Genomic DNA, 72,089 nt, shown 5'->3' on the forward strand with positions numbered 1-72,089 from the left:
ACTATTATAATAATTTCAATAAATTTGTGTAGAGATGAGTACTTCTCATTCTAGTCCTTCTAATCTTGACAAAGAAAAAGCTGATGAAACAAGACCTTTATGGAAGTATGTTACAAAAATAAAGAGTTTTAGTGGTAATGGAGGAGGCAATTTTGAAATAAAATGTAATCTTTGTGACATTGTTTTTAATGGATCATATACTACATTAAGATCACGTTTGTTGAAGATTTCGGAAAAGGGAGTTAGATCTTGTGTGAAGATAACAACCGCAAAACTTATAGAATTGAAGAAGATGGACAATGAAGCTAAATCTAAGGAGGAGAAGTCTAAATGAAAATTTGTCTCTTTGCCTCCTAATTCTAGTGAAGGTCAAAATATTGTTGGTGCTAATCCAAAAAAAGAAGAAATGCATCAACAATAGAAGGTTCTTTTAATACGCAAGCTAGAGAAACACTCGATTCTGAAATTACTAGGATGTTTTACTCTGCCGGACTACCATTTCATTTAGCAGGAAATCCTCATTTTAGGAGGGAATTATCCATTGTTGCTAACAGTAGTATTCCTGGTTACCAACCTCCTGGTTATAATAAATTAAGAACAACATTACTTATAAAAGAGAGGCAACACGTGGAGAATTTATTGCAACCAATTAAAAATTCATGGAACCAAAAGGGTGTGACAATTGTTAGTGATGGATGGAGTGACCCACAAAGAAGACCTCTTATTAATTTCATGGTTGTCACAGAGAGTGGTCCTATGTTTTTAAAGGCAATAGATTGTTCAAATGGGATAAAAGATAAGGAATTCATTGCAAAAAAAATGAGAGAGGTCATCATGGAGGTCGGACCTTCAAATGTCGTGCAAATAGTGACAGACAATGCAACAGTTTGTAAGGCAGCTGGTTTAATAATTGAGGCTGAGTTTCCTTCTATTTTTTGGACTCCGTGTGTTGTCCACACATTAAATCTTGCTTTCAAAAATATTTGTGCAACTAAGGATATTGAAAGAAACAGTGATGTTTACAAAGAGTGTTCATGGATCACAAAAATTGCAGAAGATGCAACTTTTATAAAAAAGTTTGTAATGTGTCATTCCATGAGATTATCGATTTTTATTTCATTCAATTCCTTAAAATTTCTCTCTATCGCTCCAACAAGATTTGCCTATACTACTGTAATGCTCAGAAGGTTTAAATTATTGAAGAGAGGTCTTCATAATATGGTGATTATAAAAAAATATGATGTTGAAAAGGCTAAATTTGTGAAGGAAACTTTGTTAGATGATAATTGGTGGGATCGGGTTAATTATATTATTTCTTTCACTAGTCCTATCTATGATGTTCTTAGAAGAACTGATACAGAAGCTTCATGTCTCCACCTAATATATGAAATGTAGGATTCAATGATTGAAGAAGTGAGGAAGGCTATATATAGATATGAAAGAAAGGCGGAAAATGAACAATCAACCTTTCATGAGATTGTGCACTCGATATTGATTTCTCGTTGGACAAAGAGTAGCAGACCTCTTCATTGTTTAGCTCATTCCTTAAATCCAAGGTTATTTATTGATTATTATTATTATTATTATTATTATTAAATATTAATTTAAAAAATGTTTGTTTATATTTATTTTAAGATTGAGTATATTCATATTCATTGTGTGCGTATATATTATATATTAAATTGTAGGTATTATAGTCATCAATGACTTAGTGAAGATCCTAATCGAGTTTGTCCACATCAAGATAAGGAGCTCACTGATGAAAGAGGAAAATGCTTTAAAAGGCTTTTTCCTGATGCCGATGAAAGGAGGAAAGTGAATGTAGAGTTTGTCAACTTCTCAGATGGAAGAGAAGGTTTTGCTGACATTGATTCGTTAAATGATATGGGTTTAATGGATCCAAAAACTTGGTGGCTAGTTCATGGCGTTCATGCTCCAATACTTCAAAAGGTTGCCCTTAAGCTACTTACGCAACCGTGTTCATCTTCTTGTAGTGAAAGGAATTGGAGTACATATTCATTTATACATTCACTAAAGAGAAACAAGATGGCACCACAAAGGGCCGAAGATTTAGTATTTGTTCATAGCAACCTTCGATTGCTTTCAAGGAATAGTCCACAATACAAGCAAGAGGAAACTAAAATGTGGGATATTGTCGGAGACAATTTTGGATCACTTGATGATTGCGGAATTCTTGAAGTTGCTAATCTTTCTTTAGATGAACTTGAGTTAGAGAATGAATTTTTCAATGATGATGATCAATTAGAGGGTTAAATTCCTTAATATATTTTAATTGTTAGTGTTTTTTTTCTAGTAAAAGTATTACTTTGGATGAAAGACAATAAATTTTATATTAAGTATTTTTTATATTTGAATTATATTATATATTTTGGAATAAATATTTTAATTATAATAATATATATCGGTGTCGGTGTCCTATGTTTTTGAAATTATCGGTGTCGGCGTGTCCGTGTCCCGGTGTCAGTGTCAGAGTCTGTGCTTCATAGGTGATTGTACATTCACCTATTGGAAGTGAAAAATGTGTGTTTTGGGTCTCCATCTTTCTAACGAAGCGAGTATAAATTTTGGATGAATAGTGCAGTTAGATATTATGTGACTATTGCCAAAAATAGTTACATTATTATTAAAAGGATAGGAAAGTTGAAGTAAAAATGTTTTACTTCTCCTCATTGAAGATCCTCTATGTTACATTATTATTAAAATGAGTTGTTTACAATTATTATGTTGGATTTTGTTGGAAGACTTTAATGCTTTCTAGTTCGTTTCTAAGGTCTTCCCCCAGGGTAAACGATAATGCGGTTTCTGTCATTTAACTCTCATCTCATATTGCTAGCTGCTTCCTTGCAATTATGCTGTTGGGATCATGCGTATAGAATTCCAGTATTGTGTTTTTCCTCTCTTTTTCCTCAATTTCGTGGAAGCAACACAGTATGTCTAGATTAAGACCTAAGATCTGGGACCATGTCCTTGGAGACTATTCTTCTTTTTTATAATAACTAATGGATGCAAGCTAGTATGCAAGAATAAGACAATGAACTGACCACGCCATTCTGCTAGTACTTTTGGTTTTTTGAAAAATACAAATGCTATCTTACTATTTAATTGCTGTAAAACAAAAAAAATACTTAAATAGTATGTTGGTTCCTAGCATGTTTTTCTTTTAGTCCCTAATCTGGATTGTTTTTAAAATAGTCCCTAAATATTAATTTGTTTTTTTGTTTTAGCCCTTCAATTTAAAATCCACAGAAAATATCGTAGGAAAATTCACAAGAAATCAACAGATTTCAAATCCGCAAAAAAAACTGCAGGGAAATTGCAGATTTTCCTGCGGATTTTGGATTTAAGAACTAAACCAAAAAAATTTAACATATAGTGACTATTTTCAAAAAAAATCCACATTAGAGACTAAAAACAAAAACACCCTAAATTACAGGGACCGCCAACAAAAAAATTACTATCTGATCTGATTTTTGGTACTTGAATGACCTGACATTTATCTTATTAAATGGCATTTATCTTGTTCTCGGTCCTTTTCTGCTACTGATACTATGCATATATCTAGAGGTGTCAATCTAAGGGGCCAATTAATTTGGGCCCCAGCCCCATTATTAAGAGGGCCTAAAAAAATTTAACAATAGTAAGCCCTCAAATACATAGGGCCTAAAGTTAGAAGGCCCTAAAATTCAAAAGGGGCCTTAAGGCCCAAATAAAATTAAAAAAACATAGTTATGAAAAATAAAATTAAAAAAATCGAAAAATAAAAAATAATTTTGTTTTTTAGTTTTAAAAACTAAAAAATAGAAAACTTGTAAAACTTGTTTCCAGTTTCAGTTTTTTGTTTGAAAAAAATCTTAAAAATGGAAACATGCTGAAAACACTCTATTTTCATTAACGTCATTTTGGTAATTTTTTATTTTTAATTTTAATTGATTAATAATTTAGATGCAGTATTTTTTCTATAATACAGTTATAATTTCTACATGTAATGTTTTACACTAAATTATAACTAATAAGTTATTTTCATACACTCAAGTTTTCATTTTCTTTCGAGCCAAATATATATATATATGAAACTATCAAACAGATTTTATTTTATTTTTTTAAAACAGTTTTTGAAAATTAATTTATGAAACTATTTTAAAAAATAGAAAATTGATTGTTCATAGCTAATTTTGTTTTGGAGAAAATTTAATTAACAGGCTTTGACAATATAATTTGCAGGATGCAATATGGTATCAAATTTTACACACACACACACACAAACAATTGAATTTATGTATTATTTGGATTCAATTTGTATATGTAAACAACAATTCTTTCTAAAGATAGAATCTTAGTGCAAGTTTTTGGAATAAAATAGGGCCCTCTCAATGAGGCAAAAAAAAAAGCATTAAGTAAAGGGCCTAACATTTTAGGGCCTAAAATTAATTTCCAATAATAGGGGCTTAATATAATAGGGCTTTGATGGGGCTAAAAAAGTAGGGCTTTCAAATATAGGGCTTATTTGACAGCTCTACATATATCCCGCATCAATATAAGAAAATCAAATCCTCACATATTTACATTCTAATCCAAAAAAAATCAAAGGATTAATCAATATTTAGGGATAACTTCGTCATTACATATATTTTAATACTACTAATTTATTTTAATCATATTAATCATTATGGTTACTTGCAATTAATAACTTTTCACGCTGACCAAACAAATACCTACTACTATTCCCCTATTCAAAATAAAAATGTCGTTTCCAAGGGTGCTCCTCCATCACGCTTGCGCCCATGCAAATTCCTGTAGCCGGCAAAAATTGATTTCGTGTATTGGGAGTACTGCAATGCATCATCTACATATAAACCCTCACACAATCAGAATCTCTCATCTAGCATATTGCTCAACCATTCCAAATCATGTTGCAAAACTCCCATTCACCTTAATCGTGAAAAAAAAAATTCAATTTCCCGGTAGAATGTCTCGCAAAACAGATTTCGTATGCGATATAGATGATTCCAAAGAAATCTGGCGTCTTGCTGTTCGTATCAATGACCTGTGGAGCGTCGTCAATAGCAAAGGTGTCGCACACCTTGAAGTGGTGGTGATTGATTCCAAGGTTAATAGTTATATTAGGATTATTTGTGATTTTTGTGTATTTTAGGGTTTCCAATGTTAATAGTTATTTTAGGACTATTTGTGATTTATGTGTATTTACGTGTTCTTCTTGCGATTTTCTGTTTTCCAACTTCTATAACATTGTTCATCTGTTCTTATTTTGTTTAGGGTGACCGGATACAAGTGTTGATTCGCAGTGACCATACAACTAAATGGAAGTAGTTGTTGAAGGTGGATATGACTTGCATCATAAATAATGGAAATGGAAAGAAATTGTTTTATGTCTCTGTAATTTCACAGTGCTTATGTTTTTTGAACATTGTGTTTTGCGGTATTTGTTTTTTACCACGAGAGCATCGTCGCACATCTTTTCCGCCGCTCAGATCTGGAGGTCCACCGTTGCTGCCATTGAAGGTTTTTGTTTGTTCCTCTTTCCATTTTTTATTTCTGAATCATGATTTAAATTAGTGGTTTCGATTTCATTGAAAAAATAGAGAAAAGAATTGTGATGATTGGTTTGCGATTTGCAGAAGTGAGTTTTTGTTTCGTTTCAATTATTCACAATATATTTTGCTTTTACCTAAGTATATTAGATTCTTTGTGAAAATCTTAGTTTATTATTTAGTGGTGATGTTGTCAAACATGCATGTGGAGATGGTAGTGGAAAATAGACATAGGAGATATGGATCCAGTGTAACTGGTGCAAGACCTTTGATAATTGAGTTTGTAAAAGTCCCTTTGTAAAAAGAAATTGAATTGTAAAAAGAAATTGTACTATGTTTGTGAAAATATGTAATTATTTGTTTTTTTTTTTACTATTTTTTTATTTGTTTTGGAGTGTGTATTGTGTCAATGAAAATATGTAATATTGCTTATTCTTATACTTTTTGTGTATATTTTTATAATATAAATGTAATTTTATGGCATTAATATATCAACTACTATAATAAGAATTTTAATGCCTCATCTAACTACATTCATATCCCAAACTAATCCATGGATTACTTTAAATTTAAGGTTAAAAAAGTCATTACGGGATTATTTAATTTTAATTATTTTATTAAGTAATCATTAATGATATTTAGTAATCATACAATTCATTTATTGAGGCCAATTATAACTTCCAATCACGTGAAAATATTTTTTCAAAAAAACGTCCTATTCCAATGCATTAGGGCGATGTAATCATTCAGTTCAAATTATAATTATAATTTTTCTGTTTAAAACACCAACCCTTCCAATTCCTTTTTCACTATACATTCATCTATAAATTCATTCTCCTACTCTACAATTTATTGCATAAACTCTGCTCTTCTAATATTTACAAGTCTCTTCATATTTTATACTCTACAATTTAATTTATCAGTACCAATTTATGTTTGGTTTCATGTCATGATGAGATGAAAACAGCAAGTGTTGTAATTATCAAGATATTTCATGATTATAATTATCATTTTGATATTATAATTTCCTCATTACTTCATATACATTTAATATTACATTAACCATGCTGTCACAATTACAGTTAGGGGACAACTTCTCTACCCATCACAAAAAGTTGGGTAGTGTACCTTCCACCAATCACATTGCGTCATTTAATTTTATCTTATTTAATTAATGATTAAATAGTATATTTTTTGGTTGTTTCCAAGACATTTTACATTGAAGGTAACTTTACCCAACTTTTTGAGTTGGGTAGATAAGAATTCACCTTACAGTTAATGTTATCTTTTAAGATGGAAAATAGAGATATGATGATTGGAATCATTTAACCATCTTTACATATTTCCAACTGATTTCTCTGCATTTCGAGAAATTAAAATAAATAAGCAACAAGACCTATAAATAAAAAAATAAATAAGCAACAACACCAATAAATCATTTGAATATTACATTGTTCTTAAAAATTAAATAAATGAGTAATTTTAATTAAAGTATTAGTATTTAAATAAAATAATAATATTATTAGTATCACCTAAATCATAAACCCTTTAATTTTGCTTATTTAGTATAATAAAATTATTAATTAAGTCTATTAGAAAATATTATGTAATCAAATAATACCTAGAATTTATGCATTTTCATTAGTAAAAGTTTAGAATATAAAAGGTTAAAGTTAGAAAATTTGAATATTTAATAACTTTAATAGATAAGAGCCGTAAAAAAGTAAAGTGCATGAAAATAAAAGATTTGAATGTGACATAATTTTTTTTAATAAGACATAAAGAACATTTTTAAATTATAAGTATTTATTAGTTATAAATTATTAGAAAATTAAAATTACAATTAGGAACATAAAAGTTTAAAATTGATATTAGATTTTTCTCAAGTACAAATAAAAGGATAAGATTTCAGTTTAAAATAGAGATTAAAATTTCTCAATTAAAAGTCAATTAATTTTCTCAATTAAGGATTAGATTTAATATTAATATTTTACTACTTTTTGTTGTTGTTAATTTAGCACTGATGTACCATCTGTGAAATTATTAGATTTCATGGCAGAATATGTCCACCAATAGTTACAAATAAATCATCAAATATTTTTTCTTTTAAATAATAATTAAATATCTATATCAATTTTATTTGAAAAAGTTATAAATTCATTTTTATGCAACTAAATTGGTATGAGAATCGAAAGGGATTTATCAATTCTAATAAATTTATTCCAATTATCATGACAACTGCCATTTTTAATTTTTAAAGGGATTAAAAATGTGCATTCCAATAACTTTATTCTAATTATTATGGCATATAACATTTTTAATTTCTCAACGGAATAAAAATGTGCAACAATTATTGTAGCTTTTAAAACAACACCAATTTCAATTGGGGATTGCTTTTAAGAACATCAATTTACAAGATAATAATTGTCATTAATATAAATAATCAATTTACAATTACAAGATTTTCTTCCTTTATTCCAAACGGGTGCATTAATGTTTCCAATCAAATATAATTATTATTAGATTTTCTAAATAGTTTTTTCTTTTATATAATTATCCTATTTTGCAATTTTTTATTATTGTTATTTCAAATAAAAATATGACTGGTGTCCAAGATTATAAACGAATAATATGTTCAAACTGATCCAATTAAACAATTATTTTCAATTTTGTGAGATAAATATGTGTTATTAATAACTATGTTTAAATTTATTTTCTCTTAGATGATAAAATCATATAATATTAATAGAATCCATAAATTTACAATAGAGAAGACTTTAAAAATTAAAGGCATTTCCGACGGCCGAACCTATTTTTCTGATGGGCCGACAAAATATTTATTTAAATTGAACAGATATTAGAGATCATATGTTTAATGACTTCTGAATTACTATAGCTTATAACTTTTAAGCTACTACACAAATTTAACAAATATAATATTATTCGATTCATTAAATATAATCAAATTATTAAATCAATATGAGTAATTCTTTAAATTTTCAATGCATAGATAAAACCTATATTTTGATTTTATTCAAATTATTTTTTAATATTTAATTTTATATTTTGATTTGGTCTTAACAATATGCAAATCATATTTACACTTATTAATATATAAACTAGCCATGATTTAAAATATCTTGACTTTTAGTAATTATAATATATTTATTTTGGGAAAAATACTATATTTATTTTTAAAAAGTCAAATTGTATTTCTATTTTAAATATATAGGAAAGTATATATTTTAATACTCGAAATATTTAAAATCATATCTTAATTAAATTTCTAATTAGGCTATATATGATGGACCTAATTGTAGGGAATTATGATTGGTGAATATATAATTTTTTATAAAAACAAAATTTTGTTATTTTTTATTGCATTTTATATACATTTTTAACCATCACTATATTGTATGAACCGTGCGAACGCACGGGTAAACGATTTCTTAATTATTTTTTTATTTTTCTACTAAAATATACATTTTTCGACAGGGAAAAGCTACTTAATCTGTATATATTTTATTCACATATATTATATTTATTTATTATTTATAACATTGTGCAATCCGTGCGAACGCACGGGTAAATGACTACTCATGATAGATTTATAATGATATTGTATGATTCGTGCGAACGCACAGGTAGATGACTGCTTAATTATTTTATTTGTTTTTTCTACTAAAGTACACATTTCTAACTAGATTAAATTAATATTTATATGACAATTATAATTTCAAATGTTTTTTCTTTTTAATTTATGTATCACACATATATATATATATATATATATATATATATATATATATATATATATATATATATATATATATATATATATATATATATATATATTAACCATCGTTATATATTTATTTATTATTTATATCGACTTTGCGTGAAACACTCTGTCAACCAATTTCAGAAAAATTTAAAAATTATAGGCATGTCCGACGGGACGAACCTATTTTTCTAACGGGCCGACAAAATATTAACTTAAATTGAACAGATATTATATATCATATGTTGTAACGGGCCGACAAAATATAGGTTTTTTAATCCATATATTAATTTTTTTGAATTTTTTGAAACATTTAACTAAATTTGCTTATAGTTAAAAATCAAAAATTTTTAAACAACTAACTTATAAAATAAAATTCAAGAATATGAAATCAAAGTGAAAATTTTGTAAACACTTTAAAATTAATGTTATGTTTATATGACATTCATTATTTCAAATATTATATTTTTTTAACCATCAAAGTACTATATTTATTTAATATTTCTGATGATATTGTGCGACCCGTACGAACACACGGGTAGATGACTAATTAATTATTTTATTTTTTTTAACTGAACTATACATTTTTGACGGGTTGAGATTACTTAATTTATATATCTTTTATATACTTTCTTAACCATCACTATACTATATTTATTTATTATTTATAATGATATTGTGCGATCTGCATAATGCACGGGTAGATGACTACTTAATTATATATCTTTTATATACTTTTATTAATCATTATTATATTATATTATTATATTATATTTATTTATTATTTATAATTACATTTGCGCGACCCGTGCGAACGCACGGGTCTCTTGCTAGTACTTAGTAAAATTCTGACTTAAGTGTAACTAACCACGTGACATTTGATTACATATTGATATTGTTTTATTCTTATGCCCCCCATTCAGTATTCATTATATTATTTGGCTGACTCCGAAGCTTATTCAGGACCAGTACTCTTTTTTCCTTCACATTGTGGTTCAGAACCCAGCCATAGAGAGAACATGGAAAATGGAGGGTTGCACTACATATTCAAGTCACTCGATGAATTGAATCCATATTTTCCTTGACAGCATCCTTTGTATTGCCGTTAAACGTAAAGGTTTTGTTGTTTTGTGGAATCCTTCTATTAGAAAATTCAAGGAATCTCCTCCTTTTGAACGCTGTGAAATATTCCTTAACAAGGCTTATGACACCTATGGCTTCGGCTATGATCGAGTTTCTCATAATTTCAAGGTGGTTGTTCTTTACTACTCCGAAACTAACTTGCTTAACACAACTAAGGTAAAAGCTTATACTTGGAAAACCATTCAGACATTTCCTTTTGGTGCTGTCTTTGATGAGCCATCCAGAGCACATGTAAGAGGTACACTTAATTGGATTGCCTATACTGAAGGGCGTCGCAAAGGTCCCCTCTTCATTCTTTCTTTTGATTTGAGAAACGACTCTTATCAGAAGCTTTTGCCTCCTCATCATGCAGAGATCTGTCAGCTTTACTTGACATTGTCTGTCTTGAGAGATCTGTCAGCTTTACTTGACATTGTCTGTCTTGGACTAAATTGTTCTCCGTTTCATACATGCAACATCCTACTAAGTGTTATATCTTGTCCAGGGTATTGTATATTTTTGAGGATGATCGACTGCTGCTCGAAACTCTAGAGGATTGGAAAAGGAAGTTGGTTGTTTATGATCCAAACAATGATTCATTGCAATAGGTAGCTTGGGCAGCAACACATCCTTTCAATTTTAGTGACCTAGTCAGGAAGCTAATTGAAACTGAAGCATCTATGATTCGCAAACAAATGATAGACATTTGAAGTTGGATTCAGGTGAAGATGACAATGTGGTGATAGGATTTTTTGTGAATATTTTGCTTCTGAGTCTAATGTGTTTCAAGTGTGTCTAAGGAGGATTCTCGAGGTTGAGTCACAAAAAATTGTTGTGGGTTCTACGGTTTCTCGAGAGTCAGGCGTGTTTTCTAATCTCGGTAATTATGTTTATGGAGATTTTGAAGTTATATCTTTTACATCTTTCCATGATTCCATGAATTGACAACTTAATATTCTGAATCTCAGATGCTATCTGATGACGGGGAATCACAGTTTTGATTAGATTCGCAATCTTGCAGACTAAAGATCCGCATCGAGGAGTATTATCCTTATGGATCAGCCAAAGATACTCATCAATGACATCTTCAATTCAAAATGACGCTTCTCTCAAATGCTTTACTCATGTTCTTATTCCATCATTGACGCCTGCTTCATCCGCAGACCTTCTGTCTGCATCTTTGAGGAAGACTTGAATGCTTTCGAGTTCATCTTTGATGTCTGAAAAATCTGTGTGTACACCTCTCAGAAGATTTGTTTCTTCTTAAAGGAATTGGAAAACTTCCCCCTAGGCAAACAGTACCGCAGTTTCTGCCATTTAACTCATCTCATATTGCTAGCATGAGAGTCTGGTGTCAGCATGAGAGTCTTGGACATCCCCCGTTTAGCTGGTGAGATATGGTAAAATGTTTATGCAAAAATTTGAACTTGTTGAAACTGATTTTTATTATATTATAATGAGGAGAAAAATACACATATATATAGGTCTCAGCCTCCTAATCAGTCCCACTAATTACGGGAAGATTTGATACAGTAATATCCTGAATAATATCCTAATTGATACTATTAATAAAAGTAATAGATATAGAATAATAATAAAATAATATCTCAACACTCCCCCTCAAGGTGGTGCGTATACATCATAAGCATCCATCTTGTCACATATGTATGTAATTCGAGGTCTTCGAAGAGATTTTATAAAGAGGTCAGCAAGTTGATCCTTGGAATTAACAAAGGAGGTTCTGATGGTCCCAGTGGTAATCTTCTCTCTAAGAAAGTGACAGTCGACTTCTATATGCTTTGTCCTTTCATGAAAAACTGGATTGGAGGAAAGGTGCAAAGCTGATTGGTTGTCACATACAAGTTCCATCGTGCCGACTTCACAAAAATGAAGTTCTTGTAGTAAATGCTTTAACCATAAGAGCTCACATGTGGCATGTGCCATGGCTCGATACTCAGCTTCTGTACTTGATCGAGCAACAACTGTTTGCTTTTTGCTTTTCCATGAGATCAAATTTCCACCAATAAAAACACAATAACCCGATGTAGAGCGTCTATCGCTTGCATCTCCTGCCCAATCAGCATCTGAATATCCAATGATATCAGTGTTGCCTCTATCACAAAAAACAAGCCCTTTTCCAGGTGATCCTTTGATATACCTAAGGATTCAAATACTGCATCCCAATGGATGTCACAAGGAGAATTCAAGAACTGACTTACTACACTGACTGGAAAAGATATATCAGGTCTAGTCAAGGTGAGATAATTCAACTTTCCTACAAGTCTACGATATCTTCCTGGATCAGTGTATGGCTCCCCCTGATTAGGAAGAAGCTTAACATTAGGATCCATAGGAGTGTCAACTGGTTTGCAATTTGTAAGACCTGTATCTTCCAAAATATCAAGAGCATACTTCCTTTGAGAGATAACAATACCTGACTTTGATTGAGCTACCTCAATTCCTAGAAAGTAACGAAGAGGACCTAAATCCTTAGTCTGAAAATTCTGAAATAAGTGTTGTTTTAAAGACTTGATACCCTCAAAATCATCACCTGTAATTACAATGTCATCCACATACACCACTAGATAAATATATTTATTGGAGGAGCATTTGGTGAAAACAGAGTGATCTGATTCACACCGGTTCATCCCAAACTGTTGCAACACTTTACTAAATCTTCCAAACCATGCCCGAGGTGATTGTTTCAAGCCATACAAAGACTTGTGTAATTTACATACCTGATTATACTCCCCCTGAGCAACAAACCCAGGAGGTTGCTCCATGTAAATCTCCTCTTCCAAGTCACCATGCAAGAATGCATTCTTGATATCCAATTGACATAAAGGCCATTGTTTCATGGCAGCCATGGCTAGAAAGAGACGAACAGATGCCATCTTTGCAACAGGAGAGAAAGTATCACTATAATCTTGACCGGGTACTTGAGTGTATCCTTTTGCCACTAAACGAGCTTTCAATCGATCTATTTGCCCATCAGGACCTACCTTTACATTAAATATCCACCTACAACCAACAACAGATTTTCCAGGTGGGAGAGGAATAAGCTCCCAAGTATGATTAGATTCTAAAGCTGACATTTCATCAAGTATTGCCTGTTTCCACCCTGGATGGCATAAAGCTTCTTGAATAGTTTTAGGAATAGAAACAGATGCAAGTGCAGTAACAAAAGCATAATAGGTAGGGGATAACCTATGATAAGACACACAATTATAAATAGGGTAAGGGTTACGGGATGAACGGTTACCTTTACGGATGGCAATGGGCAAGTCAGGAGACGGAGCCGGAGCAGGGGTAGAGGCGCTTGGAATAGGAACTGAATCATGTGGTCTCAACCTTCTTTCATAGGTAATGCCATATCGGTTCAACGGTGGTGGAGACTCATCTGTCACAACGGGTGGACTAGACACTGAAGGATTGAACTCACGCGACTCAAAATGGGGAATAGGAAAAACTTGATCTAAATTGGTTTCAGGGACACCTGAATTGGGAAAATATGGTACATCCTCAAAGAATGTGACATCTGCAGACGTGTAGAAACGATGTGTAGAAGGGGAGTAACATCGATATCCCTTTTGAACGCGGGAGTAGCCCAGGAAAACACATTTGATAGCACGAGCAGACATTTTATCATTACCTGGAGACAAATCATGAACAAAGCAAGTACATCCAAAGACACGAGGGGGAACAACATATAAAGGATCTGCAGGATGCACTAGAGAATGAGGAACCTGATCATTTAACACAGAGGATGGCATCCGGTTAATTAAATACCCGGCGGTAAGAACAACATCACCCCAAAACTTTAGGGGTACATTGGCATTTAGCAAAAGGGTACAAGCAGTGTCCACAATGTGTCTATGTTTTCTTTCAGCAACACCATTTTGTTGAGGCATATGGGGACAACTCGATTGATGAATGATGCCTTTGGAGTGCATGAAAGAGTTGAAACGATCAGAAAAATATTCTTTTGCATTGTCACTGCGTAAAATGCGAATTGTTTTGCCAAACTGTGTCGAGATTTCAGAACAAAAATTCTTAAAAATATTGAACAACTCTGAACGATCTTTCATTAAAAACATCCAAGTACATCTTGAGAAATCATCAATAAAAGTAACATAATACCTATAACCTAGGACAGAAGGCATCCGACTCGGACCCCACACATCGGAATGAACAACGTCAAAAAGAGACAAAGCTCTATTATTAATGCGACTGGAAAAAGACACTCTAACATGTTTTCCTAATTGACACGACTCACATTGTAAGGACTCTAAATGAGGAAGACCAGGCACCATTTTCTTCAGTTTTGATAAGCTCGGGTGACCTAAGCGACGATGTAGAATAGCTGGAGATTCAATAGTAGCACATATAGCGGAAGTGGACGGTTGAAGATAGTAAAGGCCACTAGATTCAATTCCGGCTCCAATCGTTTGTCCCGTACTCCGGTCCTGTATGAAAAAAGAATCAGAATTAAATGTTATGACACAATTTAAAGAACTGGTTAATTTGCTTATAGAAATCAAATTGAAAGGACAATTAGGTATCAATAAGACAGAACTCAAAGAGAGTGAGGGGATAGGTGATACTCGTCCAACACCAGTTGCCTTAACTTTTGATCCATCCGCAACAGTAATATAATGTGGATAGTTAGGTGGTGATATTTCAGAGAAAAGTGAGGCATTACCGGTCACATGGTCTGAAGCACCAGAATCCAGAACCCATCCACTAGGAGTAGCATGAGAAAGACAAACCATAGAATTACCAGTATGAGCAATAGTAGCTGAGGAGGTGGCTTGTTGTGCTGCCTTCAATCGCAGATAATCCTTATACTCGTCGGCAGAGAAAGTAGTTTCGAGTTCACTCTTTGAATCACGGTTTGCAGTGGTTTGAACAACATTAGCAGTTTTGTTCGGGTAGCCATGTAAGTCAAAGCACCGATCTTGAGTGTGCCCATCTTTCTTACAATGGGTGCAATGGAAGTTACCTCTACCTCCTCTGCCACGTCCTCGACCACGGCCGCGTCCACCACGTCCTCCATAATTAAAGCTGGAAACAAAAGCAGTTGACTCGGGAGTAGAATTAGTGTCATCACTTGGTACAGATACTCGGATGAGACGATCTATTAGTTCTTCTACTGTAGGGATGGTAGTATTTGTCAACGCCTGGTCTTTTACCGAACTATATTCTTTAGAGAGGCCATGAAGAACAAACACCATGAACATATTGTCAAGCTTGCCCAGGATCTTCGTAATATCATCACTAACCAACATAAGTTTAAGGCCATCAATAGTAGACTGAGCACGAGTGAGATATTCTGATAAGTCTTGATCATTCATCTGAAGAGTAGCCAAGTTGCGGACCGACGCATACATTCTTTGAATATCGTTGGCATAAAGGTTTTTAGCCTTCTGCCAAACCTCATAACACGACCTATACACACGAAAGTGTGCCATCAGATTTGGTTCAATAGAATTCCACAACAATGATACAAGTTGATAATCAGCAGCTTCCCAATCATCTTTGATCTCTTTATCAATCTCTGAAACTTTTTTAGTAAGATGATCTGATAGACGTTGTCCTAAAAACCACAACTCCACCGAAGCATACCAATTCAAATAATTCTTATTACCATTTAATTTGGCTGTGGTAATAATGGGCGTTCCTTGAAACGCAAACGAAATAAGACCCTTTTTAGGAGAATTCTCCTTAACACCGTCAGGCATGATTTCAACACTAACAAATGATTAACTCTAGATTGCAGAAACAACACACGATCGACGAAATAACAACGCACCAATACTTCGGAAGCAAAGAACCAGCCAAAAACGTACTTTAAACGTGAGACCCACAAACTGAAAGTGGCCCCACTGGATTCAGGGGACAAAACCGAGTCAGACGCACAAAACGTCACCGGAAACGGGTGGCTGGAGGGTGGCGCGTGGATCACACGCTCTGGTGAGTGGGCGGAACGTCTACCGGCGCGTGGCGGGTGGGATGGTGGCGCGATTTTACCAGGTCGTAGATCGGGGAATTCCGACCACCACTGACGGTGGTAGAACACTGTTTGGAGACAGCGACAGATTTGAGAAACAGGGTTCGGCTGTTATGCAGCCAAGGAAACAAAAAACAGAAGAAAAAAAATTAGGCTTTGTTTGGATTGATGGAATCGGATGGAGCGGAGCGGAATGGAATGAAATAAAATAATATTCCGTTGTTTGGATAATTTAAAAACGGATGGAGCGGAGCGGAAAGGAGTGGTATGGATTCCATTCCATTCCATCACTTACCACCATATTCCTTCCCCTCCGATTTGGGCGGAATGAATAATTTTTCTTATTCCCTTCTAAAATTTCCAAACAATGGAATGGTACATTCGTTCCGCTCCGTTCCACTCCGCTCCATCCCACTCCGCTCCATTCCATTCCGCTCCGTTCATTTCGTGATATCCAAACATACCCTTAGGGTTTAGCAGCTCTAGATACCATGTTGAAACTGATTTTTATTATATTATAATGAGGAGAAAAATACACATATATATAGGTCTCAGCCTCCTAATCAGTCCCACTAATTACGGGAAGATTTGATACAGTAATATCCTGAATAATATCCTAATTGATACTATTAATAAAAGTAATAGATATAGAATAATAATAAAATAATATCTCAACAGAACTATTTATGCATATATTAAAATTTGTGTTTCTATTATAATTCACATATCTTTGCACACAACCACGTCGAGGACTAATCCCTCGAGTCAAGGCCGACAAAACTGTCATTTCAATCTGTCTTACTTTTACAACTAGATAATGATAAAGCAAAACTGTCATTTCAATCTGTCTTACTTTTACAACTAGATAATGATAAAGCAAAACTGTCTTCTCAACGTGTCTTACTTTTACAACTAGATAATGATATAGCCTCGATCTTGATTAGCCAAATAGTTGCATTCATTAAAACGAAGTAGTTTGATTATTACAATGATTGAAGAAATGCTCCCACCAATCTTAAACACCACGTATCAATCTTGATTACAAGCTTTTGAATCAAAGCTTCCACAACCAAATCATACAACACAACAAATAACAAAATTTAAAAAGAAAGCTCTCACCAACTTTAGAAACTACATATTTAAGTCACTCGATGAACTGAATCCACATTTTCCTTGACAGTTGCAGGATGAGAAGGAAATATTTATTTTTAGTTTAAGCACCACAGATGGAATGCTAAACAAAGTACGCCATCTTTGAGCTTTATCATGGAGAATCCGAATTTCTGTTCACATTGCCATAGGAAACAATCGGGTTAGGTACCTCATATAGTTGCCAAATTAATTAAACAAATTCAGTGAAGCATCACTGTAAAATTGAATGCTAGAGAGAATGCTTTTGAATGACATCAAAGGAAAAAATTCAAAATTATAATCAACTGAATTTTTGAAAAAATTTCATGTGTTAATATGGTAAAAGTGTGTAAAAAAATGTATACGAGAAATAATAGCGAAGAAGTCAGGAATTGTAAAGATAAATAAAAGAAGCATTATATGATCTGAGGAAAGGTACCTTCTTCTTGTGAAGCTAGATAGACAACATAGCATTCTCAATTACTCAGGCCTCCTTGGAAGATGAGTTTATAGTGTGAATCTCATAATCATAGTATTTTGGGACAAACCATTGACGAATGAATACAAGAGGAACATGACTGATAATCCAGTGGTCGTGTCCTTCGTCTGGATCAATGCTCTTAAATCCTTCATTTTTCTAATGATCACTTCCCGCAGTAAATCATGGACACGACATGTTTTGACTTTTCCTTCAAAGCCTACATTTGAGACCTGAACCAGACTTCTGTGAATCAATTCAGACAAGTACTCCTCTGCAACTAGCTCTGGAGTCCTTCTCTCTTCCGATTTAACAAACCCTTCAGCTATCCATTGTCGAGTTAATCTCGTATGATAAATAGCACAGTCCTCCGGATATAAACCAAAATACAAAATGCATGGTTTCAAGTAGTATGGCAGACCATCATAACTCAGCGACAAAATCTTTGTTAGACTTGTTAAATGGGCATTACGTCCCAATTCAAGGCTCAGATTTTGAACAAACCTCTCTGAAGATTTGTTTCTTCCTTAACAAGTTGGAACACCTGCTCCAAGGCAAATGATACTGCAGTTTCTGCCATTTCACTTGCATTTGCTGCTAGCCGCTGCCTTGCAATTATGCTGTTGGGATCATTTGTAAATATCATCCTATAGCTAGTAAGATGTTTTTCTCTTTCTGTTTTTTGTTTCAATTTTATTTTTCCTCTAACTGAGAATGGTGTCATGGAAAATCAATCTCCAAAAGTCAAAGGATTGAAACATCATTAAAATTTGTTCACACCTTGAATGATGTAATGAAACTTGATTACTTTATCAAGTTGATGATGCAGGCAGACCATGATTTTCATTAGAAAATATTTACTATTCCCTAATTCCAAAGCTAGTCAACTTGTTCGGTGTTCTTTTTTTTTTTTATCTTTCATTTTTGTTTATAAATAATGCATGACTCAATAGCAGAAACCTAATATTAGACTCTGATATTAAGTTAGAGTTGGAGTTATTTTTTAATTCAATTCTACAAAATCGACTTATAGAATGAAGATTACTCTCACTTCACTTATAAGCAGATCTTCACGCTTTATATTTACTCCATTATGTTTACTCCATAAAGAATAAATAATTAATCAATTTAACTCTTGAAATATTGCCCTCTCTATTCAAATAAGTACTCTCTAAAATATATCACTTAGTTTGAAAAATGAGGATTTATTCATTGATAGAAAATATGGGTTTGACCATCAGAGCATGTGTCCTATAATTACTTGTTTTTTTGTGTCCAACTTGCATGTAAGTAAGTTGTCATCTATAGTGTGTGTCCTATAATTACTTGTTTTTTTCTTGTCTAAATTGCATTAAAGTTGTCATCTATAGTGAAATTAATTAATGTAAAAAAAGAAGTAGAATCCCATTAATTAGAATCTTCACTTCTATAATATGATGTCTTTCTATAATTATCAACTCAAATGTCTTACTAGGATGTTGTTATAATTTGTGTTACTAATTAAATTTAATGATATGTGGATATTTTAATTATTACATAATTTAATTAAATTTTATTTTGCCATTAAGATATTGCTGACAAAAATAAAATGTATGTTCATCATGAATCATAGTCAAAATAGTCCAATCACCATTTTGTTCTTAATTTATATTACTAATTTTAATATATAAATGACTTTATAATGTAGTTTATGAGTTGTCAATTAATTTTTGCAGAAGTTATTTTTTTTAGTCCATTTTTTTAGGGCAAATTCTTTGATACCCTTGAATTTTGATTGGGTACTGGTACCTTTAGTGTTAATTAATTTTAAATTTTAATTCTTTTAAAATAAAATAATATTAAAAGATAATTTGGTATTGAATATCTTCATTTGATTGGAGGAAGGTACCAGCACCCAATTAAATTCAAGGGTACCGGAGTGTTCACCTTTTTTTTTAGATGCTTTTTTTAGTCCATTAAAATTTACATGATTATGATGTATAAATACTTAATCTAAGCATAATTATGAGGTTTGTAAGCATTTACATTCTCTTATTATATATTAACCATCAATATAACCTTATTTAGTTTTTTTTTTTTTTACTGCGTTCCATTTGGTAGAATCACGTTAGATATCCACATTGCCGTAAAAGCTACATATATTAGCTTCTTTGTTTTTATGTTTACAATGCATTGGGACGCGAGAATGCCAACACAAACGTAGTTACAAACATACACTTAATCAATAGTAGTTCTTAGTCTAAAATCAAATAAAGTGTAGTATTCCATAACCTTTAAGAAATATATTTCATGTCATCCAAGTTCTTGAGTTGAAAAGTGTGATGAAGGACCAGCGTGATGTTATCAAGTTCAATTAGTGAGTTGCATGTAATAATGTAGTCATCAACATAAATTAATAAATTAGAAGTAAAGTGAATGATTATGAGGTTTTCTTGAGAACAATGAGCGATTAGAATTGACTTATGAAGTAAAGATGTGACCCTTTCATACCACTTTTTGATGACTTGTTTGAGGTCATACAAATATTTAATGAATTTGCCTACTTGGTTGGGTTTAGAAGGAGTAATGTTTAATGGAACAGTCACATACACACATCTTCTTGCACTTCAACATGTAGTAAAATATTCGTTTGCGATGACTAATTATTGGTTAATGGTTTTCCCTTTGCCTAAAGTGGTTATCAGGAAAACTAGCTCTATTTGTAGATCCTTTATTTGGACTGGTAAGGATTCAGTTAGCAGGAAAAGTCTCGTTGCATGGACAATTGTGTGCAAGCCTGTAAAACAAAGAGGTTTAGGCCTCATTGATTTAGAGACTTGGAACAAGTGCTCTCTGCTTAAATTTCTATGGAATCTCTGTAATAAACGTGATAGTTTCTAGGTTAACTGGGTTAAATCTTACTACTTAAAGGATAGAGACATTAGAGAGGCTAAGGTTAAAGCTAACAGTATCTAGATCATGAGGAAAATCCTGGAGCATCGGGATTATATAGATATGGTATCGATCAGTTATACTCAACCTACAATACTCATCAATATCATCAAGCATCGCTCACACCCTAAGTCATTTCTAACCCAAAGTAGAGAGAACTACTATATCATCTCGGCGATGATCTCTCAGCCCCCTCAACAACACAACAGACAACCGTATTGCTCGCGTCGATGATCTCTCAATAAACACAAACAACACAGAGGCATTAAGCTTTAATACCCATGGCGAATATTAGCTCCAAAACTATCTCTAGAGTCTAGAACTAATAGATATCCATCCCTAATCAAGATTTGTGAGGTATATGTCTATAACAACCCAAATCCAAACATAAAGCAAAAAGATTAAGAAAGACATCAATAATGATTTGTAAAGCAAACTTTATACAACACCATGATCAACAAATATACATGAGTTCAAAGTAAAATCATATACAAAACACAACCAAAGAGAAATACACAAAGAAGAAGAGAAATGAACCGAAAATCTCCCAGTTTGTCAGCTCCGATTGATGATCAATCCACCTCCAATCATCCAAATGCAAGCTCCATAGTTGTTTTCTAAGCTAATCTACCTAAAAAATGTTTGGTGATGGAGTGAGAGCAAAAAATACCCAAACCATAACCTAAAAAAATGTGTTTTTGTCCCTTAAAACGTATTTCTGTCAGGACCGCTTCGCCCAGCGACTAAATGGTTCGCCCGGCGACTCAATACAGCAACTTTTTCACATTTTTGGGTCATTCTCGCCCGGCGAATTACACCAGAAACAGCAGAAAATTCTGCACTGTTTCGGTCATAACTTGAGAACCGTAACTCTTATTTGAGCCCAGTTCGAAGCGTTGGAAAGCTTATTCAATGCTCTATCTAACTACGAATAAATATCAATGCTTGAATACCTACAAATGTTAGATGAAAACAATTAAACTCAATGATATTTACACGATAATGCAATATATACACTATAGCGTAAACTATACCGAATACACACTAAAGTTGAGGTTTATTGACGAAAAGCAAATGAATTAAGCCGATGAGTGCTAATTATTCACACCCAAATTTACAATAATTTAGCACTCATCAGCCAGACATATTATAAATTTCAATCATGCTGAGTAAATAATATAGAGACAGTAAAATTAGCATGGCATACAATAATATCAAAAGCATATAAATAGAAACCTGGTATTGAATTGAAAAATCTGGAAACTTCAATTAATAACTCTTCAATGCAAATACAGGGTCTTCTTCAATTACAACTCGAATCCTAAATAGTAATTCCTAATTCTATAGTGTAATAGCTCCTCAATGTGAGAAACTATTATTTTGGATGACGAATAAAAAGGGCTACGAAAATAAGTGCATAAGGGAAAAATAACAATGCTTGAACAGAAGAAAAAATCAGAACAAAAATATCAAAAATTGGAAATCAAATTGAAGAAGGTGAGAGAGCTGTCAAGTTGCAACTGCCACTTCTTATATATGCCTTTGTTAGTGACCTAGGTCATCCTGGAATTTAGGAAGCACTAGAGTCGTGTGCTGACTTCTTCCAAACAAACTCTCTCCGTTTCTGCTAATGAGCGTGGGCTTCTAGAATTAACCTTATTTCATTATGTGTCGTTCGCAACACAGTTGTGCCGAGGGGCAGAACTTAACCTTGTGTGTCGGTCGGGGCACCACTGCTACGGTCGTAACAGACCTCTTTTCTGCATAATTTCACAGACACTTCTGCATTTTAGCAGAAGTGTATGTTTTTGGGTTAATTCTTCTTCAGTCCACTACATAGCTTCATTTTGGCTTGAAAAGTCATATGTTCCTGAAAACACAACAAAATACCAACGTGAAGCAACATAATTGGTAAAAACGGGGAAATAATCCATGTAAATTAAGCCTAAAATGTGATACATTTTTGCGTTATCAATGAGATCAACCTATTTTAAGATGGATGTGTTGTTTGCGAAAAGAGGTGAAAATGGAGTTTAGTGTTGAGATCAGGACAGATGTTCAGGGAAGGCTGTATGAAATTTATGAAGGCAGAAACTAGCAAAGCTAACGCTCATCTGGTTACAATATTTGACCGTCACAACAACACTTTCAGTGTCAAAGAGAAAATTGACCACGATGAGGGGGTGCCAAGACAAGAATATCGAGTTCTACTACCAAATAGTGCGACTACAGAAAGTTTCAAGTCTTTCGTATGCCTTGCTCCCATGTCATTGCGGCATGTTCACGTGTTCATAAAGATGCGTTATCACTCCTATCACCTGTTTACAGGGTCGAAAACTTGCTCGGTGTATACAACGATGGCTTTCAAGTGGTAGCAAATGAGGAATATTGACCTCTATATGAAGGAGATGTAGTTTGGCACAACGACATATGAGAAGGAAGAAAAAAGGTCGTCCCAAAAGCACACATATTACAACTGAAATAGACACGACTGACAAAATGGAAAGAAAGTATAGTATATGTCGTCAGGTTGGACACACTAAAACACATTGTCCCAATCGTGGAACAAGATTCACGACATAATCATTGTTTGCACTATATGTAATATATTTGTATCAGTCAATAAAATTCTATTTTAAATTCTACTTTAATTTTATATTCAATTCAACATTCTATACATTAAAACAAATACATTCACGCATAAAACGACAAAAACAAAAACATGGTTATCAAATAAAACGACTACACAAATCAACAGATCTACGAGCTTACAACTATCAAGATAATATCCACTGAACCATGCATCATCAAAATGACATCATTGTCGGTTTTAACATATTTCCAGGAACAAGTTTCTCCCTTTTGGTTGGACACCTTCACCAGCCTATCAATTCTTCTAATATGTCCACCTTCAATAACGTCTCCATCTAACCAACAGATTAAATTCCTTTGAAAATGCTCAAATGTTTTTGTGTTCCAAAGTCGGATCTTTATCGGAGACTTTGTCGCTGAAAAAATAACTTGAGCATCCCTTTTAGAAATCGGAAACACTGAAAGAATGCTTGAAGACATATTTAAGAATGAATTGAGAAGATGAGTGGTAAAATGGTGCAGATAAATTATGTATTTATAAAAAATCCAAAGCAACACATGAGCCACCTCTCATGGCGCATGCACTATACCAGATGAGTGCATGCGCCACCTCCCATGACGCCACTACACTATATGTGCCACCTGACATGATGCATGCATGCAAATTTAAGTGTATGCTAGCGCATACACTTCGAGAATTTTTTTTTTTGAAATCTGATTAATTGCGTAATTAATTTAGAAATTCGGTAATTTTGCCTAAAAATCTGAGTTATTGATGAATTTTTTGTCTTAAAAATGATACATTCAGCATTTTAAAATTGATAATTTTTTTATATAAAACTATTTATTTATTGTTTTTATTTCTTAATTAAAGTCTCCTTGTTTGTTAACGTGACTCGGTGTTTATGTTTTTTTTCAGAAATAGGGAATGGGAATGGCTTTGTAAATTGTATCGGTCACCGTAAGTGACCCGTAGAGAATTTCCCCATAACAATAAATTACATAACGTGGTTAATTTTTTCTGTTCGGTCCAATTTTTCGAGAGAGAAAAGAAAGGGAGAGAATTCAAAAAAATGGCGGGAACAGTAGCTGTGAGAACAACAAACTCTTCAACACTGAACGCCGAGTGGGAGATTTTCTTCGCACGCTTCATCCCTTTCCCTCATTTCACCACTCCTTCATCTTCCTCCTCCGATCTTCACCCTCTCCCTCACCGCCTCCGTAACCGTCCTCCTCGCGGCACCTGGATCGCCTCCTCCACTTCCGCTTTCCTCAGATTCTCCCCCGATCTGTCTTTATCCGATGTCATCCTCACCGTCTCCTTCAACGGCAAACTCTTCGTAACTCCTTACTTCTCCATTTCCTTTTTCTCTCTTCAGATTTATTCAATACGGAACTGTTATTGTAATTTGTAACTTGAACGAAACTGTTATCGCTGTTACTTAATCGATGCATGTGTTTTTGATCTTCGAAAGTGGAGAAGCTTGTTTCGGTCATTTTCGGAGATTTTTTTTGTTTTTGTGATTTGGATCGCTGGTGATTTGTTGGAGAGAATGATTTGTGGAATTTGAATTGTGAAATTTTTTGTGTGATGTTTTGCAGGAAGAGCACTACGTTTCGAAGCTGAATTTTTCATGGCCTCAAGTATCGTGTGATCCTGGATTTCCTGCAAGGGGAATTAAAACCGTGCTGGTTAATTACAGAGATTCCCGAGGCGAGGTAAGATTTGCGTAAGGTGTTGTTAATTCATATACCTCTTTAGCACCAACACGTCTGTGTCTGAGTCAGTAATGGTGTCTGAAATCGACATTGACACTTCTGATTACTTCTGATTACGTTTAATTTATTTATTTTTTAAAATTATTATTATCGATGTCGGCGTGTCAGTGTCGGTGTCATGTTTCCGGTGTCCGTGCTTCATAGTTACACACACACACATTGATTTTCACCAATTGAATAATTAGATAAGTTCCTAATTATTTCCCCGATAATACGTATTTATTAGTTAAATTAGTTATGAATGTGCATTTGATGGTCATGCTGTGATGTTAGGCTGAGATCTTGAACTGCGGTTTGTGTTACGCTCTCGGGCTTGATATGGCAGTAACATATGAGTAAATGTAGGCGATGCAGCTGTAATTATGGTTGTCATTGCAAAGATTTCTGAAACCTGTTATGGCTGCAATTGAGGATCACAGTTTAAAACTAAGATGAGAGGACTAATTTAAACAAAGGAGTTCTATTGCTTTGTAGCAACTTTAGATTTTTGCAGGTTCAGTTTAACTATATTTATTAGATTTTCATGTGACTTATGAACTTAATTGATTGAATTTGTTTGATAGAGCACTTCTTTCATGGTTGATTGTATAGCAATATGTTAGTTAATTTCCTTTTTAAAGTCATTTGGTCATGTGTTGATTTTGGAGACAATTTGTTGATAACTAACTTAATGCCTTTCCGATGTAACTTGTAACATCAATAACAAACTAAAAATACAGTGTTGATTCTCGCCTTTGTTAATGTAACTCTGCGTGATCGTAATAATAGGACTAATTTATTGAGTTAACAACAAATCTAGTCCCACACATACACTACCTTATTCCGACAGAATACTATAATTGTGTTGCTACCTTTCCTATTTGGCAGATTCAAAAGTTTGCTATACGGTTTCCATCAATCTATGAAGTACAATCATTCATCACTGCTTTGAAGGTAACAGTTACTTATCATAATATAATCAATTGCCACAAAAATATTTAGAACCAGTGGTTGCGCTTATAAAACTATTTTATTCCATTGTTGATTCTTGATATTTTTTGCTCCTTCCCAGGTGATCCTAAAAGATGACAAGGGCCCTCAACCTTTAAATATTGACTTTGGTTCGGAAATTTCGTCTCAGTCAGAATTTATGTCAACAAACAAACACTCTTACAGGTATAAAAGAGCTTTGTGCCATAGGTAAGATTTTGGAGCGATAGGAGGATGTGACTTCGAGATACTGAGCTTTGATGAATCGTTAGTTGTCTTTCTGTTTCTCTGTTTAATGCATAACCATTCACCGATCAGTTTTCAACTTTCGTATACATCCTTTGTTCTTTTCTTTTCTGTTTTCTCCTTATTTTTATTTGGAGTAGACATAGGTTCTCATCATCAGATCTGACTCCTCTAAAGTGAGTAATATTAATCATTTATAGACAAATCAATCCTCCATACTATTTGCATATCAATAATAAATCAGAGTGTGTTGAAATATCAATTTGTTCACTTCAACAGCAACTCACTTCAGTGGGGGAGCCACATCTCTCATTACTTATATTGAAGTATCAGTTGACTTAATTATAACGGAGATTGGACGCATATACTGAGCCTTACCGTGTTTGTACTTGTAGAGCTTCTGAGGAACTGAGTTTTGTGACTCCGGCTGACACTTTCATTCCACAACTGCCAATATGTATGAATAATGAAAGAGAGCAACCTTCAGTAATCCAAACAAAGGAAACAGCTTCCGGTCACAACTTTGAAAGCATCCTTCCAGCCTTGCCACCCAGTTTTGCCACATTCTTGATGGATTGCTCTGGGGTCAACCATAGTAAGGGAGTTTTTTTGTTTTAACATAATATCTGTTCCGATTTCTACCAAATCTTATTTCATCTAAATTAAACAATACTATCTTGCAGCTCAATCAACTACTACCAAGGAGAATGATCTCAAGTCCCAAATTGCGGTACATATTTTGGATTTCTCATTTTGGTTAGATGTTACTACCTGATGCTTAAATCACTTTAATCACATTGATCTGGTGCTCATTATGGTATAAGATTTCTCTAAGTTGTGAATATTTTGGAAGTACATCTTCTTTAGTGATTATTTGTTACTCCTAATATTGTTTTCCTTTGATGCAGAGATATATGGAAGATTCTTCCTTCCAAGGTAGCAATCCCTCTCACTTATTGCTTCTTTCGTTGGTTAAATATGATTTGCCCTTTTATTGTCAGTTATTGTCTTTTTTTTTTCACTTCGGTCCTAGAGTAAAACTCGAATTGAAAGTTCTAAATTCTGAAAACTTCTTAATCTTCTTAAGCTTGAACTTTTTTTTTCTGAAAACTCTGTAGCTTGAACTTGAATATTAAGGTTTTTATGCTTCCCATGTTTTCAATGTATCTTATACGAGTGAAAGTTTTTAGTCATGCTCCTCACGCATACTGATTATTAGATAGATGCATTGCTTGCTTGTGCCACATCCATTTTTTTGTTAATATTTGTATCGCAATGGTCTACTAAATTTTGTACCCAAAATACTTATGTACCATTTTCATGTTGTTAGATATGTTGATAAAGGTGGAGAAAGTCATCGGCGAAATTGGGGGTGATATGTCACTCTAGGAGTCCAGGGCATTGAAAATGACACACCAATCAGCTAGGCATCTCTTCGTGCTTACTGAACCATGGTGACCATAAATTTTGAGTGGCTTTATATTGATTCTTCCATTCTCTCTTAATAACACACTGTTCAATCCATGGCAAAACTTCGTTTTTGCTTCTTTTATTGTTCCAGCACATTACAATGCCAAGTGAAAAAAGGGTTACCTGAATATGGTATATCAGTGTCTAGCTAATAATGACAGATCAAATGTTTCTGCTTACAAAATCTTTTTGTTAATACAAAGATATCAGAATTTTTTCAATTCAATCCGGTAGAAATTTTCTAGCATTTATTCCTCACCCAATTACTAACAAAAAAATCAAGAAGCCACTATAATGATCTAGATCGAAGATGTAGTCAAAGAATCAATGCAAGAGAAGAAGAAAGAGAAGTCATCTAACATTGACATTGTTGAATTCACCCCACTTCGACGAATTCAACCATGCAACAAGAGGATGAAGATGGAGTCCTATGAATATATTTCAAGGTCCATTTCAAATGGGAAGAAGACCCAAGAAAGAATCTGAGTCTCGCCTAAAAGAAATTAGTAGTGTACCTTTTGAGAAAAGATGAATCTTTCTAAATGGTCAATTGTTGATATGCCAAACATCAATCTTGATGTCACCCGCAAATTATCTAATAAAAGGCATATATCATAAAAAAAAAAAAGTCTTCATAACCTTGTTAAATAAGGATTTGTTTTCAAAGTAAACTACAATTCTAATTTTTTTTAAATGTTCCCCGTTCCCAATATACATAAACTAATTGATAGCTCTTACAATTTTACTCCTTTCATTAAGTATTTTGTCGGATAGGGATTACGTGACTTTAGTGAAATAAAGTCACGGTGAATTTATAATATTTTAGTGTTTTATAAATAAAAAATATATAATAGTAATCGTTAAGATGAAAGAAAATAATATAGGACAGAGATAGAAAAAAAGTCATGTTCGATAATGTTTATCACATTATAACAATTTCACCCCGCTGCGGGTTCACCCCGCTGCGGGTTCACCCCGCTGCGGGTTCACCCCGCTGCGGGTTCACCCCGCTGCGGGTTCACCCCGCTGCGGGTTCACCCCGCTGCGGGTTCACCCCGCTGCGGGTTCACCCCGCTGCGGGTTCACCCCGCTGCGGGTTCACCCCGCTGCGGGTTCACCCCGCTGCGGGTTCACCCCGCTGCGGGTTCACCCCGCTGCGGGTTCACCCCGCTGCGGGTTCACCCCGCTGCGGGTTCACCCCGCTGCGGGTTCACCCCGCTGCGGGTTCACCCCGCTGCGGGTTCACCCCGCTGCGGGTTCACCCCGCTGCGGGTTCACCCCGCTGCGGGTTCACCCCGCTGCGGGTTCACCCCGCTGCGGGTTCACCCCGCTGCGGGTTCACCCCGCTGCGGGTTCACCCCGCTGCGGGTTCACCCCGCTGCGGGTTCACCCCGCTGCGGGTTCACCCCGCTGCGGGTTCACCCCGCTGCGGGTTCACCCCGCTGCGGGTTCACCCCGCTGCGGGTTCACCCCGCTGCGGGTTCACAATTGATAATAATACGTATTTAGTAATTTTAAATTAATGATATTATTATTATTATTATTATTATTATTATTATTATTAATATTAATTTTATAAGAAAAGAAGGTTATATTGTGACCAAAAATTAAAAAAACAATGCCACATTACAATAATTTAAATTAGTTTTCCTAGGAAATTAAAATTTTAATTAAAGAAGAAAGGAAGATACAAATCCATTACAATGCATATATAACAACAAATAAGCCTCACATACTAAACCAAACTAGAAAAGACAAAAAGAGAATAGTAACCTAAAAGCATAGAGAGGGCATTTTGGGTATAAGCTAAACTTCCTTCGGCAAAGAAAGTACTCCCTCCGTTCTACAATGAGTAATCCATTTAAAATAAAATGATGGTCCAAAATAAATGATCAATTTCAATTTCCAATGTATTTTTTCTAATTTTACCCCTTAATTAATAAAGATTTCACCATTTTCAATATATGATAAGGGTACTATAGTAAAAACAATATTATTTCTCTTACTTTTATGAACTTTTCTTAAACCGTGTGAAATGGTATGCTGGGTCACTCATTACGGAACGGAGGGAGTAGTAAAATATCGATGCTATGGTTGTTAGAAATCAAAATAAAAGCAAGCTAGATGAGGCACCAAATCCACCGGAAGATTCATAAAATAAACCGGCAAAACAATCCATGTACCTAAGCAGTGATAACATCACTTTACTTGAAAAAGAAAATCAGACAACACATAATCTAAAAGTTCAAACCGTTTAGTTACTGTTTCGAATCTAGCCATATTAATAAGTACAATACAACAGCAAACAGAGACAACAGAAATAACTTATTAGATTATAACAGAAACATCAGAAGAACAACCTCAAATAAATAACTGAGACAATAAACAAGGAATGAATTGGGAGATTATTATGATCAATGGATTTTGTAAAATGAGACAAAAAAGAGAACTCCTCTCCTGTGTGTCTCCTTTTACATAACCCATTGATCAGACCCAATCACTTGTTCCATTCACTCACCTTCAATTACATTCTCACGCATCGAATTAACATGAAAAATTGAATCTGAAGCACTGTTCTTCTGGTATAGATCGAGAGATCTGGTGTTGTTGTTGGTGGTGTAACTCAGATTCAGAGACCTGATTCAGTTGTGTTGATAGGTTTTTAGTTTAGGTTTTCATGCGGCCATAACTCAAGAGAGAACGTGGGTGCAATTTATAGCTATGATGTAATTTTAATCATAATTTTCAACCGCTCGATTAATCCAACGGTTTAGATTTCGGATGCCAACACGACACTACTATTGGTTAAAATTTCTTATACTAAAAAATATATTTTATAATTATTTTAATTTACAAATAAAGTTAAATTAACATTTGCTATTAGTTACACACAATTTTTTTATCATTAATAAATTATATTTTATTTATTAAAGTGTCTTTATTACTTAAAAATTTAATTTATTTAACTATTTTTTTTTAATTTTTAAATTAGGACGCTAATTTTAAAAGAACATAATATTTTAATTTTTTGGTAAGTTACCACAAAAGAACATTTAGTCTTTAAATAATATCAATTAAGAAATTAAAAGAATTTTTTTTAAAGTTGTTCGATATGAAATAAATAAATAACTAAGATCTTATTTTAAAGACGACCTTCATTTCTGATATAAAATCAATTTTAATTTAGAAAATGTTTATATTAATAGATTTTTGATAATAAAATGATAAAGATTAGAATCCAATCAAAAGAAATTATAGAAATTAAAAGTTTAAATATTTATAATAAATTATGATTTAAAGAGATTTAGTTTCTAGAAACAACTTAGTTTTATTTTTTCATGTTTGGAATAATTTTTAAGATTTAAGATGTCAAATAAAAATGTTTTAAGTAATTTAAAATTAGTTTGTCAAAATAAAATTTATTTAATTTTTTTTAAAACCCTAGATTAGTCGAGGTTATTATCTATTACAGAAGTTGATTGATTTAATTTAAATGATTTTAAGTTTTTCTATCATCAATTTTTATGTTAGAATTTAATATAAAAAATTATGATTTTTTGTAGTAAAGATAAAAGCATTAATTTTTTTAAAGTAAAAGTTAATGTTTTTTATTTGGCGCTCATACTATTATGATTATTCAATATGTAATTAAATTATTAATTTCCTATATATTTGTTAATCTATTTTTAATTATTATTCTCTAGATATGATATTTGATAGCGAATATTTTAATAATATTTAATTATGAGTAAAAAAATAAATAAGAGATCAATTTAATATTTTATTTAGTTAAATAAAATTCTATGATATATTATATTCTAATCAATGAATGATTTTATTATATATTAATCATTAGGTGATTTATAATTTATTTCTTTTTTATAAACGGAATCAATTATATTCAAGTAGTCCACGTCTCTCTAATTCTCCACTTATTTTAATTTCTTATTTATTTTTAATTTAAACTATCACCAGATTATTTTAATATAGAATGATATACTATATATTTGTATAATATTTACTATATTTATATTTATATGATTATATATACATATAAAATATTATTTATACTTGATACTTGAGGGTAAAATTGACAATAATATTAATAGTGAAAATATATTATTAGAAGATAAAGATATACTATATTTTACAATTAATATGAATACCAATTATGGTTGTCCAATTGACAATAATATTAGTAGTGAAAAATATATTATTAAAAGATAAAGATATACTATACTATATTACTATGTTAATATGATTGTAATCAAAAGACTAATTATGATTCACCAATAGAAATTAAGTAGTAACCGGTAGCCTGGGGAAATCTAAATTTTTTCCACAATTATATGAAGAAATTTTTTTTCCCACAATTCTATGAGTTATTAACAAACAAATTTAATAATTTAGTTATTACAGTGGCTGAAGTGAACACTTTATTTGGATTTTTCTTTTATCTTTATTTTAGTTTTAGATTAGAATGAAAAATGAATTAAGAACGTGATATAAAATAAAGATTTATAAATTTTTTTAAATATTATAAAGAAAATAAATATCACATGTAATTAATTTATAAAATAATATGCAATATTTCATATTTTCTTTATAGTTATAATCACATTATTTACAACTATATTTCTTTTTGGAAAAAATTTGAATATTCAATATTTATTATTCAAACTTACTAAATTATAAATTGTAAAATTGTTTATAAATCAATATATTATATTACAATATTCAAAATTAATCATTTAAAATCCTTATAATTAACATCATGCATTAAAACATATTCTAACTGCTTGCCTTCCTGCAATTTAAATTTCATATGCAAAATCATTAATATTTCATATTCATATGTTAAAATACAATAATTTAGTAGTTAACAAAATTTAAAAATATAATTGTTAAGAGTCCCACATTGGATAATATATGGTCTGAACATGTCCTTATAAATGGGGGCAATCCTCACCCTACTAGCCGGTTTTGTAGGGTTGAGTTAGGCCCAACCACACTTCTTAACATGGTATCAGAGCCTCATTTATGATTCGGTGGGTCACCTTCTATGGTTTCCGCTATCGGGCAACCCACCATTTATTTTTACGCTCCAGTTGTCTAGTCCTGGGCGTGAGGGGGTGTGTTAAGAGTCCCACATTGGACAATATATGGCCTGAACATGTCCTTATAAGTGGGGGCAATCCTTGTTAGAACAAGATTTGTTCTGATCAATATTCTTAGTTTTGATTATAACATTATATATGAATTTTGTATAAGACAATGTGGTACTCTAATCCTATGCAATTTCCTGAGAAGCAGAAGCACTGAAGTTCTTATGGTATCACGCTAAAGCACTTCAAAGTCAGAAGACAAGAAGATGCTCTGCACCAAGCTGTTTGACTCTGATTATTCAAACGTTGTATCTACAAACATCAGATCAGAAGCAAGTACAAGATGACAGGCTACGCTGACTGACAAAAGGAACGTTAGAAGCTACAAAAGGCAAAGTCAGTAAAAGCAGTAAAAGCAAGGCTCGAGGTAGTTGACAAAAGAGTGAAACATTAAATACAGAGCTGTACGGAACACACAACGCATTAAATGCATCCCAACGGTCATCTTCTCAAACGCCTATAAATAGAAGTTCTGATGAGAAGCTGAACACACAACTCTTGCGCAAAAATACTGAAACGCTGTTGAATTCGAAAGCTCTCAAACTTCATCTTCAACCTCACTTCACTTGTAATATCTTAGTGAGATTTAAGCTTAGAACTTAAGAGAAATATCACAGTTGTGATTATAGCTTATTAAGAAGCATTTCTATACTCTTGTAAGAATTTGTTTTACATTGATTGTAAAAGGTTCCTAGAGTGATCAGTGAGATCAATAGACTCTAGAAGACTTAGAAGTTTCTAAGTGGTTGTTTCCTAGAGTGATCAAGTTGTGATCAGTATACTCTAGAAGACTTAGAGGTTATCTAAGTGGAAAACCATTGTAATCAAGATTGATTAGTGGATTAAATCCTCAGTTGAGGTAAATCACTCTAAGGGGGTGGACTGGAGTAGTTTCGTTAACAACGAACCAGGATAAAAATCATTGTGCAATTGTTTTTATCTTAAGAGTTTTTAAAGTCACACTTATTCAAACCCCCCCCCCCTTTCTAAGTGTTTTTCTATCCTTAAATTGGCATCAGAGCGCTGGTTCTAGGTGCAAGCACTTAATCATGTTAGTAAAAGATTCAGGAAGAGAAAAACACTAAGTCTTCATGGCTGCTGAAAAAGATACATCTACATCTGGTTCTACTGAACACAATGGAAATGGCAACAACGGCTATACTAGACCACCAGTATTCGATGGTGAAAACTTTGAATATTGGAAAGACAAACTTGAAAGTTACTTTCTTGGTTTAGATGGTGACTTATGGGATTTTCTTGTGGATGGTTACAAACATCCTCTTAATGCTAGTGGAGCAAAGTTGTCAAGAAAAGAAATGAGTGATGATCAAAAGAAGCAATTAAAAAATCATCACAAATCTAGGATTGTTCTGCTGAATGCTATCTCTCATTCTGAGTATGAGAAGATATCAAACAGAGAAACTGCCTATGATATCTATGAATCATTGAAAATGACTCATGAAGGAAACGCCCAAGTCAAGGAGACCAAAGCTCTTGCATTAATCCAGAAATATGAAGCCTTCAAGATGGAGGATGATGAAAACATTGAAACAATGTTCTCAAGATTTCAAACTCTAACTGCTGGATTGAGAGTTCTTGACAAGGGATACACAAAAGCTGATCACGTCAAGAAAATCATCAGAAGCCTGCCCAGAAGATGGGGTCCGATGGTGACTACATTCAAGATTGCAAAGAATCTGAATAAAGTCTCTCTTGAAGAGCTGATCAGTGCTCTGAGGAGTCATGAGATAGAGCTTAATGCTAATGAACCTCAGAAGAAAGGTAAGTCTATTGCGTTAAAATCTTATAATAAAAAATGTACTAACGCATTTCAGGCTGAAGAAGAAGATTCTAAAGAATCAGAATCAGAAGAAGAAGATGAACTGTCCATGATCTCCAGAAGGGTAAACCACCTCTGGAAGAGAAAACAAAGGAAGTTCAAGAACTTCAAAAGTTCTAAGAAGCCTGAAAGAGGAGAATCTTCTGGAATCAGAAGATCTGACAAAAAAAAGGTCACGTGCTTTGAATGCAAGGAGCCAGGGCATTACAAGAATGAATGTCCAAAGCTTCAGAGGGAGAAGCCCAAAAAGAAGTTTCATAAGAAGAAAGGTCTTATGACAACTTGGGATGATTCAGATTCATCAGAATCAGAATCAGACTATGAAGGCGAGCAGGCAAACATTGTGCTGATGGCCACAGTTGATGATGGATCAGAATCTACATCAGAATCAGATTCTAAAGAGGTATTTTCTGAACTATCTAGAGAAGAGTTAGTTTCCAGTTTAACAGAACTTCTGGAACTCAAGGCTCAACTTAGTATCAAATACAAAAAGCTGAAAAAACTATTTGAATCTGAAACTAAGAAGATTGAGGTAGAGAATTCTGAACTGAAGGAAAAAGTTTTAAATTTGTCCAAAGATGTTGGATCTCCTTCTAGCTCAGAAAAACCTACTCCCAGTCTGAACAATATTCTGAAAGAATATGACTTGAGCTTTAGAAAGTTCTTATCTAGAGGTATTGGAAGAAGTCAACTTGCCTCTATGATATATGGTGTTAGTGGAAACAAACGAGTTGGCATAGGCTATGAGGGTGAAACCCTATACAAACTTGAATCTGTGGATGATATGAAAATCACATACAAGCCATTTTATGATCAATTCAAGTATGGCCACTCTCATGATATTAGGCTCGCATCACATGCAAAGAGCTTTCACATAGCACATACTAAGAAGCATGTGACACAACCTAGAAAATATCATGTAACTCTGAATAAAGATTATCATAATGTTCCTCTTGTTAATTATATTTCTAAACCCAAGTCCAATCAGAACTTGAGGAGAACTAACAAGAAAGGACCCAAGAAAATGTGGGTACCTAAGGAAAAGATTATTTCCGTTGCAGATATCCTTGGCTGCAAAGAAGCAAAAGGAAAACATGTCATGGTACTTGGACTCTGGGTGCTCGCGGCACATGACAGGAAGAAGGTCTATGTTCCAAGACCTGGTGCTTAAATCTGCTGGAGAAGTTAAGTTTGGAGGGAATCAGAAGGGCAAGATTATTGGCTCAGGAACCATAAGTACTGGTAACTCTCCTTCCATAACTAATGTTCTTCTAGTAGATGGATTAGCTCATAACTTATTATCCATAAGTCAATTAAGTGACAATGGTTATGACATAATCTTTGATCAAAAGTCTTGTAAGACTGTAAGTCAGAAGGATGGCTCAATCCTATTTACAGGCAAAAGAAAGAACAACATTTACAAGATTGATCTTCAAGATCTTAAGAATCAGAAGGTAACTTGTCTTATGTCTCACTACAAAAAAACGCGTAATTTGTGGCGGTTATGTTGAGCAAATTGTGGCGGTTTCAACCGCCACAATTAACCAAAACTGCATTTTAAGGAAACGACGTAAAATCGGCTGCCGCTAGGAAAATAACGGCGGTTCACAAATAAACGCCGTATAAAATGCCGCTTTTAACATGGTTTAGAAGGGCAGTTTTTGAATGAAAATAATGGCGGTTTTAAACGCCATATTATTCATACAAAAACCAAAACCAACAACTTATTAACTGCCATAATATACTGAAAAATATATCCTCTAAAACTGCCACAATTTACAACCATCAATAGTGCAAAAAATTTAATTATTATTTAATTTTTAATTTGCTTAAAACAAATTGTTGAATGTATTCTTATTAATATTTAAACAAATTATACTACATAAACAACTAACCTGAATATTAAAATCCAAAATTGCACTTACAAATTGTAATTAAAGTTAAGAGGTGGTCTAAAAGCAAGAAATTTCCATTCATGATTCTGGAATGAGTCAATATATGTAATAAATCATTCAAGGATTAATAATTACAACACCAACATTTAAAAAATAGTGAACCAAAAGACAAGGCATCATTGAATCAACATTTCAGTCTTAATGAGAGGCTGCCATCTTTCATATGCCTTCAAGAAGAATTTTTTACTCAACAGTGAAGTCAATATGGAAAACTGCCCATGCTGTTATCCTTTGCTTCTTTTCATTGTTACACTCATTCTGAGAAACACTAACTTGCAAGAGGCGTGGAATCCAAGTTTCTCATTGTTATACTCATTCTGAGAAATAGAACAAAACAAACAAAACAAACTTAATGACAAAATTAGATTGGATGAGACATGCTGAAACATTAAGAAACGAGTATCCAATATGTTACTTGTGATCTAAGGTTGCCTAGCTCATCAACAGAACTTCGAATGAGCCTCTCAACTTCTTCGTTAAAGGATGATAAATATACCTCACCACTTGCATCAATAATTCTAGAAATCATGATATATCTAACAGGGACAACTAAAAGGTTCAAATACTGATATCATGTTATCATAAAACTCATATAAATTGGATCAACTTGTGTATTGTAAATTGCACTTTCCTAATACATATATCAATTCTACATTAGGCACTGCTGGAAGTGGATACACTAATAAAGTCGTTGTACAACAAGAAGACTGCCCATTTATAGCACTGTCTCAGAATACCAATACAAGAGCACATTGGTGCTGGCATGGTTGAATCATTGTATGCTTTCTAGTAGTTGAATCATCCTTTGAGACCACTAACTGCTTATTAAGATCATCACTTTCGTTCGGCAATTGCATTATCTTGCTGCAAGAATGCTATATCACGTTCTGCAAGTGCTGCCCTTTTCTTAGAAAGGGCCATATTTCTTCCTTGAATGGCAGCATCTCGTTCAGCCATGATCGCTATTATCTTTTTCATGGAAGGATGTTGGTGCTAGTGCTGTTGCATCAACCACTGTCCCTTAGCAGATTTTTACATGATAGTTTATTTTCAAAATCAGAAATAAGGACTTTAATTTAATAAATCGTTTTTGGACAGTAGATGTTATATCCATATCAATGAGTGGAATTAACAAGGTCAAACAAATCATAGTTTTTTTATACACCTATCCATGAAGAAACCAAACATTTACAATCAACAAAAGTGTGACCAATCTAATGTGACATGGAGTATAAAATTATATAAACATGACATTGGTGTTAGTTTATATTAGGTGAGAAATATTTAATAATAGAAATATTTATCAGTATGTCAACAGTATGTCACTAATGATACAAATATTTAACAAGAATAGAAATAGGAATATGATGAATTTATCTTGTTTCTCAAAATCATAAACAAGGTATGTCATACATCTTAATCATGTTTGATTATAACTAAGTGTTGAAACTGGCAGTATGGTAAATGAAAACCACATATGACATTAGTAAAATTGGACTTATGTGAAAAATGCTTCCTGAGAAGAACATAAAATCTTAATTTATGGAATTTAGACATGCTCACTATAAACACATAGTCAAGTGATAACTAGTTGATGGTTTGTAGTTGTTGTATTTTGTATCCCTGTTACTTTACTCCCTCTTTAATTTGTACCCTTATTTTCTCATGTCATTTTATGAACATATCTTGACCAGTTCAAGATAATATCATACATTATGAAAGCAAAATGAAGAAAATGTGTTCGTTCATTGCTATCTTATAGATGAAGAGACAAACATAAGATAAATATGATTATGGTATAAAAGTTATGGCTAGTGTTCGATCTCGGTATCGTTACTATTAAGCTTAGTGTTGTTATAGCTGATGCTTCTACCTGTGAAAGTGCTTTTGAGCATCTTAAAGAATCATCTTCTCATGAATAGTCTAAGGGTGATGGTTTAGTTAGTATTAGTATTAACAATTGTCTTTTAATTTCTACTTTGATTCCCTATTAATACCAATTAACTGGTGAATTTTATCCATATTATATGCACTAAAGTCAAAATTTAGGCAATGAGAGATTTGCCTTGGATTATATAGTCTAAAGAAAAAAATTCTCTCAAGGATTGTTTATTTCTCTCTCAACTCAACTCACATGTCAAAATCCAATTACATTGCACTCAAAAATACTAATGAAACACTCTACACCTCCCAAGTTGATGATACTCAAACCCTTCTAAGTGTAGATATAACCAACTACCAAACATGTTTAGACGGACTAATGAATTAGGTCATCCTTCAAATTTTTGCTATTCTACCTTGCATAAACATAATTGTACTATATATTTTTTATTTCAAAATCATGTGACATAAGCCATTTGTCTGTATAAATGAAACTTTTCTTTTCCAAATAGCGAAAACCAACACACTGACAACTAGTACCAACTTTTAAAAATCATATAACTTAAACACAACAACAACCAATACTAACTTTCTAGAATAATACAATGCAAATAACAGAGCAATAATTAAAGAAAAATGAAATCAACCTAGTTTAACAAACAATGATCTAACAAAGAGAAACTCAAATTTTACCATGATATTTGGCTGAAGAAAGGCAATGGAGCGAAAGAGCAGCGGAAAGCAGAACTCTGAATTATAGAAAGGGATCTCGATAACACCAAATTGAATTGTGAGGTTTCTAACTACAAAATATTGTTAGGGTTTCAAACCAACATCGTTGGGTTTGATTGATTGTTATGGTGAATGATTGTTAGGGTTCGTGATTGTTAGGGTGCGTGACGGTTAGGGTGAATAATTTTAGCATTCAGATTTGATTAATTTTAGGGTTCGATTGATTGTAACAATGACGAAAAAGTGTGTTATGTTGGAGATAAATACGGAAAACGTGGATTCCTTAGGGTTATTTTTTAATTAATTTTATTAATGATTTTTAACTCATTATTAGAAGAAGGAAAATTTAAGCGTGCTTCTGGAATTTTTCGTAATTAAATTGTGTAAATAGTGGCGGTCAAAACCTTCATTTTAGTATTATTATTACGTCGGCTAGTAAAACCGCCACAATTTTCAGTAAATTATGGCGGTTTTGTTAAACGCCATAATTAAACCGCCGTAATTTACGCGATTTTTTGTAGTGTCTATTAGCGAAGAGCAATGGGTCTGGCACAGAAGATTAGGCCATGCTAGTTTGAGAAAGATTTCTCAGATTAACAAACTAAATCTTGTCAGAGAACTCCCTAATCTGAAATATAAATTAGATGCTCTTTGCGAAGCATGTCAAAAAGGGAAGTTTTCCAAACCTGCATTCAAGTCTAAGAATGCTGTCTCTTCCTCGAGGCCATTAGAACTTCTGCACATTGATCTATTTGACCCAGTCAAAATAGCATCTGTCAGAGGGAAGAAATATGGATTAGTCATCGTAGATGATTATAGTCGATGGACATGGGTAAAGTTCTTGAAACACAAGGATGAGTCTCATCCAGTGTTCTTTGAATTCTGCACTCAGATCCAATCTGAGAAAGAGTGTAAAATCATAAAGGTCAGAAATGATCATGGTGGCGAATTTGAGAACAGATTCTTTGAGATTTATTTCAAAGAAAATGGTATTGCCCATGATTTCTCTTGCCCTAGAACTCCACAGCAAAATGGAGTTGTAGAGGGAAAGAATAGGACTCTACAAGAAATGGCCAGAACCATGATCAATGAGACCAATATGGCTAAGCATTTTTGGGCAGAAGCAATAAACACTGCATGTTATATTCAGAATAGAATCTCTATCAGACCTATTCTCAATAAGACTCCTTATGAATTGTGGAAGAACAAAAAGCCCAACATTTCATATTTCCATCCATTTGGATGTGTTTGTTATATTCTGAATACTAAAGATCATCTGCATAATTGATTCTAAGGCACAGAAGTGTTTCCTTCTTGGATATTCTGAACGCTCAAAAGGCTACAGAGTATACAATACTGAAATATTGATTGTTGAAGAATCAATCAATATCAGATTTGATGATAAGCTTAGTCTTGAAAAGCCAAAGCAGTTTGAGAATTTTGCAGATATAGACATCTCAATTTCAGAAGCTGAAGAACCCAGAAGAAAAGTATCAAAAGATCAAGTTGCTGCTTCACTTGAGAATCTCAAGATTACTGAAGAGCCAACTGTCAGAAGATCTTCTAGACTCAACTCTGCTCACTCAGAAGATGTCATTCTTGGGAGGAAAGAAGATCCTATCAGAACAAGATTATTCCTGAAGAACAATGCAGAATGTCAATTTAGTCTTGTATCTCTTATTGAGCCAACTTCTGTTGATCAAGCTCTAGAGGATGCAGACTGGATAATTGCCATGCAAGAAGAACTCAATCAGTTTAAAAGGAATGATGTTTGGGATCTGGTTCCTAGACCAAAAGGATTTAACATCATTGGTACGAAGTGGGTCTTCAGAAACAAGCTGAGCGAAAAAGGAGAAGTTGTAAGAAACAAAGCCAGACTGGTTGCTCACGGCTATAGTCAACAAGAAGGGATTGACTATACAAAAACCTTTGCACCAGTGGCCAGGTTAGAATCTATTCGCTTATTGATTTCTTTTTCCACTCAATATAACATCACTCTGCATCAGATGGATGTTAAGAGTGCCTTCTTAAATGGTTATATAGATGAGGAAGTCTATGTCCACCAACCTCCTGGTTTTGAGGACTCTAAGTCTCCAGAACATGTTTTTAAACTAAAGAAGTCATTATACCGATTGAAGCAAGCTCCTAGAGCTTGGTATGAAGATTAAGTTCTTTCCTTCTGGATAATGGTTTCACTAAAGGAAAAGTGGATACTACCTTCTTCTGTAAAACCTTTAAAAAGGATGTTTTAATTTGTCAAATATATGGTGATGATATTATCTTTGGACTATCTAATGCTACACTTGGAAAGGAGTTTGCTAAGTCTATGCAGGCTGAGTTTGAAATGAGCATGATGGGAGAACTCAAGTATTTCCTTGGGATTCAAATCAATCAAACATCAGAAGGAACTTATGTTCATCAGACCAAGTACGTGAAAGAACTTCTGAAGAAGTTTAATCTTTCAGAAAGTAAAGAAGCAAAAACTCCTATGCATCCAACGTGTGTCCTAGGTAAGGATGAGGTAAGTAAGAAGGTAGATCAGAAGCTCTACAGAGGTATGATTGGATCTCTTTTATATCTTACTGCTTCTAGACCTGATATTTAATTTAGTGTTTGTCTGTGTGCAAGATTCCAATCAGATCCTAGAGAATCTCACTTAACAGCTGTTAAGAGAATTCTGAGGTATCTGAAAGGTACTACTAATGTTGGTTTAGTCTACAGAAGATATGAAGAATACAACTTAGTAGGATATTGTGATACTGATTACGCTGGAGATAAAGTTGAAAGGAAAAGTACTTCTGGAAGTTGTCAATTTCTTGGAAGTCACCTGATCTTCTGGTACAGCAAGAAGCATGCTACAATTGCCCTTTCTACAACAGAAGCAGAATATGTTGCTGCTGCTGGATGTAGAACACAGATGCTCTGGATGAAGAGTCAGCTAGAGGATTATCATATATATGAGAGTAACATTCCTATCTTTTGTGATAATACTTCTGCTATCTATTTATCTAAGAATCCAATCTTACATTCCAAAGCTAAACATATTGAGATTAAACATCATTTTATTAGGGACTATGTTCATAAGGGTGTTCTCTCTTTAAACTTCGTGGATACAGACCATCAATGGGCTGATATCTTTACAAAACCCCTTGCTGAAGATAGGTTTAAGTTCATTCTGAAGAATATCAGTATGGATTTATGCCCAGAATGAAAGGATGAGAAGTTCTGACGTATGGATTAGATTTGAAATGATATTTTTTTTATAAGAAGTTCTGAAAATTATTGATCAGTTAGATATTCTGATTTTGTTATTACTAATGTTTCATATGTCTAAGTTGATTCAGAATCTCTTTTAAAGCAAAACAGCTATCACCAGCTTTCCAGATGTTGAACACGTGTTCACTCTATTTGGACAAGCACGCGTGTAGTTGAAGAGACGCCGCCCTTGGTAACTGTGCAAATCATTTCAAATATCATGTTCTCTCTCCTAACGTCACTATTCATTAAATGCATTTACTTTTTATGCATTCTGTAATCCTGTTCATTCAGAACTACATTGCATTTCTTTTTCAAATCCGTTTCTTTATAAACTCATCTCCATAACATTTTATCTCTTTACATTCTCTCTCTTCATTCATTGTCTCTGCACATTCATCACTCAGTCTCTCTCTCTCTCTCTCTCGTTTTTGCATAAACCCTAGTTTCAAAAACTCTAATCTCAGCGTGTATCCATGGCTTCATCTTCAAACATTCAACGCAAAGTATCATCGTCTCATCAAGTACATCACAGGAACCCTACAACTCTTCCTCTGAAGTCTTGTACGGTTCCTTACAATGAACTGGAAGTTCTATGTGAAACAATGGTGGATTTTTAAAGTCTCATGGCTCATGATTTCAAAACCAAAGCTGCTATGATTGTGCAAGGATGGACAAATTACTTTGATAGATTGGTTGGTCCAGTTTACCCTTTCTTGGTTAAGGAATTCTGGACACATGCAACGGTTACTTCAACTGCCATTATCTCTTTCGTGCTAGGGCATGAAGTTGTCGTGACGGAGAAGCTAGTAATGAAACTATATGGTCTTGAGGGAATAGATGGTATCACTTGTGCTCTTCTTGGAAGAATCGTTTTGGCTAAAGTTGATAAAGAGTTGTTTACTTCTGGTATTGCCTCTCCCTTCTCAACTGCCTTGAAGCCTTCCTACAGAGTATGGGCTGAGATCATTATGAGATCTTTATATCATAGAAAGTTTTCAAACTTTTCTACCTATGTCAATCAAGATCAGAAGTATGTTTTATTCTGCATTGAAAAAGGAATGAGAGTCAATCTACCACACATTCTTTTTCAACATCTAAAGATTAACATTGAAGAATCAAGAGATGAAGAACGTCAGAAGAATCCCTACCTCAAAAGAAATATTATCCCTCTTGGAAGGATGATTTCAGATATTCTGATTGAGAGTGGGTTGATAGAAGTTCTGAGAATAGCTGGCCCTTCTAAGAACTTGACTGCTATCCAAGGAGTCATTCTGAATGCTCATTCTCTAAAAAGGATGAAGCTGATTGAAGAAGTGACTACTCCTCCAACGTTGTTTCCAGATATTCTGACTCAAAGAACTCCAGTTGCGAGTTTCTCTCACATGTTTAAAGAGGAGCTTAACAAATCTGTTAAACGCTATCTTAAGTCATGTGTTAAAGCTCAATCTTCTGTTGATCCTGTTTGGATTCGAGGAAGAACTCTTCCATCTCTGGATGAGTTAAGAAAGAAAGAAAAGAAGAAGAAAGAGAAGAAACTGAAGAGAAAGGCTACAGAAGCAGGACCTGATGCTAAGCCAACAAAGAAGCAGAAGAACCCCTTAGATTCTCTTAAAGTACAATATGATGATTACTTTGCAAAGCGCATTCATAAAGCTTTTATTGCTGATTCTTCTACCCACCCCCCCTCAGAAAAAGCCTCATCCTTCTGAAACACCTTCCTCTTCTTCAACCATAAACAGAAACCAACCACCTCCTTCCACACCTTTTCTGAACCCTCAACCACTAAATGATATCCCCCAAACTCCTTCTGAAAATATTCTTTCAACCACCTCCACCATAAATTCTCCATCTTCATCAACCTCTTCCGTTACCCCTGCTTTGCTATCCATAGAATCTAAACCTTACCGTCTTCTGTATCCTGACTACCGTTTCACTTTCAATCCTCCTGAACTATCGATTGATATCTGTTATTACATGTTAATGGATAAAATCATAATAGGGTTGGATACTCTGAGAGCTGCTTTTGACTCCAATTTGGATCATGCTGCTACTAGAGAATTGTGGAGAATCTTTGAGAAGGACATTCAGAATGATATTCTGAACATCCAGAAGAGATGCTCAGCTGCTGCTGGACCTTCTGGTTACTTTTTGGAACTCGATGATGGTAAGTACTATCATCCCATCAGAAGTTGGATATCTCTTGAAGAGAAGAAGTTTATTGATGAGCTGGAAGATGAGCCTTGTCTTGACATGGTTGTGTGGAAGCCCCACTATAGTGTTCTGACTGGAGACCTTCAGTCACTATTCAACTGGTTAAGGGAGAATCCCTCTGCTAAAGCGCCAAATATGGTGTATCAAGAAGTTAAATACCCTTCAGAACCTGCTGCTCCTACACCTCCAAGGAACTTGGCTGAAATTCTTAAGGCTCTTGAGAATTCAGAAGATGAACTTCCTGCTCCTGAATATGCTGATGCTGAGAATTAAGTTGCTGAGAATCATCTTGCTGAGAAACTTCCTGTTCAGGAAAATCAAGATGATGTTCTCATGATTGATGCTGCTGTTGAGAATCCTACTCCTCTTCTGGACAATAGCTTTGACGCTTCTTCTGCTGAACCTTCTGGTCTGGCGAACATCATGAAGGCTCTTCAACAGAATCAAGCTGATCTTTCTTCTCGTCTGGATAAGCATGAGGATACTCACAATGAGTTTCGATCGTTTATGAAGACGCAGACAGAAAGCACTACTGAGATTCAAAACCTTCTGGCCAAGATAGTTTCTAAGTTAGGCTAGTAGTAGTCTGTTTGGTCTTAGTTGTCTTCTTGTTTCTTGCATCTGTTTCTTGCATCTGCTTTCTATCCCTTTGTTCTTCTGATTAATTCTATTTGAATGAAATCATTATCTTCTTCACTTTTAGTGTCGTTTTTCATCTGAATCTTTTAAATGCTTTTTGATGTTATGACAAAAAGGGGGAGAAACATGATAATTGATTTGGTTTATTATATCAGTTGCTGGGATTAAGTCTCAACATTCCTAACATTATTTGCAAGTTTCCATGTCTTTGAGATTTTTTGCAGGATTGAAGATATTCTGAAAAAGCTCAACATGAGAAGCAAATACATTGGGAAAAGCAATTCTATAAAGAAGCATGTTCTTGGAAAATTGAAGCAAGCTTAGTGCTGTGAAGCTTCAAGATCAGAAGCGAGAAGTGTAACACCCCATATTTTCTAATTTTAATTTAATTGGAAATTAAATTATTATTTAGAGATAATTTAGTATTTGGTTGAATTATATGGAAAATGATGAGTTATTGGCATTGGGCCTAGAGTGGTGATTAGCAGGAGAGGGGGTGTTGACTAAGCAAGCCCATTATAATATTTTATTTTATTTTTCATAAAATAAAGGAATTGGGAAAAGAGGAGAGGAAAGGAGACAGACTCTGAGAAAGGGAGAACACGTGAAGTGAGAAGAGCCAAAGGGGAAGAAGATCTTCGAAGATTCGACTCTGAGGTAAGGGGGGATTCTTCGGGTTAGTATTCCTTATGTGATTATAGGTAGTATGATTGATTAGGATTGTTGTCTAGTTCAATCGTACGTGTCGGGTTTGGGACTTTGTTAGGTTTTGATGAATTGGTATGAATTACATGATTCTGTTGATGCTCATGTTATGTGTTGTTAATACTTGTATAAAATTTGTCTGAATTATGTGTTTATATGAAAATTGATGTTATATGTGTCGTATGTTCTATGTACCTGAAATTGGGGAAAAGGGAATAGGGAAATGCTGTCAAAATAGTGAATTTTGCTGTGCAGGTACGTAGGAACCGGTTCCCGTATGGGACGAACCGGTTCCCCCTTGTAAAAACAGAGAAATATGGATTCTGGGTAGCTGGGAACCGGTTCCCATGTAGGGACAACCCGGTTCCCCATAGTAAAAATCATAGACGTGACTTTGAAGCTGCCAGGAACCGGTTCCCACGTAGGGACAACCCCGTTCCTGCAGCACTTTTTCTAAAAATGTTTTATCTTTAAAAACCCGTAACTTTTGATCCGTGTATCTGTTTTATGTGCCGTTTTGGGCGTTGCGAAGCTAATGAGATGCTTTATCTGATGAATTGATAAAATGGGCAATAGCCAAATTTACTTTTAAACTCGATTTAATTATTAATGAATTGAAAGATAGTATATGTATATGTGCTTATATATATGACTATTGATGCATGTATTTGTGTTGGTGATGAGATTGTGATATCCATTGAGTGATGTTAGTATATAACATGTCGTAGATGATATATGTTTTGTGATTATGTTGTTGGGTTGCTTTGACAATTTGTTACATTGTGTGCAATGATGATGGATATAACGATGTTTGATCGTGGTGATGATTGGTGATTGTGAATATTAATATATTGTTAATATTAATATGTTGGTTATGGTGGCAATTAACATTAATATGATGTGTATGTTAATTGTGAGGATGTAGTGTACATATGTGAATGATTGTATATGTATGATGATGATGATTGATGATTGTGAATATTAATATGTTGTTAATATTAATATGTTGGCTATGGTGGCAATTAACATTAATATGATGTGTATGTTAATTGTGATGATGTGATGTATGAATGTGAATGATTGAATGATGCTTATACATGTACATACTTGTTGTGACCTTATTGGTAAGAGGTGTTAAGCGATGTTAAGCATCGGAATGATGATGATGTATGAAGATGTAAGTATGTGTCATGTGTGCATTATTCATAAATCATTTGCATTGGAAGGCTAATTCCCATTGTGTGGAGATTAGCGGGAAGTCATCGTGTGCCCATGTGGGGTGTGAGCGATGAGGCAGTAGTCGTGTGCCCATGTGGGGTGTGAGCGACTAGAGGGCAGTATCAAAGAGAGAAGTCCTGTGATATGATTCACGAATTTTGGTACCACATGCATAGTGTCAGTTGCATCATATGCATTGGTGATAACATGATTGGATGAGATCCAGTGTTATACCTTGGTGTGTTTACATGATTGATGTGTTGAGAAAATGATGTTAATATGACTTGATCCTTGATGAAATTGATGAGTTGTGGGCCGATGGCCAATATTGTTGGATGATGCTTGCTTGTTGTAATAATTCCGATTATATGTAAGATTGAGTGGATGATAATTACTATGAGATTTTATTGCTTATGATTGCATAATGCTTATTAATTCGAATGAAACTCACCCTTACTTTGATGATTTCAGATTAAGGATGTAGCGGCGTCTTGATTGGGTGAAGATAGCTTGTAAGCTAGCCCGTAGTTCGTGTCGAGTCATGCTCTGATTGTAACACTGGGGAACGATAGTTTAGAGACGAATGATTATGTCGGTCTTGTTGTTTTATGATTGTTTTATAATAACTTGCATGGATAATGAATATGCAATGTTATGGATTATTGTCCGCTGTGTTGAACATGAATTGTAATTATGTTAAGTGGTTCCTCGTGTAGCATGACAAATGACTATGGTATTTTTCTGTTAAAGAAGTTGTGACATCCTTGTATTTCATGTTTACTCTGAATATTATTCTATTTTCCGCGGGGGTTTAGAAGGGTGTTACAATAGTGGTATCAGAGCATAGTCGGTCCTTGTGACCAGAGTCTTGTTGTTAATTTCCTTTCGGTACGCGACATGTGTGTGAAACACTGTTGGTACTCAGTGTGTTCTAACTGTTTGCCTGTAGAAGTGGGATTGAGACTAGTGGGGGAGAAGCTATGCTTCTCGGATATGTCTCAGATGCAAGATGTTAGAGTGATGCGTAGGGCAGCAGTACAAGAGTGTAGACTTATTGTTTTCTGAAGTGAAGGTGACTTGGGCTGAAGACTGTGGTCGTTATTCAGTCGGAGTGTCTCGGAGTAGATGATGGTTATTTCTGAGAAATGGAATTTCGAAGTTGTGATGCTTCAAGTGCTACTGACGTACTATGATGTTGTCGTGTGAGTAGCCTATGTGAAAGGTCGCTGTCGGAGTAGTGATTAAAGAAAGTATTGACGTAGACCTTGTCGTAGGATTACTAGTAAGTAATTGAGATGATAGTAGAGGTTATCGATATTGTTGAGAAAGTTTCGAAGTGCGTGTAATGCAAAGAGACGAGTGTGATCTCAAGGATAAGAAGGTTGATGATGGCGTACATGAATTTGGTTTCAGGATGTTGTAGAAATCGAGTTTCAGCGATGAAACGTGTTGTTTAAGTTATAAGAAGTTTGGAAGCGAAGAGATGTGATGAGATAATGTTAATAATGAGATTAATTTGAAAAGGATGAGTTTTGGAGCAGAATTTCCATAAGCAAATCGCAGGAAGATTGCTGAATCGTTATGAAACTTCGAAAATTCATAACTGGAGTTCTGGACATCCGATTTGAGTTCCGTTTGAAGCGTCGGAAAGCTAAAGAGATGGAGTTTGTTATAAAAATGGTTGCAGCAGCTGTAACATATTTAATTGTGACCGGGTGTTGTTGGAAAGAGGTGAAGTTACGGTTACACTTGTCCTTAGAACTAGATTGTTCGTTGGTGCGGCATGGGATGTCAGTGTCAGAGTTAAACAGAATAAAGGAATAATGAGAAGGCTTGTTGTGAAGCAACTTTAGGAATAGGTGTTCCAATTGAAGAGTTTGGAGATATTGTATAGAATGTCGCAGCATGGTGTCGGTGTTGCAAATTTGGATAACGATTGGAAACGTCCGTATCCTGAGCTCTGAATGTCGGATTAATGTGTTGTTTGAACCCACGAAGATGAGAGATTATGTTCTACCTTATGGAAGAGTTATAAATACCATAGAGTGGTCCTATGAGGAGATATTATGATGTCGGTTAAGGAAGCATGAACAAGTGTTGAATAGGGATGCCTATTACCACGATTGTTGAAACGAAGTCGAGTAGAATGTGTCGTTGATGAATAAGATGATAAAGATGATTTAAGTATCGATGGATTTGGGTGATGAGTAAATCAGTAGAAAAGTGAAATGGACTTTGGAACCATTTGTGGTATATTGTGATGCGTCGTTGATGGGTAGTGTATTGATGTAAAATCAGTAAGTAGTAACTATGCGTCGGGACGATTGAAAGCGCATGAAATGAATTATCTGACTCATGATTTAGAATTGGCAGCCATGGTTTTGTTTTGATGTTGCAGTGACATTATTTGTATGGTTTGAGGTTGCCTCTAAAAATATCGATGCTGATGGTGAAAGAGTTGGATTTAATTGAACAATTCAGAGAATTAAGTTTGGTATGTGAAAGTGCTCCTAATAATGTTAGATTGGGTATACTGAAACTGACTAATGGTATTCCTGACGAGATTAGAGGAAATCAGAAAACTGATGTTGAGTTGATCGATAAGTCTACTTTGGATTACCAAAGTAAAGATGACGGGTTCAGAATCGGAGAGGAGGGCATAATGAGGTTGGTGGTCGCTGTTGTGTTCCGCGTGTTACCGAGTTGAGAAAGAATATTCTAGAAGAAGGACACCATAGAGAATTACTAGACTATGACAATGTTGTTGAGTTTGGGTGCAAACTCGGAAAGGACGCTATTATGTAGTAACAACGGTCTATGCTTAAATATGATTGTCGGCTATCTATTGACAAATTGAGGACTTGATCACCCTTAATCTCTTGTTGATAATAGGCGGAATTATAAAGATAGTATAAGATTGCTTGTTACCTTAATGGTATAAGATGTGATGAATGCTGAGATGTGAGAATGACCACTCACCATATTGTGGGAACTTATGAGGAAGTGATTATGAAGGAGTGCAAAGTATTGGACGGTGACTTAAGACGAGTAGTCGTAGTCGTACAGCGAAAGTATGATGTAAAGTGGTGTTATGAGTGCTACTCGTGAGCAGTGAGAATTAATATGTCGGGGTTCTACATGGAGAATATGTGTTTATCTATATGTTGGGTTTAGAATCTCGTGGACGTAAGGATGTCGTGCCAAAGGATTATGACCTTTTGAATAATTGCCGAGATGATGGATATCCTATTACGGTTGTACGTAGTTAACGAGTAGGTATTCGGAGAAGTTAAGAAGAAGAAATGATATTACATGATGCTATAATAATCTTGTGATGTTGTAAGGTATTGTGTGGATTTCTAATTGAAATGAAGGATTATACTCTACGAAGGACGAAGTTGATTTCATTCTTAGTGAAGAGTGGGACTCTGTTGAGCTATCTTGTAAGCAATGGTATATTGAGGATGATGAGCTATGTAATTATAACTACTGATGTGCACTCATTTCCATAGTTGGAATGTTTAATAGATGAAGTAAATCAGGAATTTGTTTTTGAGTGCGAGTAAGTATTGACGAGTGGTGAGTTAGAACCATGGATGGTAAAGAATGATTCTTGAACGAATGAGTAAAGAGGGCCAGAGTTGGGTATAACCTAGAAGTCTAATTGATAATGATGATTGCAATGAGTAATCAGGATAGTGCAGCAAAAGCAGAATGTAGCGTGTTGGGTAATTCTGGTGTGACCTAAGAGGAGCCAGACAATTGGAATTCAATGGTATAGGAATATGAGTATTGAGTTCTTGAAGGAAGCAGTTGGTAAAGAGTGTAAGTATTACTTTATCGCTCAATTGGAAGAGTGTGCCTAAGGTTAGTACACGGGTAAATGGAATCCATTACTACAGTGTTGATCAGTTGTGATCATACCATGGATTGTGTAATTGTATTATTCAGTTATTGAGTGTATTGTATGGATCACACCTCGAAGTTTCATTGTTGTTAGCCGTTGGAATTATAGCGAGTGGTACATCTAGGGATGGTCAAAAGCAACGTAAGAGCTGAGATTGAATGCATGAGGTATGCTTATGTTGGTTATGTCAGATGAACTTGGAGGTTCGACTAAGAAAGTGTTAACTGAGAACAGGAAGGTCAGATGGAGGACTCCTATTTGGAACTATTCACTAGAAGTATGTTTTCGAGGACGAAAACTATTTTAGTGGGGGAGAGTTGTAACACCCCATATTTTCTAATTTTAATTTAATTGGAAATTAAATTATTATTTAGAGATAATTTAGTATTTGGTTGAATTATATGGAAAATGATGAGTTATTGGCATTGGGCCTAGAGTGGTGATTAGCAGGAGAGGGGGTGTTGACTAAGCAAGCCCATTATAATATTTTATTTTATTTTTCATAAAATAAAGGAATTGGGAAAAGAGGAGAGGAAAGGAGACAGACTCTGAGAAAGGGAGAACACGTGAAGTGAGAAGAGCCAAAGGGGAAGAAGATCTTCGAAGATTCGACTCTGAGGTAAGGGGGGATTCTTCGGGTTAGTATTCCTTATGTGATTATAGGTAGTATGATTGATTAGGATTGTTGTCTAGTTCAATCGTACGTGTCGGGTTTGGGACTTTGTTAGGTTTTGATGAATTGGTATGAATTACATGATTCTGTTGATGCTCATGTTATGTGTTGTTAATACTTGTATAAAATTTGTCTGAATTATGTGTTTATATGAAAATTGATGTTATATGTGTCGTATGTTCTATGTACCTGAAATTGGGGAAAAGGGAATAGGGAAATGCTGTCAAAATAGTGAATTTTGCTGTGCAGGTACGTAGGAACCGGTTCCCGTATGGGACGAACCGGTTCCCCCTTGTAAAAACAGAGAAATATGGATTCTGGGTAGCTGGGAACCGGTTCCCATGTAGGGACAACCCGGTTCCCCATAGTAAAAATCATAGACGTGACTTTGAAGCTGCCAGGAACCGGTTCCCACGTAGGGACAACCCCGTTCCTGCAGCACTTTTTCTAAAAATGTTTTATCTTTAAAAACCCGTAACTTTTGATCTGTGTATCTGTTTTATGTGCCGTTTTGGGCGTTGCGAAGCTAATGAGATGCTTTATCTGATGAATTGATAAAATGGGCAATAGCCAAATTTACTTTTAAACTCGATTTAATTATTAATGAATTGAAAGATAGTATATGTATATGTGCTTATATATATGACTATTGATGCATGTATTTGTGTTGGTGATGAGATTGTGATATCCATTGAGTGATGTTAGTATATAACATGTCGTAGATGATATATGTTTTGTGATTATGTTGTTGGGTTGCTTTGACAATTTGTTACATTGTGTGCAATGATGATGGATATAACGATGTTTGATCGTGGTGATGATTGGTGATTGTGAATATTAATATATTGTTAATATTAATATGTTGGTTATGGTGGCAATTAACATTAATATGATGTGTATGTTAATTGTGAGGATGTAGTGTACATATGTGAATGATTGTATATGTATGATGATGATGATTGATGATTGTGAATATTAATATGTTGTTAATATTAATATGTTGGCTATGGTGGCAATTAACATTAATATGATGTGTATGTTAATTGTGATGATGTGATGTATGAATGTGAATGATTGAATGATGCTTATACATGTACATACTTGTTGTGACCTTATTGGTAAGAGGTGTTAAGCGATGTTAAGCATCGGAATGATGATGATGTATGAAGATGTAAGTATGTGTCATGTGTGCATTATTCATAAATCATTTGCATTGGAAGGCTAATTCCCATTGTGTGGAGATTAGCGGGAAGTCATCGTGTGCCCATGTGGGGTGTGAGCGATGAGGCAGTAGTCGTGTGCCCATGTGGGGTGTGAGCGACTAGAGGGCAGTATCAAAGAGAGAAGTCCTGTGATATGATTCACGAATTTTGGTACCACATGCATAGTGTCAGTTGCATCATATGCATTGGTGATAACATGATTGGATGAGATCCAGTGTTATACCTTGGTGTGTTTACATGATTGATGTGTTGAGAAAATGATGTTAATATGACTTGATCCTTGATGAAATTGATGAGTTGTGGGCCGATGGCCAATATTGTTGGATGATGCTTGCTTGTTGTAATAATTCCGATTATATGTAAGATTGAGTGGATGATAATTACTATGAGATTTTATTGCTTATGATTGCATAATGCTTATTAATTCGAATGAAACTCACCCTTACTTTGATGATTTCAGATTAAGGATGTAGCGGCGTCTTGATTGGGTGAAGATAGCTTGTAAGCTAGCCCGTAGTTCGTGTCGAGTCATGCTCTGATTGTAACACTGGGGAACGATAGTTTAGAGACGAATGATTATGTCGGTCTTGTTGTTTTATGATTGTTTTATAATAACTTGCATGGATAATGAATATGCAATGTTATGGATTATTGTCCGCTGTGTTGAACATGAATTGTAATTATGTTAAGTGGTTCCTCGTGTAGCATGACAAATGACTATGGTATTTTTCTGTTAAAGAAGTTGTGACATCCTTGTATTTCATGTTTACTCTGAATATTATTCTATTTTCCGCGGGGGTTTAGAAGGGTGTTACAAGAAGAATGTTCTGATATTCTCTTTGAAGAATTACTCTAACACATTCTCTTCTCTGTTATGCTCTGATACATATTCTTTTTAAGAATATATCAAAGTTTGCTCTGATACATGTTCTTTCTTAAAAGAATGTTCTGATCCATTCATGCTCTGATTATTTTTGTTTAGTTTGTTCTGAAACATTTCAGGATGTAAAGATGCTCTGATGATGCTCTGATACATTCAAGAATGTTCTGATACAATCAAGCATGCTATGAATCAAGAAGAAATTCAAAGCTCTGAAGCTGTCCTATGGAAGCTAGAAGCAGAAGCTCTGAATGTTCTGAAGTTCTGGGCAAAAGTGAACGTCTCTATCGAAATGGAAAATACTCAGGGAAGTCTTTTATTTAAAATTCTTCTAGTATTTATTTCAGGGGGAGATTGTTAATCTCAGGGGGAGACATATTCACACACTATGATTATATGATTATGCTATATTTGTGTAATTGTCTTTGGTCATCTGATATTCTGATTGCAAATTCATATCAATTATATATGTTTTTGTCATCATCAAAAAGGGGGAGATTGTTAGAACAAGATTTGTTCTGATCAATATTCTTAGTTTTGATGATAACATTATATATGAATTTTGTATAAGACAATGTGGTACTCTAATCCTATGCATTTTCCATTTCAAGAAATATATAAAGAGTATGCACAGTTCAGCGCAAGAAGCACTGACTCGGAAGGTTCAAGTATGCAACATCAGAACATGCTCTCGCAAGATATCAGAAGATGGTCAAGAAGAATCAGAACATGCTCTCGCAAGATATCAGAAGATGGTCAAGAAGAATCAGAACATGGTCTATGAAGCATCAGAAGAACATGAGTTCAGAAGCAGAAGCACTGAAGTTCTTATGGTATCACGCTAAAGCACTTCAAAGTCAGAAGACAAGAAGATGCTCTGCACCAAGCTGTTTGACTCTGATTATTCAAACGTTGTATCTACAAACATCAGATCAGAAGCAAGTACAAGATGATAGGCTACGCCGACTGACAAAAGGAACGTTAGAAGCTACAAAAGGCAAAGTCAGTAAAAGCAGTAAAAGCAAGGCTCGAGGTAGTTGACAAAAGAGTGAAACATTAAATGCAGAGCTGTACGGAACACGCAACACATTAAATGCATCCCAGCGGTCATCTTCTTAAACGCCTATAAATAGAAGTTCTGATGAGAAGCTAAACACACAACTCTTGCACAAAAATACTGAAACCCTGTTGAATTCGAAAGCTCTCAAACTTCATCTTCAACCTCACTTCACTTGTAATATCTTAGTGAGATTTAAGCTTAGAACTTAAGAGAAATATCACGGTTGTGATTATAGCTTATTAAGAAGCATTTCTATACTCTTGTAAGAATTTGTTTTACATTGATTGTAAAAGGTTCCTAGAGTGATCAGTGAGATCAATAGACTCTAGAAGACTTAGAAGTTTCTAAGTGGTTGTTTCCTAGAGTGATCAAGTTGTGATCAGTATACTCTAGAAGACTTAGAGGGTATCTAAGTGGAAAACCATTGTAATCAAGATTGATTAGTGGATTAAATCGTTAATTGAGGTAAATCACTCTATGGGGGTGGACTGGAGTAGTTTCGTTAACAACGAACCAGGATAAAAATCATTGTGCAATTTTTTTTATCTTAAGAGTTTTTAAAGTCACACTTATTCAAACCCCCCCTTTCTAAGTGTTTTTCTATCCTTCAATCCTCATCGTACTAGTGGGTTTTGTAGGGTTGAGTTAGGCCCAACCACATTTCTTAAAAATAACAACAAAAGTACAATAATGCAGGAAAAACCCCACAGTCTACTAAAATTAGTAGCTACTTTCAGAATCATTCAAAAATAGAGAATCATCCCATTAATACAAATTCTATTCTTTAAAAATGAATATTTGAACATTTCAAAATCATTCAAAAATAGACAAAAATAGAAAGTCACCTGATTATTATTGCTATTTTTTTCAAAATAAAGCATTAAAGTTAGAAGACCAAAAAATGAACTCTCTCTGCACATCAAGCTTTCTCATTCCTCATCTCTTAATTTCTCTGTATTTACTCTATTTGCTCAATTTATTTCTTAATTATTACAATTAAACACAATAACCAATGACATCTCAAAGTCCAATCAAACTGATTATGAAATGTATCAAGATAGAATATAAGAAAGAATAAACAGTGATAAATCTTGTATTTGACACTATCACCCTAAACCAAACACCAACAAAGAAAACTATTCTGAAACACTATATTATCCTCAATACAACAATCACCAAAACCATAAATTGTTTCAAACAAATGTGCCAACTTAGTCAGTGCTTCATCCAAGATTATGAATATGTAACACAAGGAAATATGGGAAGAAGATTCAAGAAAAAAAATATCAAATAAAAAAGAATTTTAATAAAGCAACATACAAAAATTGTCAAAACATATGCATATCCTATACTTTCTTAGTCATACAAAAAAACTGAAAAATTATAATGACTTGTTCCAGAAGATTAATCCGGTGATAGGATAAAGTCCTTATCCCACATACTTAAATTCACAATTATTTGAGAATAATGTATGGAGAATAAATGTCCAATTAAAGAATCTCGACAAAATAAATATTAAGATACAAAAATCAATCAAAATCTGATAGATTAAACTTTGATGAATTAATCAATACTAAAATGACAGCTACATTAATTTAAAATAAAGTGATTTATACTATATAATATTCATTGTTGTTTTTCCATACTATATAATAATCAATACTAAAATGACAGTTACATTAATTTCAAATAAAGTGATTTATACTATACTACATAAAGTGATTTTCACATTTGTTCTATTCTAATGAAAATGATCAAAATCAATACCTGAGATTCCATTATGCGCAAACATCGGGACCAAAATTATTACCTGGAAATGATCAAAATCATTACTTGAAAATCCATTCAGATACTTGGACTCTATCATAAATCTTTAAAAATCGTCTCAAATGTGAAGCTATTTTGAGTAGCTTATGTTGAAAATTGTAAATAGGAAACATCAAAGGGAGGAATATGTTCACATGAACAGACTCCATATCTTCTATTGAATCATCACATTCCTTTTTATAGTGCTAAATAGAGCTCACCTTCAAAATAGGTTTAGCTGGCTTTTCATAACTCATAACATCACCCCTCTCTGTAGGAGAAACTTTTGAAACACCGGGAGATCTAAACCTCAACTACCCAATCTTCCCAGTAAGAACCTCAAGAACATATGATCCTGATTTATGAGGTGGCAGATCAAAGATAATAGTACTCCGATCAGGGTGTAACACAATAGCAGTAAAACTCTTCAATGCCTAACAAAATAAAAGTTAAGTTATTTAAGGAAGAAATAATCATAAGCCATATATTTCCCATGTAACTATTTATCTTAGACAAATAACAGCTAATAACAAATACCTTTCTCGAGCTTTCTGCTGTCATCGATAGGCCAGAATCTTGAGCTTTCTCCATTACACCATATCTACATAATACTGTAAACGATAATAAACAAAACCAAAATCATTAATCAAAATTCAATATCATTCACCTAAACCACACCAACCAAAACCTTGATAAGAACAAACTTCAAAAAAAACCATTTAATTCGCATCCTTTTTTCCCTGTCAATGTCACAATAACGAACAACAAAAGAAGGAGACAAATCGTGAATAACAAACATAACAATTAGCAGAACAAAATTCAAACTTGTTACCAATCTAAGACGAATTTGAACTATTTATACACCAAATGTCTATTGCAAATCGCCCAAATCAAAAACAACTACAAATCTTAATGATTGTATTACCTGGGAAGGAGAAAACATTGATGAGAAGAATTTCAAATTGAATTACAGACTGTTATGGATACATGGATGAGGGGAATGAATCAGTGGTTGAAAATTGTAGGAATTTAATTGCTACAAAACCAAGGTATGAAGGTGAAAAGGCAGATTTAGAGAGTAAATGGAAGCTTGATATTTCGGTGAAGAGGAAAGGAAAATGACTGTTTACATTCCCAATGGTCCAAACACAAGTTTTTATACCTGTATCATGAAACCTACAATATCCTTCAAATAAAAAATTATTGTAATTAAATAATAAATAAATTTAAAAAGTTAATAAATATTTAAATGATATATTTCCTTTTTTAGAAAGTTGTAAAAATATGAGAATTGATGTGGGCTTGCCAAGTGGCAAACTTGCCCAAATTCTCATCTTGCTTTTTTTCTATTGTATGACTATTGTATGATTATATATGATTATATATATATATATATATATATATATATATATATATATATATATATATATATATATATATATATATATATATATATATATATATATATATATATATATATATATATATGCTAGTAACAAACTCGTGCATACGCACATTTGTTTACATAATATATTTATTTTAAATCAAAATCAAAATTTTTGGATCATAAGTACCATTTTTTGTATATAAAAATATTAAGATCAATAATAGATTTTTTCCCGTAAACAAATATTATTTATGTTTATGTATCATTTAAAAAAAAATATGGATCAATAATAAATTTTCGCATATAAAAAAAGTATTTTTTCCCATACACCATTTTTTAATCAAAATTTTTTGGATCACAAATACCAATTTTCATATATAAAAATATTTATATCATTAATAGATTTTTCCCATGTACAGATATTATTTATGTTTAGGTATCGTTCAAAAAAATATCCGAATCAATTGTAAATTTTTGTATATAAAAATATTTAGATCAATAATAATTTTTTCCCGTATACCTTTTTTAAATAAATTTTTTTTGGGATCATAAATAATATTTTTCACATATAAAAATATTTAGATCATTAATAGATTTTCCCTATATACAGATATTATTTATGTTTAGGTATCATTTACAAAAATATTTGAATCAATTGTAAATTTTCATATATAAAAATATTTAGGTCAATAATATTTTTTTCCCGTATACGTTTTTTGAATAAGAATTTATCATAAATATCATTTTCATATATAAAAATATTTAGATCAATAATAGTTTTTTTCCATATACCTTTTTTGAATAATTTTTTTGGGAATCATAAATACCACTTTTCATATATACAAATATTAAATCATTAATAGATTTTTCCCATATACAAATATTATTTATGTTTAGAATTATTTACGTAAAAATATTTAGATTAATAATAGTTTTTCTTCCCGTATAATTTTTTGAGTAAATTTTTTTGGGATCATAAATACAATTTTTCGTATATAAAAATATTTAGATCAATAATAGATTTTTTTTCCATATACAAATATTATTTTTGGTTATTTATCATTTACAAAAATATTCGAATCAATAGAATTTGACTAAAAATAATAGTAGTATGCTACAATTGAATAAGTAATACACTTTTTTACCGTCGATATATATTTCTCATATTTACATTGATAACATATATTTGTGAAATGTAATCAATAACAAATAATTTTTGTAATATTTAATTGTGTAAATATTATTTTTATTGTATACACTTCATTAATAACATATATTAATATAATAATATTTTGAATCATATAAATTAAAGTTAATGATAAGTAACACACATTTTTGTATTTTATCCAATAACAAACCTTTTCAAGTATATTTTTAAACTCATTTTAATTGAAATAATTTTTTTAAATTAAAATTATTATTGTTTTCTTAAAAAATATTGTATCTTAAAATAAAAATTATTTCAAATTATATTTCTTTGTTATTACTATTCGATTATTAAAGTTAATTTTTAAAAATTAAACATTATTTTAAATGTAAATTAAAAATCATTTAAAATGATCATAATAATCTTTTTATTAAAGAATAATTTTTTAGAATATTTTTATTAATTATTTATTAAAAATAATAATAATAATAATAATAATAATAATAATAATAATAATAATAATAATAATAATAATAATAATAATAATAATAAAGTAATAAAAAGTGTATCATGAAACCTACAATATCCTTCAAATAATAAATAAAATAAAAATCTATTGTAATTAAATAATAAATAAATTTAAAAAGTTAATAAATATTTAAATGATATATTTCCTTTTTTAGAAAGTTGTAAAAATATGAGAGTTGATGTGGACTTGCCAAGTGGCAAACTTGACCAAATTCTCATCTTGCTTTTTTTCTATTGTATGATTATAATATATATATATATATATATATATATATATATATATATATATATATATATATAAGCGGGTGTGGTTTCGGGTGTGGGTTTCACACTACTAAAACCCACACCCGCTCGAGTTTTCACCCGTTTACTCGGGTTCGGGTGTGGGTGGGTCCCGCGAGTTTGAGTCTACTTGTCATCCCTAGCATTGAGATTTTCTCCACTTTGATACCACATGCTATGGAGCCTATAAAATTCATTCACAAAATCAATTAGGGCACATATTCCACGTTATTCTCATCTCTACAACTGTCTAAAATATTGGTTGAGTCCGAAAATTTATACTATAACATTGTGGAATAAAATAGGCATACTTGATTATAGGTTGCTACGAATTTGCCTTAGATTAGTTGTGTGAAAAGGGGAGGATGATTACATACATGGAAAAGTTTACACGAATGACCAATGATCTTTGCCTCCTTTCTGCAGTTGTGGTCTGCCACAGTACACTATAACACACACAAAATTAGAGAGTAAGAAATGGCATTTAAAATTGAAAAAAAAACTCAGAAGTGAACTAGGTTGTGTAAACTCATCCTCCACCTAATCGGGCAAGATTAAGACTAGAGGTTGAAGACAATCATCCCAAACTATAGTGATACATCATGGTTGAATTTCGGTTTGATCTTGGGATGGATTCTCGGTTATAATTCTGTTTGGAGCTTCTTCTTTCACACCTTATTTTGTTAAAAATTCTATCAATATTTAAGCAAACAAAAGCTACAGAAGAGTGAACAGAAGCAAACTTAACTTAAAAAATGGAGAACTAAAAGAGTATATGGTAGGACTAGAGTTTCACTTTCATCAAGTGCGTTGCCTCTTGTTTACAGCTGATCCAGGAAAACTATCAAACGCATGTTTCCTGCCCTCTAAGTATTCTAAGCATTCTACTTCAAGTAATCAAACAAAGTGAAACAAAACTGGTCTTTGTTACCTGAGAAGTAGTATATGAAAATTCTAGTAACACACGATAGATGTCGCATCGGATGTTATGACATTCACTTCAAAACTGATTATAAACTTTTGCATAGAATAAACAAAACAGTAAAGAACACAGATAATTGTTTACCTAGTTCGGGTGTACAACAACACCTACTCTGGGGGCTACCAAGCCAGGGAGGAAATCCACTATAAGCAGTATTAATTTAGAGTTAAACTCTCCCGTTTATAACTCTTCACTTAAGACCTACCAAATGCAATTTCAATCTAGTGCTAGACCTGAGTCCCTACTCACTCCCCCTCAATCACAGCAGTGATATAAAAAACAAAGACAAATACAACCAGGATGAAGACACACTTCAAACAAATCTTGATCTTGCTTTAAAGCTTGAATCAAGAGACACAACACTCATGCTTAAAAGCTTAGAGTGACACAAACGATTACAACTCAAAACACCGTATTCCAATACAATCATCAAAGAGAAATTTGCTTGGATTACAAGAAACACTAACACAAACACACATGAACACAAACACGGAATTCTTCGCGTAAAACCTCTGCCTCTGAAAGTATGATTTGCAATCTTCTTATAGGAAGTACTTAGGCCTTGGGCCTTCCAAACAAAAATTAGGGTTAACCAAGTTAACCTAATTTCCACATCATCAGGGTGTTCACACATAAGCTGTAGACGAGATATTTTAGCGCAAACCATACAACACAAAATATATAGTTTCCTAAATTGTAGCCTGAGATAAATAAGGAAACATAACAGCTAAAATATAACAGCTACTGCTGTTAGATACGATGTCATGACATCGAGCATGACATCCAACCAAAACATGTATTAGCTCAACCATACAATCCTGCACAACACCACACATAGTGTGTCATGACATTAGTCAAGACATCACACACAGGAATATTTTACCACAAAATGTAGCCAATTTAAAAGCATCTACAAACTCACCCTTTGGCAAATTTTTGGCTACCACATTATCAGAGAATCTTTGCAGCAGAAAACACACAGCACACAACAAATCAATCACACCTGCAGGAATAGCTAATACAACTACACAGTTCCATCAAGCTAATACAACTACCAGACAGGCTACACTACCACATCATACCATCACACAAACCATCATGCATAGAATCACATAAACAAAACAATACTTCCTTATGCAGGAACTCTACTAACTACAGAAATAAACTGCAGAAGTAAACCTCCAGAATTAAACTTCATTCACCAGTATCAAAAAAATTTGTTGTCCTGGGGTGACATTACCACTACTCCCCCTTTGTGCCAGGAATGTTGTCAAAGAAACCTTGTTATACAATTAAGTACAGGCCAGAATTAAACCAAAATTCACTAAAAACATTAAAATCCACAAAAAAATCACCAGAACCAGCTGCTTCCGTCTTCAGACTCAGAGCTGCTGAGTTTAGCATCTGCAATATCTTCATCAGTGCCATCATCAGGACTGACTTCTTTCTCAACCTCTCTATCTGATTCACCTTCCTCTTCACCCTGTTCATCCATATTTGTATCAGTAAACTCAGCTCCTTCATCCATCTCAAGGGAGCTGATCAATTTTTCAAGAGCCAGTTTTTTGGACTCTATCTCCTTACATGTTTCCCTGAGCATTGCAATCACAACAGCTTTCCTTATAGTTGTATTGTCTTTGGATGTTCCAGCTGATGTTGTGACAATGTCAGTGTCATACCCCAAAATTTGCCCATACTATTTCTCCTATTCAAAATTCAAATCAAGATACCAAGCTCCAAGACATTCTCCTAAGCAAAAGATCAGAAACTAGGGCTTGGTTTGTTCAAAGGAAAATCAATGAATCAATGGCTCCAAGGCATCCCATATGGCCCAAGATAACTCATATTACCTCTATAACAAGTATCAAGTCTCAGCTTAAAGGATTGGTCACTCAAATGTTCAGAAAGTCAACAGTCGACTAGGTTAACCTAAAAGTCAATTGTGGTCAAAGTAAAGTCAAAACTCCTGATTTTTTGTCAAGATCCTCATATTGAAGTATCATTCACCATTTGATCAAGAATTGATCATGGTTCATCAAGGAAAGATCAAGAATCAACAAATCAAAAAGTTTCTAAATTAGGGTTTGTATAGGAGAAAGTCAACTGAACTTTGACCAGCCATAACTCTCACATGGAACATTATAAATTTTCCATCCAAAGCTCAATTTGAAGGAAATTGAATTCTCTATAACTTTGTCTCTCACAAGCCAAGTCTAAAAATGCTTCATTTGGGAGATATGAACCAAAACATTATAGGTCCTTTTCAAAAGTCAACAAAAAGTCACTTTTTTCAAAAGGACATATAAGGAGCATGGAAAATAATTTTGATATGAGACCAAAAACATTGGTTAGAGGATTCTTCAAGGTTTCTAAAAAGTCTTAGAACTCCTCAATATCTCAAAGATGGAGGAAATTATGACTTGTTGAATTTGACAAATTTGGGAAAATACATGAAGAAGGTATTAACTAAAAGTGAAGATTTTCCAAATGAGCCCATATATTCCTTCGATCCAAGCTTGATCCCAAACTTGTTAGAAGCCTCATGGCCCAAGCTTTTGCCATTGCATTATTTAATTTATTTATTTTGATTTTAATTCATTTTAAATTCAATTTAATTAAAATAAATAATAAAAATCAAAGATTTGGCTTCAAGTATATTATGTGACCAAGATAACCAGATCTTATCAATATAATTAAATCAAAATTGGTGATTAAGAGAAATTGGAAAGAGAAGAGTGAAATTGAATCAAAATTGGAAAGATTGAATGGTGATTTTCAACCAAAATCCAATCACCTTGATTCACTAATATTTGATCCAATTGATTGACCTAATCCAAGACACATATATATACATGTGATGCAGACTAAAAAAAGGGGTTGGAGAGCCAAGAATTCACGAACCAGAATTTTGTTTCTTTTCAAGAAAAAAGCCAAGATCGATTTTGAGATTGGAGCATGCTCAAGGAGATTTAAAGAGTGCACAACGTTCCTTGAGAATAACTGAAGTTGTAGCGATCATCATCGAGTCCTAAGACGTTCAGAATCGCACCTCCATAGCATACGGTTTGTCCCAAAAAAATTGGGATCGAATTCACATTTACACACGCATTCAGCATGATTTGATTGTGTATTCGTGTTCCTAACCTTGTTTCTATGCTCTCTGATACATTTTATTTACAGGCCGAATTAGACGAAGCCGACGTGTCCACCATGTTCATGAAACCAAAACAAGTTAATCCACGGGTTTCCTTTTGATTTTTGTTGCGTTCATAGCGTTTGGTGGATTTGCAGGGCTAAGAAAACGCACAAAACCGTGGCCATAAAAACGTTCTCTTTTCATGTTTCGTAAGGAAGGAGATGAAGGAGCCAGCGCGCGGTTTTTCAGATTTTTGAAATATATTCTTGTTTATTTTAGTCTTGTTTCCATTATTGGACAACATCAACGCGCAGCTCTACTGGTTAAAGCTTATGGGCATTCAGCGTGAGGGCCTGGGTTCGAACCCTACCCTCCACGCTATTATTTTCATTATTCGTACAGTTTGCCTTGCAGGATGATCCACTGTGCGCGCCCACATCACGGCTATGGTGCGTCACCATTTACTGACCATGAGATCTTTGCAGAATAAGATCCAACGCACGCCACGGCGAAGGCTCACCATAGACCTTCACCAACGCACCACACCAGATAAAAGTTAAGTTTTCTATTTCTTTTTCTTTTTTAATTATATAACAATTTGTTTTCATTTATATTATTCATATGGTTCTTTAAGGTAAATAAAAAAACTTTCATTTAAAATTTCTTTTTTTCTCTTAATTTCTTTTTATTCTTTTACAAAAATATCATAAATAAAATCTTTATTTATTTACTATTAATGTAATTTCTTAATTGTTTGAGAAACTTTTATATAATTGATTAAGAATAAATACTAGAGTTAGGATATTTTAATCGAAACCTTATTTTCACCGATTTAATTAATTAGGTCGGAAACCAATAATTACTTAATTCGATTTTATTTATTCTATTAATCATAATTAATTTACGCCCGAATCAAGGTTTGCGAGAATTAGCCATACACTGAAAAAATATTTCTTTTTCTGTGCCTTTTTTCAGGGTTACTCTTCAAATACACTCCGACTACGCGCCACGTCAAATTCAAAGCTAAGCTCTAATCTTTACTATTTAAATATTTTTCTGCCTTTTATTTAGGATTTGATTACCCTCGTCAATGAACTCCTCCTACACTTACTTCTTCCTTTTATTCTTTTGCCAATTCTTTAATGATCAGGGTCAATGCTTAATGCTCAAGGCAAATCTTTGCCCATCAACCTTCATTAATCGAAGCTAAGTGTCTTTACCCTTTTCTTGTATTGATTAGGGTTAACCATATTTATGGCTGAACTGATAATGCACTCACATATATCTTGTTTCTTATTTTTCCCACCTTTTCAGGGTTTGCCAATTGCCAAAGCTTCGAATAGCCGGTAACCCTAAACCCTGATCTTAATTATTACTTGTTCAGACTTATTGCTCTGTTTATCCCGCTGATTTCATTTTCCCTTTCCCCCGCTGGTTTCATTTTCCCTTTCCCCATTATTATTTTAATTGTTAATATTAATTGCTGTGGTTAGTAATTCTAGGGAGTGCAAGCTTGTAATTAACCTAGAATAACTAATTATAAGATAAATATTTGAATCAAATCACGTGATTGTTGCACCCACGCACACTTTTGGGGTAATCTCTCTGTTTCCTGTTGCCTGTTGCCTTGTTGCCTGTTGCCTTGTGTTTTTTGCAGAATAGCCATGTCCCTCGAATACGAGGATACCTCAGCCACGCTGCCTCGATAAATACAAAGGTCATAAGACCCTATTGATGCTGCCTTCGATACACCAGTATGACCTCGACCCTCGGAAGTTGCCTACGAAAGGCTGAGGTATCCTCTGGCTGCCTACGAAAGGCTATTCTGGTCCTTCCCTTAGACTACATGCCTCCCTATGGTATGGGACAGTCTTATGGCGAACAACATTGCGACGACCCTTCAACCTCCAAATGAAAGGCTTCCTGCCCTCTTATGGCATGGATAGACCCTTTCACCCTGAAAGGCTAAAAGAACATTTTTTAAACTATAAGGTAATTGCTCCTAATTGCCTTGCTCTGGCTAAAACTCGTTTTCATATTCTTTCTCATAAACCTTCAAAATGGCTACGCTCATTTACGAGCTAAAGTCCATATTCTCTTCTTCTACATTTCTTTTCAAAAACGAGCAAAGCAATTATGAGCCCATGGAAAACCATGGATGCAAAGGGTGCCTTACACCTTCCCTTTGCATAATTACCCCCCGAACTCAGTTTTTTATTTAAAAGGTTTTTCCTGTTCTTTTAGCCTTTCCGATATTTGGAGAAAATAAAAGTCGGTGGCGACTCTTGCTTACCGCGACATTTCAATAAAGTCAGTTCACCGTATTACAGTCAGGAATATGGGTTCTTTGAAATAGTTTATAGTGAAATGAAATAGCACTTCCCCTTTTGCAGACATAATCATTTTCACTTAGGATATTAGGATACTGATTCAAAATTATACCATATAAGATAGATGGGAAGGCAATAAGACCCTTCACACTATAACTCCCAGCATGTTTCATTGTCTAATCAAATATGTAAGTACCATAGTTAAACTTTGTCTTGGTTCCAACAATATATATAAACTTTCCCAGCATAGTAGCAACAGTTGACTTGTGGTTTGTGGGCACCCAGTTAGCAGCTCCAATCTTGTGTAACAATGAATACTTTATGCTGAGCTTTCTTGCAGAAAGTTTTCCTTTCAGGGACCATCCTTTCACCTGCTTAGCAGTGATAACATCACATATTTTGTTGTCAGACACTTCTAGTTCGGGTTGGGCTTCATCAGATCTTCCAAGAAAGTTGTTGATAACAGTTGAGGAGAAGGTAACACACTTTCCTCTCACATACACTTTCCTAAAGTCCTTTGTTTTTCTATCAGCACAATCTTCCGATAGATTCATAATGAACTCTTTTACCAGCATTTCATAGCACTTAGGTAAGTGAACAACAATTTTTATTAGTCCGACTTCATGAATTAGGTTCATGATTTCTTTATTCTCAAGGACATTCTGAGCCAACTCCCTTTCCAAGGCTAACCTCTTGTGGTGAACATATTTCCACCTATTGACACTGGAAGGGTAATGAAAAGAAATATTATCAATGGGTACTTCAGGAACACTAGCAGCAAGCTTGCTAGTTGATGGTTTCTTTCTTAGTGGAATGTCTTGATCATCCAGAGTCAGAGTTAATGGTAGCTTGAGCCTTCCTTTTCTTGGGAATCACCTTGCTCCAAGATTTGGTAGGACCAACAGAAACACTCTGAGACACAGCTCTGCTCTTACTAGGACCTGTAGAGATACTCTTATTCTTGATAGAATCGGCAGAGGGACTTCTAGGAGTAACCTTTCTCTTAAGAGAAGTTTGAATAGCAACCTTACCTTTCCTCATAGTCATGAGCCTTTTGGCAATGCTAGGGTTCACAACAGCTACCAAATCACTGTCTAAGACTTCATGAAGGTCCACAACATGTGTACTTGTAGTTGTACCTGTACCGCCAATGTCATTGACATCCTTAGTGACATCTGCATCATCATCTTTATTCTCTGACTCCTTAGGCTTATGTACACTACCATTAGGAGTGTGAACATCATCATCAACGATGAGAGCATCATCATTATAGGGCTTTATTATGATGTCTTTCTTAGGTACAATAACGGGTTCAGGGTTCTGAGGGGGTTCAGGGATCACAGTTTGAAGAGGAACAGATATCTCAGGGACTTGATATTGTTCATCCAAGATACGAGTGACAATTTTAGCAATGGCATTGTGAGTATACCTTGATCCTTCCTTGGTTAAGTCCTCATGAGGAGTGGACAATGAAGGATTTATGGCCTTGGCACGAACAGATTCCTTAGGTCTCCTTGCACGAGGGGTCCGAGGTTTCTTGATCGTCAGATCATCAGCGCTAACCATTCTTAACGGAGTAACATCAAGAACTTGATTAGGGTTAACCGATTCAGTTCTTGGAATGGCGTCAAGACCATTAGTGGAAGAGATCTTCTTGGGAGAGGAAGAGTCTGATTGCTGTTACATCTTGAAGGATCTGATAAAAATTCTTGAGACACGATTGTGGAGAGTGAGAGAGCAATTCAAGAACAAATTTGAGGTCTTGAAGACAATAGGGTAAAGAGCAGCCTTTTGGTGTGATGGAGAAATAAGGGGGAACTTGATATAGTAATCAATTGGGGGATATTTCAAATATTGACTAATTAAAAGGCCCAACATATATTCCCCAAATAGAATTAATTGTTATAATTCTTCATGAGGGAAAACACCTAATTTACCCTGTAACTCTTCTAATTGATTTGCATCTAAGCCCTTTGTGAAAATATCACCACTCTCTAGATCAGTGGCCATATGCTTCGATGTAATATCTTTCTCCTTCACAAAATCTTTGATGAAGAGATGTCTAATGATGTTACAGAACAATGTTATGGCATCCTCTTTGACATTATACTTAGAAAGACTTTGTTGTATCCACCTTAATTGAGACCAGTCTAAGTCTGCAGTTATGTGATTAGCTTCAATAGAGGAGATAGATACACAGTTCTATTCATTGCTCAGCTAAGGTGTCTGATAGTTTTCAATGGGAACACATCCATTTGAGATGTTTTTTACCTTTCTTATGAATCACACCAATCATCAGAACCTCATTTGTGACAAGGCGGATCATGTTCTTATTGCTTTCTTGATTTCCAAAGTTGATTTATGATGCATCTGCTCTCACATTCCAGGCTTTTGAAGCTTGGTCTATTGTTAGTGGCTCCTCATTTAGATGAAATCCATGATCAACGAATATCCTGGTAAGTTTTGAGTCCACTGTAAGATTAAAAGGATCACTATCACAGAGACTTCTTATTTTAAGACTGACAGAGACAAACCCCCTTGGTACCACGTTCCATGTTGTGCTTCCCTTGAACAGCCATAATTCCTTTTGCATATCTCTAATCTAGATGTCATTAATAAGAACCACCATTATCTTATTTAGGTCAAGGTTGTATATAGTCCAGGTAGTTGCAGATGTTTCCCTTGATCTTCTGATAGCTTCTGGTAGTTGGTTCTCAACTATAATCTCCTTATAGAGAACACTTTGAATACTAAAATATGAGTGTCTACCAATTCCAGAGGAATCTTTTATCACAGTGCACACACTTGATTCTCTAACATATTCAGATGTTAAGACCTCTGTTTTGACATTCCCACAAACTACTGAGCCAATTGTCTCAGCTTCTTCCAGAGCATCAATCTTCATTGTTGGGTTATTGCTTATAGCAGGGGTGATCTCCTCTTCTTTGGTACCTTCAGATTGTTTTGGTCTCCTTCTTTTAGAACTTCCTGCTTTGCCTCTAGAATTCTGTTTATTTAACTCAAAACTTGAGTGTTCAATGCCAACACATAACTTACGCTGAGGTGGCTCTATTCTAGCCAGATTTTTCTGTTGAGAGATCTTTCGTTTGGTAGGTGCACGAGGTTTAGGACATGCGGCCCTCAGGTGACCTAGCTTGCCACATTGATAGCATCTCTTGACTGAGAGAGTGTTAGAATCCCAATTGTGTATATTTTGTATATAAGTTTTGTGGTATTTCTTAAACTCTTGTGCCAAATTTGATTACCTTTTGATATAATAGTATGTAAATAAATAACTTTGTGTTTATTTTCTAAATTAAGTTAGTTTATTAACTCTTGTAATGTTTTCTTTAGGTTTTAACAATTTTTGGGCAAGATGGAATGAAAAGAATAGTCAAAACAAGCTTGCAATGAGGTTGGAAGACCAAAACAAGGAGTTTTGTGCAAGAAGGTCCGCTCAGCGGAGTTCAAGCGAACCCAGGCAGAGAATTTCCACCAGCAAGTCCGCTCAGCGGAGTTGAAGCGGACATGGGCAGGGACAAGCAGTAAAGCAAGCTCCGCTCAGCGGACCCCCTCCGCTCAGCGGACCTTGAAGACAAAGTAGATATTTTGGCTGCTCCGCTCAGCGGACCTACTTTTTCTACTTTTTTTCTTAGCCACATAAAATTGATGATTAAGGGAATTAGACTAGTTTTTTTATCATAACATACACTTGGAAGAAAAGCTAGGGCAAGAGAAGAAGAGAAAAACCATTTTCCTTAAGAGAAAATCAAGATTTCTAAACATGTTTCTTCAAACTTCTTGAGTTTGATGTCACTAAATCTTGGTTTGTTGCTTGTTGTTGAAGCTTCCATGGATATGGAGGGCTAAGTTTCATCTTGTGTCAAGATTAGAGGTAGTTAGTTTGTAAATATGTACTTTCTTTGATCTATTATGTATGAACTTGGTTAATGATTAATACATGGTGAATATCTTGTTGTTTATGTTTCATTTATTGTTTTGGATCACTATTGAGAGATATGTTTCAAAGCTAGACCTAAAAGATATTCATCTATCAATAAACAAACTCTAGAGATAGATTTGTGAGTTGATAATCACATGTATCAAGCTTTTAAGATTATCACGTTGATTGTCGGCATGAGAGATCATCTGACGGTTAATATGATAATAATCACGATATTGCTTTAGAGATAAACGGTATCGAGAGGATACATGATTGTATTAATCATTAATAGGTTCATATATATGATCATTAGAGTACACATGAAGCAAACTAATGAACACTAATCTTGACACAGTTTTCTCAAATTATTTTCAACCCTGTTTTATTGTCTTTATTTTCTTTTCATGCTATTTATCTTTCATGTCACCAAACTGTTACCCAAAACCTTACTCAAGATACACTAAGCTGTAGAATGGCGATAATATCGCATCAATCCCTGAGGAAACGATACTAGAAATACTTATCCTATACTTTCTAACAAAATGGCGCCGTTGCCGGGGATTGGCGTTAAGATATTATAAGCATAGCAATAGTTTTTGTGTGTTTTGAGTATAAATATTATTATTGCTTAGTCTTTGCTCACTTTTTGGTTAGTATTTCAGCTTTGGTTTATGCGAGGAAGTATTCCAGTAGATCAGTTTCTTTTTTATCCAAAAATTGAAAGAACTGCAAGGAGACTTAACAGCAAAACCAGGAGAAGAAGGAAATTAGCCAAAGAACGAAGACTAGCCCAAGAAGCAACTACTTCATCAACACCACAAGTTATAGAAGAAGAGATGGCGGGGAATGGCGATCCACCACCACCACCAGAGCCGAGACTACCATGTGTTAACAGTCCAAGAAGAACAGCCCAGTTTGCAAGAAACGACAACAATGCTCGAAACTCTGAGATGAAGACTGGCATTCTTCAGTTACTTTATGCTAGTCCTTTTGCCGGTCTTGATCATGAGGACCCATATATGCACTTGACAAAGTTCTATGAAATTGTCGAAGCAGTCGGAGCCCCTGAAAGAGAGGAAGAGCAGGTGTTTAAAAGATTATTCCCTCACTCATTGATTGGTA

General features: G+C 34.0%; 1 protein-coding gene, 2 long non-coding RNA genes and 1 pseudogene across 4 annotated transcripts; 3 read left to right on the forward strand and 1 right to left on the reverse strand.

Moving 5' to 3' along the window:
• Window positions 1-24,550: 24,550 nt before the first annotated feature.
• LOC131642155 (protein POOR HOMOLOGOUS SYNAPSIS 1-like) lies at window positions 24,551-28,761 on the forward strand. 2 transcript variants are annotated; one of them, XR_009295803.1, is made up of 8 exons: window positions 24,551-24,955; window positions 25,218-25,334; window positions 26,262-26,327; window positions 26,446-26,549; window positions 27,005-27,204; window positions 27,293-27,426; window positions 27,518-27,545; window positions 27,940-28,761. XR_009295803.1 is itself a non-coding variant. In XM_058912435.1 (8 exons), the coding sequence occupies exons 1-8, from the start codon at window positions 24,689-24,691 to the stop codon at window positions 27,996-27,998; spliced, it is 888 nt and encodes a 295-aa protein (XP_058768418.1). In that variant the 5' UTR covers window positions 24,551-24,688; the 3' UTR covers window positions 27,999-28,757. The 2 variants fall into 2 exon arrangements, 1 of the variants encoding a protein (XP_058768418.1); XM_058912435.1 differs by having other exon boundaries at window positions 27,293-27,339; window positions 27,940-28,757.
• Window positions 28,762-37,362: 8,601 nt separating this feature from the next.
• LOC131642156 (protein BASIC PENTACYSTEINE6-like) lies at window positions 37,363-38,153 on the reverse strand (annotated as a pseudogene).
• Window positions 38,154-46,305: 8,152 nt separating this feature from the next.
• Window positions 46,306-48,457, forward strand: LOC131642153 (uncharacterized). Its single transcript, XR_009295801.1, has 2 exons — window positions 46,306-46,417; window positions 48,155-48,457. It is a non-coding gene; the product is annotated as an uncharacterized LOC131642153 (long non-coding RNA).
• A 3,640-nt stretch (window positions 48,458-52,097) lies between these two features.
• LOC131642154 (uncharacterized) lies at window positions 52,098-54,249 on the forward strand. The gene is made up of 2 exons (XR_009295802.1): window positions 52,098-52,209; window positions 53,947-54,249. It is a non-coding gene; the product is annotated as an uncharacterized LOC131642154 (long non-coding RNA).
• The last annotated feature ends 17,840 nt before the right edge of the window (window positions 54,250-72,089 follow it).

Source organism: Vicia villosa, unplaced genomic scaffold, assembly GCF_029867415.1.
Source record: "Vicia villosa cultivar HV-30 ecotype Madison, WI unplaced genomic scaffold, Vvil1.0 ctg.004571F_1_1, whole genome shotgun sequence".
Classification (NCBI taxonomy): domain Eukaryota; kingdom Viridiplantae; phylum Streptophyta; class Magnoliopsida; order Fabales; family Fabaceae; genus Vicia; species Vicia villosa.

Bases quoted from the DNA above. Each gene is read 5' to 3' on its own strand.
- LOC131642155 (XM_058912435.1), top strand. From the start codon at position 24,689: ATGGCGGGAACAGTAGCTGTGAGAACAACAAACTCTTCAACACTGAAC. The intron at 26,328-26,445 runs GTAACAGTTACT...GCTCCTTCCCAG, and splicing joins CATTCATCACTGCTTTGAAG to GTGATCCTAAAAGATGACAA. The intron at 27,340-27,517 runs GTACATATTTTG...CCTTTGATGCAG, and splicing joins ATCTCAAGTCCCAAATTGCG to AGATATATGGAAGATTCTTC.